General features: G+C 41.9%; 1 protein-coding gene and 1 non-coding gene across 2 annotated transcripts; both read right to left on the bottom strand.

Moving 5' to 3' along the window:
• Positions 1–5,536: 5,536 nt before the first annotated feature.
• Positions 5,537–39,456, bottom strand: PPEF2 (protein phosphatase with EF-hand domain 2). Its single transcript, XM_040237094.1, has 16 exons — positions 38,002–39,456; positions 32,365–32,492; positions 32,165–32,222; positions 31,077–31,252; positions 29,658–29,772; positions 28,353–28,399; positions 27,424–27,590; positions 26,845–26,881; positions 26,613–26,762; positions 17,504–17,890; positions 15,955–16,140; positions 13,797–13,939; positions 10,453–10,559; positions 9,119–9,282; positions 8,342–8,429; positions 5,537–6,229 (listed from the first exon to the last, which is right to left on the bottom strand). Exons 1-16 carry the CDS (start codon positions 38,054–38,056, stop codon positions 5,976–5,978), a joined length of 2,262 nt encoding a protein of 753 aa, XP_040093028.1. The 5' UTR covers positions 38,057–39,456; the 3' UTR covers positions 5,537–5,975.
• LOC120862311 lies at positions 12,663–12,769 on the bottom strand. Its single transcript, XR_005720739.1, has one exon. It is a non-coding gene; the product is annotated as a U6 spliceosomal RNA (small nuclear RNA).
• Positions 39,457–51,946: the final 12,490 nt, after the last annotated feature.

Raw genomic sequence — 51,946 nt, forward strand, 5'->3', positions numbered from 1 at the left:
CTGCATCTCTTACGTCTAACCTGCACTGGCAGGTGGGTTTTTACTAGCACCACCCGGGAAGCCCGTTTCAGCACATACCTGTCTGTAAAGCGTTGTTGAGATTGTTGGTTAGTGTCTAAAGTCTGTGTCTTTGGAAATATTTCAAGATACTCGCTCAGAGATTAAGAAATTTATAACCTTGTTTGAATCATTAAAACATAGATAAAAGGTTTTTACTTCTACAGAAATAAAAGTTCAGTTTTAAAGCAATGATTGTTAAGAGATTTAAGGAACCCTAATTATAACTGTCTGAATTCTGTGTCCAGCAGCAGTAGTATTAATAATTGCTTTAAAAATTTCTAAAATATTTATAATTTGATGATATGTCAAAAATCCCAAAAAAGACTGTTAGTATATTCTTTTTTTTAATATGATGGGTTTTTTTGTTTGTTTTTGTTTTTGGCCACGCTGGGTGTTGGTTGCTGCGTGTGTCCTGAGCTGTTTGTAAATTTTGGAGACTAATCCCTTATCACAAAGAGTTAGACACGACTGAGTGACTGAACTAAACTGAATCCCTTATCAGTCACATCACTTGCAAATATTTTCTCCCAGTCTGTGGGTAGTCTTTTTTGTTTTATTGTTTTCTTTGCTGTGCAAAAGCTTTTGAGTTTAAATAGGTCCCAGCTGTTTTGTCAGTTTGGTTTTGATAATGTACTGTGGCTAAGATGTCATCGCTGGAGGAAGCTGGCAGTTTCCTCTTCTAAATCTAAAAATAGTAGGTTTCTGAATTGGCCTCTCATACTTAGTTATGCCACTGGAAACAGCAGTTAATGTCTTACCAAATAATCATCCTTCTCTATTGCAGGGTAAACCAGTTAGATAAGCAGTATTGGCGCCTGGCTGCACTTCAGGATTACCTGGGGAGTATTTAAAACATCCTGATAGTGTGGCCTCTTACTTAGATTTTGATTTAAGTGGTCTGGAGTAGGGCCTCAGGCATTTTATGTTTTAAAAGCTCCCTGGATCATTTTAATGAGCAGTTAAGGCTAAATCACTGGATTAGAGGCATCATTTTCCTATTTTTTCCTAGGACAATTTAAATGTTCCTTTTAAATAAAAACTCCCTTAAAGCCAATCCCTATAAATTTTGAATGTTAATTGATAAAGGAAGTGTTCTATAAGCCTTGAGTGTGCAAATAGGACTTGCCTACCACAGGACACAGAGTCAAAAGGGTGTAACTAGCAAACAGGGAGAGCCCCTGAAGAAGGAACCAGAGCAGCTACTTCCCAGAAAACTGGTTAGGGTGAGCAGACGCGAAACCCAGAGTTTAGCCATCAGCCCTCCAAGCTCCACTATAAACAGTCCATCCTGAACTGACAAGCCAAGACCTTGTTCATGCTGACCCATCATTTTACCTGGTGAAGCTCTGCGGCTGTTGCCTTTGTAAGCCCCACCCTTGCTCTTGGTAGCAGAGATGGTCTTCTGCTACCAAGAGCAGAAGGGCTGCTCTCAGCAGTATATTCCTATACATACTCACCGCCCAGGGCTCTACTTATCCTCTCTGAGCTATCTTGGAGCTTCAGAGTCCTTGTTTAGCTTTAATCATAAAGAATAGTGTAGGGGAGGTTGTTGTGGAAATAACACGTTTTATTTGTTGAGTTTGAACTGTTTTCACGAAATAAGGAAAGCAAAGTCACTCAGTCGTGTCCGACTCTTTGTGACCCCATGGACTATAGCCTACCAAGCTCCTCCATCCATGGGATTTTCCAGGCAAGAGTACTGGAGTGGGTTGTCATTTCCTTCTCTTTCACAAGATAGGTCAGATATAAATGTGAATTTATTAGTATGCTTGGTCTCTCAGTTAGTGAAACAGGCAAGGCAAACACATGGGTCATAGGTATTCACTTAAAATATTTGAACTCTTCTCCAGATGGTACTCACTGTTGGAAATCCAGACTCTTCTGGAGTGATGGAATAAGAAAATAAAAAGTTTCCTAGGTAGCACAGTGTGTTGCTTCCCTATGCTCAGAAACTAACCACAAACAGTCGATTAAAACAACACACGTTTATTCAAAGTTTCTTTGGGTCAAGAATTCAGGCACAGCTTTACTGGGTCCTCAGCTCAGGGTCTTACAAGTCTGCAGTCAAGGTGTTGACCAGGCTGACTTCTCACCAGGAGGCTCAACCACCTCTGGAAGAATCTGCTTCCAATTTTGTTTGCAAAATTTATTTCCTTGTATGAGGGAAGATCCTGGCTTTTTGTACCCATCAGCTGAAAACCACATTTTGGAACCAACGTGGAACCACACCATCAACTCTCTGGGGTCTCCAGCTTGCTGACTGTAGATTTTGGGACTTCTTGGCTTCCATAATCATGTGAGCCTTACAGTAAACCTTCTTATAGACTAATCCAGCACCTGACAAGATAATCTCTTGCCTGGGAATCTAGCCTAAGAAGGTGTATAATTTGAAAGATTTTTATGAAACAAGCCACATGCATAAAGTTTTGAACCAGTGTTATTTATAATAATGAAAAACTAGAAATACATGTTTAACAATTGGAGAATGGCTGAATAGATTATATTACATCTATGTGAAATTATGCAGCCATTAAATAAATAATCATGAAGACTATGTAGCAATACAGATGTGAATTTATAAAACAAGCAGAACATTAAGTTACATAAACATTATAGTTATAACAAGAAAAAGTAAATAAGGAAAAGGATACATATGTTTTGGTCATGGGATTACACAATTTCTTATAACTTTACCAATAAGACATTATAAAAACAATAAATAAAAGGTATACAATGAAAACAATGAAGGGGTTGAATTATTAGTAGTTCTTAACTGGGATAGACCTCAGAATTTCAGAATACTTACACCTGGGTGCTACCTTGTGAAAATTCTGAGATGGGGCTGGGGACCTATATATTTAAAAATAATTTCATCCTCCATACCCAATACACAGGTGATACTTTTTTAATTGAAGCAGAGTTGATTTACAATGTTGTGTTCATTTCTGCAGTACAGCAGAGTGACTCGGTTGTATATATACGTTCTTTTTACTATTCTTTTCCCTTATGGTTTATTACAGGAAATTGAATATAGTTCCCTGTGCTATACAGTAGGACCTTGTTGTTTATCCATTCTTTATGTCACAGTTTGCATCTACTAACTCCAAATTCCCAGCCCATCACTCCCCCGTCTACCCACCTTCACAACCTCAAGTCTGTTCTCTATATCTGTGAGTCTATTTCGGTCTTTAGATAGATTCACTTAGAGTCTACATATAAGGTATAGCACATGGTATTTGTCTTTCTCTTTCTGACTTATTTACTTAGTGTGATAATCTCTAGGTCCACCTATGTTGCTGCAAATGGCATTATTTTGTTCTTTGTTATGACTGTAGTATTCCACTGGGAGTGGAATTGACGTGCGTAGTATTCCACTGTGTATATACACTGCATCTTCTCTCTCTGTTCCTGTTGATGGGCATTTAGGTTGTTCCATATCTTGGCTATTGTTTGTAAATAGTGCTCCTGTGAACACAGGGGTGCATGTATCTTTCTGAATTATAGTTTTGTCTGGATATATGCCCAGGAGTAGGATTGCTGGATCATATGGGAATTCTGTTTTTAGCTTACTGAGGAACTTCCATACTGTTTTCCATAGTGGCTGCACCAACTTACATTCCCACCAACAGTGGAGGAGGGTTCCCTTTTCTCTACACACTCTGCTGCTGTTGCTGCTGCTGCTGCTGTTAAGTCGCTTCAGTCGTGTCCGACTCTGTGTGACCCCGTAGATGGCAGCCCATGAGGCTCCCCCATCCCTGAGATTCTCCAGGCAAGAACACTGGAGTAGGTTGCCATTTCCTTCTCCATTCTATACACTCTCTAGCATTTGTTATTTGTAGACTTTTCAATGATGGTCATTCTGACAGGTGTGAGGTGGTACCTTATTATAGTTTTGATTTGCATTTCTCGAACAATTTCCCATGTTGAACATTTTTTCATGTGCCTATTGGCCATCTGTATGTCTTCATTGGAAAAATGTCTATTTAGGTCTTCTGCCCATTTTTGATTGTTTTTTGTTGTTGTTGTTGAGTTTTATGAGCTTGTATATTTTGGAAAGTAAACCTTTGTGGGTCATATCATTTGCAGATTTTCCTCCCATTTTATAGGGTGTCTTTTCATTTTGTTTATGGTTTCCTTTGCTGTACAAAAGCTTGTTAAGTTTGATTAGGTCCCATTTGTTTATTTTCATTTTTATTTCTGTTGCCTTGAGAGACTGATTGAAGAAAACACTGGTACAATTTATGTCAGAGAATGCCTATGATTGCTTCTAGGAGTTTTATGGTGTCATTTCTTAGGTTTAAGACTTTAAGGCATTTTGAGTTTATTTTTGTGCATAGTGTGAGGGTGTATTCAAACTTCATTGATTTACATGCAATTCTCCAACTTTCCCAGCACCACTTATTGAGATTATCTTTTTCCTATTTTATATTCTTGCTCCTCTATTGATGGTTAATTGACCATAGGTGTGTGGGTTTATTTCTGGTCTCTATTCTGTTCCATGGATCTGTGTGTGTGTGTTTGTGCCAAGTCCACACTGTTTTGATTATGGTAGGTCTGTAGTATTGTCTGCAGTCTGGGAGAATTACATCTCTTGCTTTGTTCTTTTTCTTTAGGATTGCTTTAGCAATTCTGGGTCTTTTATGGTTCCATATAAAATTTTAGGATTATTTGTTCTAGTCCTATGAAAAATGTCATGGGCAATTTGATAGGGATCACATTAAATCTGTAGATTGCTTTGGGCAGTATTGCCATTTTAACACTATTAATTCTTCCAGTCCAAGAGCAGGAGATATCTTTCCATTTCTTTGAATCAGCTTTAATTTTCTTTATTAATGTTTTATAGTTCTCAGCATATAAATCTTTCACTTTTTGGTCAGGTTTATTCCTAAGTATTTTGGGGTTTTTTGGTGCAAATTTTAAAGGTATTGTTTTTCCTTACATTCCCTTTCTGATATTTCATTGTTAGTATAAAATGCAACTGATTTCTGTATGTTAATTTTGTATCCTGCTACCTCACCAGATTCATTTATCAGTTCTAGTATTTGTGTGAAATCTTGAGGGTTTTCTCTATATAGTATCATGTTGTCTGCATATAATGACAATTTTACCTCTCCCCTTCCAATAAATAAATAAATTTATAAATAAATAAATTTGAATACCATTTATTTCTTTTTATTGTCTGATTGCTGTTGCTTGGACTTCCAATATGATGTTCAATAGAAGTGGTGAGAGTGGGTACCCTTGTCTTGTTCCAGGTTTTAGTGGGAAGGCTTTCAGCTTTTCACTGTTGAGTATTATATTGGCCGTGGGTTTGTCATAAATAGCTTTTATTATGTTGAAACATGTTCTCCTTAACCCAGTTTTTATCATGAATGGATGTTGAACTGTGAAATGCTTTTCCTGCATCTTTTGAGATGATCATGTGCTTTTTGGCTTTTCTTTTGTTGATGTGGTGTTTCCCATTGATTTTGCGTATGTTGAACCATCCTTGTGAACTTGGGGTGAATCCTACTTGGTCATGGTGTATGATCATTTTTATGTGTTGTTGTATTCAGTTTGATAACATTTTGTTGAAAAATTTTGCATTATAAATACAAATATTTATACTTATCAAAGATATTGGCCTGTAATTTTCTTTTTTGGTGGTATCTGTCTGATTTTGGTATCAGGGTGATGGTGGTTTCATAGATCGGTCTTTAGGAGTGTTCCCTCTTCAGTCTTTTAGGAAAGTTTGAGAAAGATTGGTAAAAGTTCTTTGGTAGAATTCGCCTGAATACACAGGTGATTCTGTTGCATATTGGTAGGCAAATTCTCAGCATAAAGTTTCATGAATTTATGGAGAATAAGGGAGACATTCCAGCAAGGAGCTCGGCATTGCTTCTGAGGCACCTTGGACGACGGGGACAAAGCTGGCCTTATTGTGCACCTGGGCTGCTGCAGTCACCGTTACTACTGTTTGTGACTTGTGGGCAATCTGAGACATCAACCCCTGAGCAGGACTGCTCCACAAGGCGGAAGGCCTCCAGGAATTCATTGATGTCAATGTGGCCATCCTTGTTGAAGTCAATGCTCCGGGCAAGGTCACAGATGCAGTCGTCTGTGATGTCAATGTTCATATGAGAGCTGAATAGCTTCCAAGTATGCCTGAACTCGTCCAGTGAGATGGACCCTTACCAGAGAGAGCAAGTCACTTTAGTGAGTCAGTCTGGTTTTCAGTGCTCATTTCCTCTGATATTCTTTCAAGGATGCCTATTCTCTACTGTTACAACAAAGACACCCAAGGCCTGCCATCCACTTTAAACTTCCAAAAGGATCACACTAAATCACTGGATTAGTGGTTCTTAGCTGGAAGCAATTTTGCTGCTCTCCTTATAGGGACCATTGGAGATGTTTTGAGACACTTTTGATGGTCGTGACTGGAGTGGGGGTAGGGTGTTACTGGTATTTAATAGGTAAAGGCCAGGGATGTTATTAAACATCCTAAAATGTACAGGGTGGGCCCCAAAACAAAGAATTACTCAAGCCCAGATGTAAGTAGTGCCACGCTGAGAAACCCTGCATTAAATCATCTCAGACATATGCTAATTTATTCTGCTTATAAAAAGCCTATGGATCTATACGTCTATGGCCAATTAATTTTTTACTAGGGTTTCAAGACCACTCAACGGGGGAAAGTAATTTTTTCAACAGATGGTAGAGGACAATTGGATATCCACATGCAAACAATGAAGTGAGACCCCACCTTGCACTACAAACAAAAACTAACTCAAATAGATCAAAGACCCCACTGTAAAAGCTAAAACTGTAAAACTCTTGGAGGAAAGGTACAAATCTTTGTGACCTTCAGTTACATAACATTTTCTTAGATATGATACCAAAAAAGTACAAGCAGCAAAAGAAAAAGGATAAATTGGACTTTAAAAAATTAAAACCTTTGTACACCAAAAGACACTACCAAAAAAGTGAAGAGATAACGCATAAAATCAGAGAAAATATTTGCAAATCTTACATCTGATAATGGGCTAATATCCAAAATATATAATGAACTCTTACAACTCAACAATAAAAAGATAACCCAATTAAAAAATGGGCAAAGGATTTGAATAGACATTTCTCCACAGATGATATACAAATTTTCAATAAGCATATGAAAAAATGTTCAACATTGTTAGTTATGAACAAAATGCAAAACCATAATGAGATATTTCACACCCAGTAGGATGGCTATGAAAAAAAATTTTTAATGAAAAAAACAAGTGTTGGTGAGGATATACAGAAATTAGAACCCTCATACATTGTCAGTAGGAAAGTAAAATGTGGGAAAACAGTATGGCAATTCCCCAAAAAGTTAAACACAGTTTTACCATATGGTCCAACAATTGTACTCCTGGGAATACATCCAAGAGAACTGAAAACGTATGTTCAGACACAAAGTTGTATATGACTGTTCAAAACAATATTATTCATAACAGCCCCAAAGTGGAAACAATCCAAATGTCTATCAACAGATGAATGGATAAACAAATTGTGATATGTTCATATAATGGAATATTATCCAGGTATAAAAAGAAAGAAACTGATACATGCTGCAACATGGGTGATCCTTGAAAACATGCTAAGTGAAAGAAGCTGGACACCAAAGGCCATGTGTCATGAGTCTATTTATATGGAATGTCCAGAACAGGCAAATGCATAGATACAGAAAGCAAACTAATGATTGCCAGGGAGAAGGAATGGGGAATGGGGAGTGACTGTTAATGGGTATGGGTTTCTCTTTAGAATGATGATGATACACAAGCTTGTGTATATACTAAAGAAGCACATTGTAAATGAGTAAATTATATGGTATGTGAATTATATCTCAAAAAAAATTGAAAAGGCCTTTGAAACAATGAGGAAATAGGGTGATAGTATATAAGACTTCCTTGTACAGTTTTTATAAACTTGTTAACCTGTAATTATTTAAAATTTTAAATAATACTTTAGGAGTGAGTGCCAAAGCTTTTCTGTTCTAGACACTCTTCATTCCTTTGTGGCAATCTCTGATAGACCTATAAAGGATATTACAGCTAATATAAATTCTTCCTGTAAGATGTTCTCATTCAGTTTGTCTTCATTCTTTTTTTCCCCAACCCCTCATCTATAGGGAGAGCTCATGTGGCTCAAATACTATTCTAGTTTCTGTTTTTAGCACTGCCACTAATTTTACTCCAAAAGATGCAAAGGTGGGAGTAAAATGCTTGCCATGTGTCAGAAGTGACAGGACGGTGAGTGCCTTTACCTGAGTGATCACTGTCTATGATCCTAAAAATGGTCTCCAGGTTAGACCGGTTGCGATACAGTGTTTCCAGCAAACTCGACTGTATGTTCTGCAAGAAAAGAAATCTCAATTTCCTTCTGTCTCTTATGTTTTTTTCTTCATACATAATTACACACCATCAACCCTGACAACAAGACTCCTGAAAGTTTTATGATCCCTCTACCCTAACCCCCTCCAGCCTACTAAATAATCTGATGGTTTAAGAAGCACCTACCCATGAGAAAAAATATAAAATTCATCATGATGGTGATGGTTGCACATAGCTGCAAATATACTAAAAACCACTGAACTCTACACTTTAAATGGATGAACTGCCTGATACATAAATTATATTGCAATAAAGCTTTTTTTTTTTAAGTACATTCCCCAAGGCCTCACATACATTACATGTAAGTATTTACTGAACAAATAACTTTTTAAATGGGGGATAGACCTGGATTTGAGTTCCAGTTCTATAACTTACAAAGTTATCCTAGGCAGATTATCTAACCCCAGTGTTCTCTTGGGTATGTTGGTACTGATTATATCTACCTCTTAGAGATGGTTTTGAGAATAAACCATGAGGCAATATATATAGGTCACTTAACACAAGTCTGACACACAGGAACTCAGCAGATAGTTGTTTCCATTCATCCTCCCTTTGGGCTTCTCAATATTTGGCTGTTACTGATTCAATGTTCTCTACAAGGGGCTTCATGGTCCACAATATGCTTTCATCAACCATTTTTACACGCTTACCTGTTGGCTCAGTTTTTCTTTGGCCAAGTTCTCCAGCCAGGACTTGTACGCCAGCTTGTTATCCGTCAAGCTGCTCACCAGCTGTGGCCTCAGCATCCGCCAGGGCAGCCCCAGGTGCAGCACAGACTCCACGGCTGCAGCCCAGTCGCTCAGGGTGATTAGACCTGTAGGAAAGAGATGACTGGTTGACTCATCACCTATAAATCTTCTATCCTGACATTCTTCTTACTATCTGTAGGTAACAGCAGTGATGAGTACTGTCACTATTCTTGTTGGTAATGGAAGAGCTGGTTGGAAAGTAGGGTTGCCAGATAAAATACAGGGTGCCTAGTAGATCCGATTCTCACACTACAGACTATAAGTATATCCCACATATTGCATGGGATATACTTATATTTAAAAACTATTTGTTGTCTATAATTCAAATGTAATTAGGTATTTTGTTTTAATTTGCCAAATCTATTTGGCAATACTCCTGGAAGTCACATAAGACTCTATATGCTGCTAAGTTGCTTCAGTTGTGTCTGACTCTGTGTGACCCCAGAGACGGCAGCCCACCAGGTTCCCCCATCCCTGGGATTCTCTAGGCAAGAATACTGGAGTGGGTTGCCATTTCCTTCTCCAATGCATGAAAGTGAAAAGTGAAAGTGAAGTCGCTCAGTTGTGTCCAACTCATAGCGACCCCGTGGACTGCAGCCTACCAGGCTCCTCCATCCATGGGATTTTCCAAGCAAGAGTACTGGAGTGGGGTGCCATTGCCTTCTCCATATATATATATATATATATATAAAATGTCATATATATACATATACACTCACATACACACATATATATGTATACATAGCATTAGTTATTTCTGTGTATATGAAAAGATAGTGCTATGATTTTAGGACTGTTACTGCTATTTTTTGAACTGGGCTACATGTAGTCAGAGTCCATTAGACATTCCACTGAGTTGAGAAAGACAAAATTTCCATCTTGGGTAATAGAACACAGAACAGGTAATCACACACTTACTGATGAGAAACCGAATTATTAGTCTTTTTGGTCTTGCATCCACTCTTGCAACCTGTCCCCTGTTGCTTTTTGCCTAGTTCTGGCTTTATCACCCTTCCCTTGACTCCATTTCTTTTCACCATCTTTGTTTATATTTAGCCAAGTTTACATTCTGTTAAAAGCTTAGAATGCTAGAACATCAAGTTGAATAAAATGAAGGTAGTCAAAGAGGTCTTCTGGTCATTTAATCCTTAAGCCAATATTTATTTGCTAATTACTGTGAGACAGGTTTTTTGACCAATTTTCTTCCTCTGAATATTTCACTTGATTAGTCTTACCAGTTTCATCTTTATCATGCTTCTTAAATTCAACAAGAATATCTGAGGAATGGGCAAATAACTTCTCCCGTAGGGCTCTCAGAGCTGACTCCTCCACTCTGCTAATCCTGGTACAGAAGATGACAGAGAACATTAGATTAAAAAAAAAAAAAAAGAGTCAGTATAGAAGAAATCAGGTCAGTCCCTCAGTCGTGTCTGATTCTTTGTGACCCCATGGACTGAAGCACGCCAGGCCTCCCTGTCCTTCACTATCTCCTGGAGTTTGCTCAGACTCATGACCATTGAGTCGGTGATGCCATCCAACCATCTCATCCTCTGTCATTCCTTTCTCCTCCAGCCCCCAGTCTTTCCTAGCATCAAGGTATTTTCCAACGAGCTGGCTCTTTGCATCAGGTGACCAAAGTATTGGAGCTTAATTCAGCATCAGTCCTTTCAGTGAATATTCAGGGTAGATTTCCTTTAGGATTGATAGTCATGGCTTTTTACTACACTGTCCTCTCTTTTTCTTAACATCTCAACCTCCCAAGAGCTCCGTCTTACTTCTTTCCACTGCTCTCCGGCTTTTCCCCATTGTGCACAAACAGGACTGGTCTGGGGAATGCTGCTGTCCTTCCCAGCGCAGGACAGTGGTTAGAGCAGAAGTCCCATAATGTGTTATGGAAAAATCCAAACGAACTTTTGGGCCCACCCAATACACTGTACCTCATTTTCTCCATCTACAAAATAGCGACAAAAATGGTACCTAACTCATACGATTTTTGTGAAGATTAAATAAGTAAATTCATGGAAAGCACCTAGAAGAAAGCCTGGCATGTAGAAAGCACTCAGCAAATGGTATCTATTATCATAATCATATGTTTTCTTTATATTTATTATTAAACATGGCAGGATTTATGAATAACAAAATATCACTAGTTTAGTTTCCTTATTCTTATGGAGTCAACATAGTCCTGCTGGGCATGGCACTTGGCCTAAAATAAGTGTTCAGTAAATATCTGTAGTTGAATGAACAAGAATACTACAAGAGATAAAAGGTAAATATAAACTCTGTCCTGTCTCATTGAAGCAGCAGCCATTCTATAAATGGTGACCAGATAATCTATCTTTAGAAGTGCTAAAAAAAAACAAAAAAACAAACCCAAAACAATTTAACCATCTTTGATGAAAGTCTTCCTTGAAGTTTAAGGTACATCACATAATAATCTCCATAGACCCTCAGAAAAGTGTGAGCTGCCTAAAAAATTCATCTCAAATTTCATGGGTATGTGATTGTATGTACTTTTTCTGGAGAATTTTTTGTTTTATCAGAGGCTAAAAAAAGTATGAGAGCCCCTAAAAGTTTAAGAGCATTTAAACTATTTTAAATGCAAAGCATTTAAACTATTTCTGGTAAGTCATACTCATTGATGGTTATCATTCAGGGATGGCGTATAGCAATGACCTTGAAGGCTGTCTCAATGCACAAGGCTCTCTGTTCCCTATGTCAAGCAGCACATATTGAGCTCTGCGTGGATCATCTGATTAATCCTCCAATACCCACTGAGGTAGGTATGACTCTTCTGCCCACTGCAGTGGAAGTAACTAGCCCAAAGTCACATAGCTAACAAGGTGGGGGGTCAGGAATCAGTCTTGATAGGTGGACTCCAGGCTGGCTAAGCTATGAGGAATGGATTTAAACCAAAAGTAAATGGATGCTGGGGATTCCCTGGTAGTTCAGCAGCTAAGACTCTCAGATTCCACTGCAGGGGGTGCGGTTTTGATCCCTGGTCCAGGGACTAAGATCCTGCATGCTGCACAGCACAGCCAAAAACTTAAAAATTAAAAAAAAAAAAAAAAGGATTCTGAATGAGGATTCCCCTAGGAAAAAAATGTTATCTTGGGTTGATGACTATGGAGACATATGGTTGGTCAAAGGCATTTCCCACCTTCTCAGTTCTCCATTTGTGGTCCAGAGTGTTGAAATTGTTCTGTGTAAATGAGGGATGTTGTACTTGCTTTAATACAATCAGTGAATATTTTAAAAAGCTGAGTGTTCTTTAGCTATGGTATTAATACACGTTATTTATAGGATTCCTCACGGTGACTCCTTTTGTAGTAGCAACATCTAAATCACTTGGAATCATGGTATTCCAGGTGCTGGGGTCACACCCCCTGGAGATTCTAATTTTGGAAGTCTGCGATGAGGCTCCAATAGCTGACTTTTTTTTTTTTTTAATATGGAACGCTTCATAAATTTGTGTGTCATCCTTGTGCAGGGGCCATGCTAATCTTCTCTGTATCGTTCCAATTTTAGTATATGTGCTGCCGAAGTGAGCACTAGCTGACATTTTTATAAAGCTCCAGAGACCATTCTGCATAGTGGGTTTGACTATCATTTAGTGAGCTAAGTTTTCACATCATACTTCTTTTTGAGTGATGCTGGCTCTGACTGTGTAAAACCTGAGTGTTTAATAACGCTTGAGTATTTAATAACTCAAGAGTGACTTAAAATAATGCCCTTTTATAGCACTCACACAAAGGGCAGATGCTAAATATTCTTGTGTTCTTTTCCCACTAGATTTATGCTGACTTTCATTTCTAACTTAGTTTGTCTGATAATTAAATAAGCTGGTTCAGCAGCATTATAACTGTATATCTTTCAGCAGCTTATACACTCCAGGGCCAGCTTCTCAGTGGGCAGCAGCACTGTAGAGCTGTTATGTATGTGGGTTCTGAAATTAGATTGTCTGGGTCAAGGCTTACTTTTATCACTTACTAGCTGTGTGACCCAAGACCACTGATTTAACCAATGATGTCATCTATAAAACTGATATTAGTAACACTGTATTTTATAAGCTTACTGAGAAATAATATGTAAATTCTTTGTAATAACACTTAGTGTATATTCAATAGTAAGCTCTCAACTAATATTAGAACTCAGGATCATCTCAACAGAAGCCATTTAAATAATATTATATGCTCCTTCCCAGGAAGAAAGAAGTGTTGAAGACAGTGAAGGAAGGTTTGTCTGTGGTTGACCGGGTATCGCAAACACTTTAAGAACGAAAGAAAAAAGCAGAGTGATCTTGGAATGATTTAGTGGCCTGTCACATGGATTTCAACTAAGACGTACCCACTGAGAATAATTTCTGCAGGAAATAAACATGTCACTTCCATAAATGATGGGTAGGCAGAGTGTATTGGAGGAAAAGAAGAGCCCCTGTTTTAAAGTCTATTCTAGGTCGTAGTGCTGACATAGCTAAATTTTGACTTAGCATCGGGATAAATTTAACAACATTTGCATTTCACGGTTTCCACAAACACTATAACTCTCTTTCTGAAAATCATTCATTGAAAAGTCTTGCCTTTGCCTCATGGTAAGCGTGTGAGTTGCCTTGTTAGCTTGAAACTGCATGATGTGTGGGGTCAAGTCTGGCCCCAGTTTGACATAGGCTCCTCTGTTGCTGCCAACTTCGTAGTAGTTGGAGGCAGAAAAGATGGTTAACACCTAAATCAAAACAGAAGAGAGACGGGCATTCAGGTTCACTGAAGAACTGTTCACCCTCAATCCCATAGGGCCCAACCCAATTTTGGAGGTGGTTATTCCTTCTGTTCCTTCTTGATTTCATCTGTGTTGTTGTTGTTGTTGAGTTGCTAAGTCCTGTCTGACTCTTCTGCAACCCCATGGACTGCAGCCCACCAGGCTCCTCCATCCATGGGATTTCCTAGGCAAGAATACTAGAGTGGGTTGCCATTTCCTTCTCCAGGGGATCTTCAAAACCCAGGAATCAAACCCGGGTCTCTTGTATTGGCAGGCAGATTCTTTACCACTGAGCCACCAGGGAAGCCCCATCTACATATAGATATATATATTTTTAATCCTCCATTGCAGGCAGATTCCTTGCTGTCTGAGCCACCAGGGAAGCCCAGTTTATTTATGTTAAATCACTAATGCTAGCAGGGCAGGAGTTGTGACTCATAAACTTGAATTCTGACAGGACATCCACAACATGTTTTCTTCATATTTTTAGCCCAATAAAAAATAGCAGTGGTCATAGATAACACTTTATTTGGTCCAACTCAGAGGCAAGCTAGGCCTGATAAACTGGGATGGCCATTACAGCTAGTAGGCACGTCGGCTATTGACATGGCGTTAAGCCTCAGAGCAGAGTTTACTGCGGAGTGCTGAGCCTCCTGAGATGCTCTGTGCAAAAAAGTTCCTGTTGTTGATACATTGGGAAATGCTGGACACTGTATCTCTTCTTGGGGATTCACAGTGAATACAGGAAATTAAAGGCTCTGAGAAGTTCTGCAATATAGAAATGCATACAACTATTTAGTTTAGATCAGATACTGAATCCTCTTGGAAGAATTACACTTTGTGTACTCTCTTGCTTTATGTCTCAGTTTTAATTGAACATTAAGAGAATGTAGTATTTTAATCCTACCTCTGCCAATAAGTTTATCTAGAGGCCTGTTGCCATTTTTGTCTTTGAAATTTTTTTCGCCAAGAACGGCAAGATTACATTTTTTTCCCTTTCAGATTGAGTTGGTGTGGTTTATTCTTGGTTATCAAAATACTCATAGCTTTGGGACTTTGAAATGGTAAATACTCATTATGTGTGAAACAGCATGATACATAACTGTATGATCTTAATTACATTAAAATGGATGCCTAGTTGTGAAAATACACAAATGAGACCTAGAAGGACATGTCAAACGGTAAACTACTTGTGAGTATGAATGACTTTGTTTTTTGCTTTTTGTGTTTTCTGGTTTCCTATTATGCACATGTTAACTTTTTGGTGGTGGACAGGGAGGCCTGGCATGCTGTGATTCATGGGGTCGCAAAGAGTCGGACACGACCGAGCAACTGAACTGAACTTTTAAGAAATAAATGTTATCTTAAAAACCTTAAAAAAAGAGAAATGTATACAACTGTTTAACATTCCCGTTAAACACTGTTTACATTAGTTGACCTCAAGCTTTGTTTTCTGCATGAAAACATGTAATTCTCCTGCAGGATTAGTATTCTCAGGGATAGTCTCATCCTAGTGGCATTAGACCAGCAAATATTGAAGGATTTGGAGATGCCCAGAGATTTAGACAGGATGTTAATTATGCTCCCTAGAAGACAAACAATCCTGAATTCCTGCCTGGGGTGCAGTGCAGAGATCCTGTGACCCTGTCATGTAGTTGGAGACCTGTGACAGTGGGCAGTGTGACAAAGAATAGCAAGGTGGCTGGGAAAATACCCAGCCATATTTCCATCCATGAAATGGGGCTATATCCGCTCTTTACTTTCCTCTCAGGTATGTATTGGTAGGTGGTGGCCTCAATCAAATTTTGAGTTTTAAAGAGGCTACAAATGCGATGGATAAATGACAGTAAAGGGCTTTGTTGCTTTGAGCAAGTGGGTAACAAATATCAGGCTCAGCTGTTTGTGAGGAGCCAGGGCCTTAGCTCATCCATGCCCTGGAGGGCAACAGGACCACTCCTGTGCTGTAGGAAACACCTGCCCACCTTGCGACTGTGGCAGAATTCATAGCCTTCAGGTTTGCACTCGTGTGAGCGGATCAGGAACTGCAGGTTGTACTTCTGTAGCAACTGCTCTGTCACATTAGGCCCAAAATAACAGCCGCCTCCTCGAACGGTGTTGGCCCTGCAGCCCTCCTGAGCCATGGGGTCACTCCACAGTATATCCACCACCTGGAGAGAAGAAAAGGTATGTTTTGTGAAAGGAGAGACTTGTATTTTAAAATTTCAATTCTAAGTGGATGTTGAGGTCCCGATCAATAACACAGTGTAACCCAAATTGACCATCTTTCTTGGAGGTTTCTAGCCTCAGAATCACCTGCGATTCCTCCTCTTTCTCACCACCCTCCATCCAGTCAGCCAACAAGTTCTGCTAATTTTAACTCTTAAGTAATTCTGGATTCTCTCCTTTTCTTTTCTTTATTCAATGAAGCATAAGAAGCTGCCATTTTCGTAGATCAAAAGTGGTTGACAAAAACGAGTTCAAGTAGTCCTATTAACTCCACTACACGAGATCACCAGGAACAGCACCTCCCACCTAGATTACAGTCTCCCTGCCAGTCTTGCCCTTGTGAAATAGCGCCCCATTTGACTGCCAAAGTCATCTGTTTTGGCAAGCACTGTGCATTCCTCCTCAGTATCCATTCTCCTCCCTCTTCCTTGCTAACAGAACTCTTAGACTGGGGTCTTTGGCATGGCACTGTGCCTGGCTAAATACGTGCTTTTCCATTCCCCCTTGCAGCTTGGGGTGGCCATGGGATGAAGTTCTGAAGATTCTGGAACAGGTTTTGCTGCTGCTAAGTCGCTTCAGTCGTGTCCGACTCTGTGCGACCCCATAGACGGCAGCCCACCAGGCTCCTCTGTCCCTGGGATTCTCCAGGCGAGAACACTGGAGTGGGTTTTGCCATTTAGTTGCCTGCAAACACAGGACGGAAGCTGCTGATATGATACTTTTGGCCTTGAGCTGCAGCAGTCATCTGATACGTATGTCAGCCATGCATAGAACAGCAGCGGATAAATTGTGGCTTACCTTTCCCCCCCAGTGATGCTGAGTCACTAAACCAAGCTTACTCAGACAACACAACCCACCTGGCACAACTTCCATCTTTATAAAACTCCAGACTATAGGCGTCACTAGGCAAATACTGGGCTTCCCAGGTGGCACTAGTGGTAAAGAAACCTGGCTCCCAATACAGGAGACCCAAGAGACAGGGTATGATCCCTGGGTCTGCAAGATCCCCTGGAGGATCCCTAGGTCGGGAAGATCCCCAGGAGGAGGGCATGGCATGGAGGGCCACTCCAGTATTCTTGCCTGGAGAATCCCAAAGACAGAGGAGCCTGGCGAACTACATACAGTCCAGTCCGCAGGGTTGCAAAGAGTCAGATACGACTGAAGCGACTTAGCACACCAGCAAATACCAATTTGGGGGCTCTGACCTCAGGGAGAGAGAAATAAGGACGAAGAGAGCCAGGAGGAGATTGGTTGGGTTTTGTGAAATCCTTGCTTTCTGCAGAGAGCGGCGCCAGCCACACCCACCTGCCTCCACTCCTCCGGTGTGGGTTGCGGCTGCTCCTCCGCATCTGAGTCCACTTCTGACTCCGACGACGAGGGCTCCTCCTTCTCCTTGATCGCCGGGAAGCCCGCTTGCTGCCGGCACCTCTCCAGCTCCAGGTCCACGGAGTGCCGCACCCGGCGGGAGAGCTCCTTGGAGTCCAGGGGGACGCCGCAGGGGACGCTGGAGGAGCGCCCGGCTCTGTGGGCCTTGTGGGTGCTGGGGCGGAGGGGCGAGGAGGGCAGGGAGCGGCTTTGGGGGAGAAACCACGGGGAGGGTCTCCCAGCAGACCCCGTCTGGTTGGCGTTTCCCTTCTCCTCCGCCTGTTTCTTATTCTCCTTTCTTGTTTTGTATCTCATGGTGGAAACAATCTAAAAGTAGTCAGAAAAGATACAGATGCTTCAATGAAACTGTTCTCCCTTTGACAGCAGAAATTTGGCATCAAGTCAGCTGGGCCCCATGGATTGTCCCGATGGTGACAAGGGCAGCACAGAACTAAGCCTTTCCAAGCTTTTATTGCAATTTGATATCAATGTCATTCAAACACATGATCAGTGGGCTTATACTTTTGGGTTTGCATTTCATTTTTCTAGTAATCCACATTTATCATTTTACAACAGTACTGCTGCTGCTGCTAGGTCACTTCATTCGTGTCCAACTCTGTGTGACTCCATAGACAGCAGCCCGCCAGGCTCCCCCGTCCCTGGGATTCTCCAGGCAAGAACACTGGAGTGGGTTGCCATTTCCTTCTCCAAAGCATGAAAGTGAAAAGTGAAAGTGAAGTCACTCAGTCCTGTCCAACCTTTAGCGACCCTGTGGACTGGAGCCTACAAGGCTTCTCCATCCATGGGATTTCCCAGGCAAGACTACTGGAGTGGGGTGCCATTGCCTTCTCTGACAACAGTACTGGTCTGTGACAAATTAAAAATTTATGAAACCTGGTCCTCCACCACAAATAATTGGAGAAATGCTGACCTGTTTCTAGGAACCTTTAGGCAGAGCACCTCTCAGAAGGCGAGCCCTTATTGACTCTCCTGCTGTTCCACAGATGCAAACACAACGGGGAGGAAATGCCGCCTTGACTGAGGATGGCTGGAGTGGGAAAAGCCCGATGCCTGCTATAACTGGCCATTCGCAGGAAGTGCCTGCTGAGGAAGGACCCGGGAGGGAATGGGAGCGCCTCACTTCAACCTGGACCTAATCGGGAAGATGCTCTTGCCAAAGGGACCAGGTGTGGTTCCTCTCCTGCCTCAGAGTCATCGTGGTACTGGGACCAAGCTGACGATGTAGAGAGCACAAGCAGGAGGAATTCTGATCCTGAGAAAGAGTTGATTCAGGCCACAGAGCAGACCTGGGGCATCCAGCCAAAGGCAAGAGCAGCCATTCCCAGCATGCCCGAGTGCCACAGCATCCACAGGGGTATCAAGAGAAACGTCTGGTTCCCAAAGAAGACTCTTCAGGTGTGTAATCAAGGAGCGAGAACTTTCTGCAAATAGATCTAAGGACTGCAGTACAAGAAAGCCACGTCCCGGTGTGGACTGACTGCCGGCGGAAACAAAGACGGGCACTTGACTGACATTTGAAGAGGGATCCTGATGGAAGAGACGGGAACAGAGGTTATTCTGAAACACTGGACAAGTGCTAATTACTTCCTAGGCAGTTCTGGCCCTGCGCGAAGAGAGTGCGAGTCCTCAGAGTGTGAACAGACTCCTAACCAACTCCCCGCCCCCCTGTTGCCACCTCACAGTCAGGGCCAGTCCACGAGTCCGCCCCTTCCGGTCCTCAGGTAACTTTATAAGGATGTTATCTGCTTCAAGAGGTGTCCCTGACTTTTATTCTTAAGGATAATAGTGTTAATATGTATCAAGCCTCTTCCAAATAGGTGCCATCCAGGGCCCTTTTATGAATACATTGATTAGCCTGAACACCCCCATGCAATAGCATTCTTGCTTAATAGTATGTGGGCTCACTCAGTCATGTCCGACTCTGTGATCCCAGAGTCTGCAGCCCCCCAAGCTCCTCGGTGGGATTCTCCAGGCAAGACTACTCTAGTGGGTTGCCGTTTCTTTCTCTAGGGAATCTTCCTGACCCAGGGATCCCACCCGAGTCTCTCACGTGTCCTGCATTGGCGGGTTCTGTAAAGAACTGTGCCACCTGGGAAGCCCTCACTTATAGTACAAGTAAGAACCCCAAGGCACGGAGAGACTGAGACTGCACAGGGATGGAATCCAGATAGCTGACTCTAGACCCCCTGCTCCTCTAAGTTTCTGAAACGGTGGGTAAGCATTAGTGAAATCCATTTCACCTGTAACCTACCTTCACTGATCAAGGCTGTTTTAATTGTCACTACAGAAGACATGCATGTCCTCCAAGCAGCACGTGGCCTAAATAAGATGTTTGCCCGAGTTGTTTTCTGGGAACTTGGAATCGGCTGTGTCTAGCTCCAGCTGAGCTGACTAAGACTGGATGGGACCACTGACCCTTCAACCAGGCATGCTCGAGAGTTCCATTAGTGCCCTTTTGAAGGTGCAGAGCCTGTAGCCTAGTTACGCCTGCTCAGAACCACGATTACCGCAGCTTTTCCTTAACCTCTCCCTGCCACTCCTCTCACAGCTCAGATACCCTGCTTCTTTCTCCCATAAATAACCTGAACCCCTGCCTTCAGGGAAGAGGATTCGAGATTTGTTCTTCAGCCTCCTCACTTGGCTGCCTTGTGAATAAACCCTCTCTTTGCTCTAAACTTTGGCATCCCAGCATTTTGGCTGCAAAGCTAGGGCAGAGAGAACCTGGTTCGGTAACAAATATGGCACACCAGCCAGGAGATAAATCCAGACGGACCTGCTGCCCATTGTTGGTCAGCCTATTGCTGATATTAAAAGTCTGTGGATGAGTCCAAACAGTCCCCTTGTCTATCTGTTCCAGGAAGGATTCCCTGGGTTTCCTGGCGAGGTGCAGCCAACATTCAGTGCTTAGTTTTGTAGCTAGGAGGTGATTTGGGGGATTTGAGGTTGGAAGATGTCTTGGGGTGAGAAGATGTCTTTTGGATGAGTAACCCTGTTCAAGAAATTCACCTGTACCTAGACTGATTGGCAGTTCTGACCTCCATACCCTAGTTAAAAGCCTGGGGCCCATCTGGGTTTTGTTTCCATTTTGGTCTTATCCATGTCCATCTGTATCTGATTAAGTTGTTAATGACTGGCAATTGGGGATTCAACTTTTTGGTAACTGTAACAGGGACCCTTAGAAAAGTTTCTCTGCTGCAACCACCTGGAAGTTGAGTCCATTCAAAAGGGGGAAAAATTGATTCAATTCCCCCGGAACCCTGGAACATGATTTAATACATGTTGTATTAAATCACCTTATAATACTTCAGTTTTACTGTCTGGACACCAGGCACAGATGAGTATCGGTTTGTGCACACCATAAGGGATATTAATCAAACTGTAGAAGATATTCATCCAGGAGTCCCTAACTCATACACTCTGCTCACTACTTTTTCTGGAGATTTGTGTTGGCTTACTGCATTAGACTTGGATTCCCTTTTTTTGTATACCCATGAGTTTTGAATCCTAAGAATCTTTAGATTTGAATAGTAAGATCTAGATACAGAAGTTCATCAAGAATACTGCTGGATAGTAGTCCCACAGGGATTTTAAAATACTCCCACGATATTTGGAGAAATCCTGGCAAAAGATTTGAGGGACCCTCAGCTAAGCGAGGAGAAGGCAATGGCACCCCACTCCAGTACGGCAATGGCACCCCACTCCAGTACTCTTGCCTAGAAAATCCCATGGATGGAGGGGCCTGCTAGGCTGCGGTCTGTGGGGTCACTAAGAGTCGGACACGACTGAGCAACTTCACTTTCACTTTTCACTTTCATGCATTAGAGAAGGAAATGGCAACCCACTCCAGTGTTCTTGCCTGGAGAATCCCAGGGGCTGGGGAGCCTGGTAGGAGGCCATCTATGGGGTGGCACAGAGTCGGACACAACTGAAGCGACTTAGCAGCAGCTAAGCGAGGCAGCCTTGATCCAGCTTGTGGATGATATTCTGATTGCTAGTAAGAGAAAGGGCACCTCAGACCAGAACACAGCTTTGACTCTGAACTTTCTGGTTGAACGAGGCTATAAGGTGTTCAAGAAAAAGTCACACTTTTCTGCCCTCTGCTAAATATTTGGATTTTGGACTCTTACAAGTACAGACCTGCTCCCTGACAGGAAGTTCTAGCCAGGATTGCCATTCCTATACCAAAAGACAGTTGCAGGGGGACTTTCCTGGCTTACCAGTGGTTGCAACTCCACACTTCCACTATAGGGTGTATGAGTTCGATTCTTGGTCAGGGAATTAAGATCCCACATGCCATGCAGCACAGTCAATACATAAATAAACTGCAGGGATTCCTAGGAATGGCCAGGTTCTGCCTCAACTGGATCCCCATTTTGCACTCACTGCAAAACCCTTTTAGGAAGCTCTTTTAAAGGAGGCTTCCCTGCTGGCTCAGACAGAAAAGAATCTGCCTGCAATGCAGGAGATCCAGGTTCGACCCCTTGGTCGGGAAGGTCCCCCGGAGGAAGGAATGGCAACCCACTCCAGTATTCTTGCCTGGAGAATCCCATGGACAGAGGAGCCTGGTGGGCTACAGTCCACGGGGTCACAAAGAGTTGGACATGACTGAGTGACTAACACTTTCACTTTAAAGGAGACACGAATCTCTAGACTCAACTAGGGAAATGCCATAGGGCATTCCAGGTTATCAAAGAAAAAAACTAACTGCCCTGGCTTTAGGTCGTCCAGATACCAGAAAGCCCTTTGACTTATTTGTTCATGAGAGACAAGGAATCAGCCTTGGAGTCCTGACTTGGAACCTGGGTAGCATAAGGAGCCTGCTGAGTATTTCTTAAAGCAATTAGATACAGTTACTAAGGGATGGCCAGTTTGTCTTTGGGCTGTAGCAGTGACCTGTGATCTTTTACCGGAAGTGGAGAAATTTATATTAGGACAACCTGCCACAGTGCATATGCCTCACTGTTTATTTTTCCTCCTAGAACAGAGGGGGAGGATATTGGTTAACTTCAGGAAGATGTGGAAAGTATCAGGCTATATTGTTGGATGATCCTAATGTCACTCTGAAAACAGCCTCCACCTTGCATCCTGCCAGTGTGCTCCCAAATAATACTGAAGAGCTTATGCATGATTGTATTCAAATAATTGAACCAGTCTATTCCAGCCATCCTGACCTGATGGACCAGCCACTGGAGAACCCAGACCTTGAGATGTTCACAGATGGAGGCAGCTTTATGGACCAGGAAGAATGCAAAGCTGGGTATGTGGTGGTAACTCACCAAAATACCCTGGAAGCAGAAGCTTTTCCCCCAGGAATCTCTGCACAAAAGGGAGAACTAACAGCCCTAATGAGAGCCTTCCATCTGTGTAAGGATAAGAGTAACTGTTTTCACTGATTCTAAAGTATGCTTTCTTGGTGGCCCATGCTCATAGGGCCATTTGGAGAGAGGACTCTTAATTGCAGGGAATAAGGAACTTAACCACTGAAGAAATTTTAACCTTATTAGAAACTGTCATGGAGCCAAAAGAATTAATGTCCACTGTTCAGGACATCAGAAAGCAGACTGTGTGACTGCTGGAAGGAATAATTTAGCAGATCAAGCAGCAAAGCCAGCAGGCAGGAATACCTAGGTCCCAGAGTTGGCTCTGGTCGCCCATATAGGTCTGGTAAGATACTATCTATCTTCTTGAAGATTTAAGGCCAATGAATGGGATCTGATTGGAGTCCTGGTCATTCTCAGGATGCTGACTCTGGGAAGGCTGGGTTTATAATGCATATAGTAAGGTCCTTGTACCTGAACACCTTTACGGAAGGTGTTACATTATGTACACCTGAGTACCCATTGCGGGATAGATAGCACCCTCTAGTGGATTCGCAAGGGAGAAGGCACTGGCACCCCACTCCAGTACTTTTGCCTGGAAAATCCCATGGAAGGAAGAGCCTGGTGGGCTGCAGTCCATGGGGTCGCTAAGAGTCGACACGACTGAGCGACTTCACTTTCACTTTTCACTTTCATGCATTGGAGAAGGAAATGGCAACCCACTCCAGTGTTCTCGCCTGGAGAATCCCAAGGATGGGGGAGCCTGTTGGGCTGCTGTCTCTGGGGTCGCACAGAATCGGACATGACTGAAGCAACTTAGCAGCAGCAGTGGATTCGCAAACAGGACCAAACATGCAAAGGACAATTCAAAAGCTGATACAGAAATGCATGGTGTGTGCTAAAAATAATCCTAAAACTGGGACACTGCCTTTAATCAAAGGAGTTCAGACCCCAGGTGCTGGACTGGGAAAAGATCAGTGACTTCACTGTGATGCCAGTAGTCACTGGAAACCTTAGGCCCTTATTAGCTATTTGGTACTGGTTGGATAGAAGCATTTCCTTGCTGGCCTGAAAACACATGAGGTTCTTAAAGATCTCCTAAAAAAAATAATCCCTAGGTTTGGGTTACTTATGTCCATTTTTAAAGGGGCCTTTAGAGCAAGAATATCTCAAGAAGTATCTGGAGCTTTAAACCTTCTTTGGAAATTACATGCTTCTTGACAACCCCAGTCTACTGGCAAAATGGAAGAGGAATCACACTCTTAAAAAGACTATAGCTAAAAGTTGTCAAGAGATTACTTTAACCTGTGATAAAGCTTCACTGGTTGCCCTACTTCCAGTTGAAGGTAGCCCTTAGAAGTGAAAGTTGCTCAATCGTGTCTCTTTGTGACCCCCATGGGCTATACAGTCTGTGGAATACTCCAGGCCAGAATACTAGAGTGGGTAGCCTGTTCCCTTCTCCAGGGGGTCTTCCTAACCCAGGGATCGAACCCAGGTTTCCCATATTGTGGGCGGATTCTTTACCAGCTGAACCACGAGGGAAGCCCAGGCCTTAGAAGCAGGCGCCAGTTGAGCAACTATGAAATATTGTTCTAGAGACCCTGCCATTGTTTCAGAAATAGTTTGAGACCCAGAAGGAATTCAGTTAAGGAAAGTAGACACTGTTGGGTATGTAGAATCACTGGGAGCTACTTTCACGGCTCTACGTAAGTTTACTTCTAGCAGTTAATGTTTCCCACAGATGTTCGCCCGTGCCACTGCTGTCCTGGACCCTGTAGAAATCATGGGAGAATAAACATCCAGGAGACCAGCCCAAGTGTTGACCCTGATCACTGATGTGGATCTCATAAGATGCTATCCAAAGTATTTTCCTGAAGACTTAAGGCCAATGAATGGGGATCAGATTGGAGTCCTAACCATTCTCAGAAAGCTGACTCTAGGAAGTGTGGGTCTGTAATGGACATAGCAAGGTCCTTGTACCTGAACAACTTATGGAAGGTGTTACTATTTTTAGCACATACTGTGCATTTCTGTATCACCTTGCTGGACTGGACCTTGTGAGCTGATATTCATGACCCATTTCCCTGGTGAAGTTGAAGGGAATTAAGCCATGGATCCATCACACTGGAGTTAGGATGGTCCCACAGAGATCAAAGGAGCCACCACGTCCTGCCTACGGGAATGCACTAAGTTATGACCAATGAGATGAGAGCGGAAGAGATGCTTGCAACTTCTTCACTATGTCTTTAAAGGGTAGGATATTCTTCTTCCTTTCATTCCTCTACTGTATTGCTTGGAACGCAGGTGTGGTGGCAAGCTATCTTGAGCTATGCACATGAGGGCATGGGGATGTCACTCTAAGGATGGCAGAGTAACAAGACATAAGAAGGCTTGGCGCCTGGACAACTGAGTACACAAAGCTGCCATATCAGCCAAGCAGTGCTTGTTTCCAGATTCTGACTCAGGTCTGTCTGATTTTAAGGCCACACTCTTTCATTTATGTCTCATAACAGAAGGAGAAGAGGGTGACAGAGGATGAGATGGTTGGATGGCATCACTGATTCAATGGACATGAATTTGGGCAAACCTGGGAGATGGGGAGGGACAGAGAGGCCTGGTGTGGTGCAAGTTCATGGAGTTGCAAAGAGTCGGACACCACTTGGCAACTGAACAACAGTATAGACTTTTACAGTAAGTCTTTGTATATATGAACCTGCAGGTTGCAAACTTTCAAAGACGTGCCTGCCAGCCCCTGTATGCCAGCTATTAAACTGTACTACTGTACTTTTCGAGGTACTGTCCTGTAAGATTTAAAGTGTTTTTTGTGTCTGTTTTTTATGTATGTATGATTTGTGTGAAAAGTTCTATAAACCTGTTACAGTACAGTACTATATAGCTGATTATATTGGGAACCTAGGCTAACTTGGGACAAATTGGACTTATGAATGTGTTCTTGGAACCAAATTCGTTCGTATATATAGAACTTACTGTACATCAATTAGAGTTGCCCAGAGTAGACTGGCTTATGTGGAATGAGTTCTCTGTTTTTGGAACTGCTCAAGGATGTCATAGCACGGATTCATTCCTGTGCGGATGGGCAGTTGGAGGAGAGAGGCTATAATATACGATTTAAGGGTAAGAATCCATGATTAAAAGAAAACAGAATCTTTGCTTCTTTTTTTGGCTGCACTGCACAGCTTGCAGGGTCTCAATTCCTGCAGTTAAACTCAACCATTATTTTAAGCGCTTACTATATGCAAGGAAAGTGCTAGCAGAAATACAAAATAACCAGAGATGGTATTAACACTTGTCCCAAAGGAACTTAACAAAAACAAGCAGGAGCAGGGGGAGTGTAAAAAAACAGAATACCTTATACCCCAATAGTTTCTATTTTTTCTGTTTCATTTTGGAAGTGGAAAATTAGAAAGCAAAGGTTCTAGGGAGTTCCCTGGCAGGTCCAGTGGTTAGGACTCGAGGCTTTCAACAGATGGCAGTAGCTGCCGTTCCCCACCATCATCCAGGCCAAATGTTAATGGATCACAGTACACCTGCTCCAGCAGTGGATTCCCAATCCTCTGTTCAAAGATTTAACGGATTCTCTTAACAGCCCTTATGAGTCAGCATGGAGTCAAGATGACATCTGTCTTAGGTTCGTTGGCAGTGATGCCTGGCATACAGAAATCCACATTAGTTTAGTGCTCAGTCAGTACCTTGTGCCTGTCTAGTTTAGCCAGGAGCTCCAAGTCAGTCCTGTCTGACACTCCACCATGAAGAATCAGGACTTTCTCATCAACCAGAGTGGCCAGTGGAAGCCAGCAGAACACATCTTGCAGCAGTTTTAGTATTTTCTTGCCGTGTATCTGAAAACATGATACTAAGTCTTAAATAATTCACTTGATTTATCTGCACCGAGAGAAACTTTTGCTTTTAAGAGCTGCATACCTTATATTTATGCATCACTTCCTTGGTAAAACCATATCTAGAGTTAGAAGCAGAAACAGATATTAAATTTAGTGATATTATGTATGGCACAGTTGCATTTTTATAAAAATGCATATTCTATATGTATACCTATGGCTGATTCATGTTTATAGCAGGAACCAACAAAATATAGTAAAGCAATTATCCTTCAATCAAAAATTTAAAAAAATATATATATATAGAAAAAAATTGCAAAATAATTGCCAATGTTTAAAATTATATTATCTGTAGGTAGAAATATGGGATACTTTAATTTCCATTTGCTTATCTATATTTTGCACTTTTTCTATAGTGAACTCTTACTGTTTGTATGATTAAAGTGTTTGGCCATGTGAAAACAAGTGTAATAGTTTTATTAGAATAGTAGGATAATGTGTAAACTTTTAAGAAAACCTTTTAAAATGGTATATATTGTGTATTCTACTTTATAAACTTGAAGACTGCTTTAAAAATGCATCTAACAAATACTAAGCTCTGGAAAAATAACTTCACAGTCGCAACCAGTAAAGACCAAATCCCCAAGCATGTTTTGGTTTGTACCGTAAGTTCACAATATGGTCCTCATGGTTTCCTCGGTTAAGATGGAACTCTTTTGGGTAAACCAACATGAAGGCAAAGAGAACCATTAGGATCTCGACTGAATCCTTCCCTCGGTCCACAAAGTCGCCATTGAACACATAGGCCCGCTCTGGTGATGGGAGGCCGTTCTTCCGAACGAGGAGTCAAGTCCAAGAAGAAACAGTGGGGGAAGGAAATAGGAAATCGGGTCAAGCCATTGTGCATCGGACAGTCACATCAGGCCTGAAAGCCAGTGCTGTGCTGTCTGGCTCTTTTCCAAACAGGAAATGTCAGTAAAAGATGGAAATATTAGAAATACTTTCTGTTGGTCTCATATTCCTTTCTAGCCAGGCTGAGGTTATGACATGCTCACCAAAATAAATGTGTTCATTATCCAAAAGCACAGTGTTGCCAGGTGGTTTGTGCCAAGGGCACTGAACTTGTAATTCCAAGGCTCATTTTAAGTCCTGGCTACTCTGTCTCTAACTGGCAATGATAATAATAGCTGCCATACATTTCTCAGGATTTAACAAGACAATACATCAGAAAATGCTTTGTGTTAATTACATTAGTGGAATAGTTATCACTATATAGAGCATTTGGTAACTAAAAATAGGTATGAAAATAGCTTTCAGTTGCTTTGATAATAAATAATTTTCTCTATTTAGTACTTGATTTTCTTTTTCCAAATAATGATTTTATTAACCACAGATTTTCTGTTTTTTAAACAGCCTACAAAAATACACTACAATATAATACAATAATCATTTTTACATTCTGCATTTGCTACATAGTAGGAAATATTACTCTAAAATATTTTAAAATACTTAAGCATTTTTTAATAGATACTGTATGTGAACTTCTAAAGTAAACCTCAGAACAAGACAGGAACATAATTTGAGAGTTCATACCTTATAAAATATAAATATTAAGTCATCCAACTGGCCATGTAAATCTCCTAACAAAGAAAAAATATCAGTTTTGAATGATCTTCACCATTGTTTCTAATTTTTACTATAAAAAAATACTCATTGTAAACCTAAAACTAATGCAACATTATGTCATCTGAAACTCAGTTTAAATAAAAATACCCAGGAAAACATGATAAACTTATGGTCACTCATTTTTCCATATATAAGACAGGGACAAATAATTAGCTGCTTCCTAGGTGGTTAAGTGGTAAAGAATCCACCTGGCAGTGCAGAAGACATGGGTTTGATCCATGTGTTGGGAAGATCCCCTGGAGAAGTGAATGGCTACCCACTCAAGTATTCTTGCCTGGGAGATTTCATGTACAGAGGATCCTGGTGGGCTATATACTCCCAGGGGTCAGAAAAAGTCAGACATGACTTAATGACTAAACAAAATATTAGCTTCCCTGTTGCAAGGTTAATTAATATTGAAAGCAGAAAGCATGATATTTCTTCTGTATGATTATCACAAACAATAAATGACATATTTTTACTAAAGCAGAAATAGGACAGAATGGTGTAGAGCTGAAAGCCTGGATGAGAACTGGAGAGATTTTTGCCCCATCTTAAAGTAAGAAGATGGTACTCACTTATGTGGGTCAGTGTTACAAGATTTTTCAAGAAGCTGGAAATCTAGATTTTAACATGAAACCCTCTCAACTTTCAAATGTTGGAAACTAGAAATTTAAGAACATTTTGAAGCAGACAAGACATATTGCAGGCTGTGTGTGGCCCTGGAAGTGCTAGTTTACAGCCCCTGTGTATTATAGTCTCCCCTATAATGGATATTAAAACATCACCGATCATATAAGGAGATGGAGAAATTTGTCATTAACAGGATTTCTCTCTAAGAGGAAATGTAGACGGAAGGAATCATTTGCTAGGCATTTAGACCTGTTCAGGTACAATAAATAAACTGTCTTCTAACAAGCGAAGGTCTAGTTATTCGCGGGAATTCTGTTCTGAATGGACAGCATGAGTTTGGGGCCAAATCTGAATCTCTTAGAAAAATCAAGAAGAGGCTGGCCCCTCTGGCCTACAGTTCTCCTTCATAGCACCTGCCCTCCCCACCCCCAGTTTAAGTAATTGTGGAATAAATATGTAAATATATTCAGTGTGAAGGCCTGAAGCTGGGCTGCCCAGGTGGCCATCAGGACCCCTCTAGCCCTCCCCTCTCTCCCCCACAACAGGCAGAATTTTCTGGTTCGTGTCCAACACGGAAAGCCATTTCTGACTGGCTCTTACCACACACTGTGATTTCCTCGCTGTAACAAGTGGAGACCCGGTTGATGTTCGGCAGTTGTACCAGGTGTTTCCTGGCTTCATGCAAAAGATTCAAGACATACCGAGCATGGAGCCTCTACTAGGAAGAAGGGCAGGGAGCAGACAGAATAAGACATATTCGTGAGGGAAGACGGGCCACGTGTTTACCACTGAATGGCCCCAAGATCGCGTCAAGTGACCCTGGTCAACTGCTCCTGGGACCTATGCACAGATGGTTTCTTTTTCACTCATCCTCTGCCCTTGTTCATGTTTTTCATCATCCTTCAAATACTGAACCAGTGTCCTCTTCCTTCCTGTGTAACCCTTCCTTGCCTTTAGCTAGGGAGAAACATATGATTGTTTTATGAAGAAGTGCATATACACTGATGGTATCAGTGATCCTGACATTACTGGGAAAATCATCCCAGCTTCTGCAGTGAATAATCTTCATGTGAAATAAGGGGAAGGACTGGAATCTGGCCTGAGAGCCAGAATCTGGCCACTTCTCACTACCTCTACCGCCTGGGTTTCAAGCTTGGACTATATTACAGTAGTTGCTTGACCCACCTCCCTGTTTCAGCCCTTGCTCCCTACACTCTGTTCATCAAACAGTATGATTATTTTAAAAAGAAAGCTGCATTATATCATTTTTGTGCTCATGGTTTCCCCCATCTCCTTCAGAAAATTGAGTCTACTTTACTTACCCCTCCATCTCCATCTCCTGACAGTTGTTCCCTGGTTCCCTCCTTTCCAGCCCCAGTGGCCCTGCTGATGTCTGGAGCAGTCCAGGCGAGGTCCTGCCCAGGGTCTTTCCATCTATTCCCTCCGCCTAGAACTCTTTCCCCAGACGTACACATGGCACACTCCCTCGCCATGTTCAACCCTTGCTCAGAAATCACCTTTTCAGTAATACCTTCCCAGATTACTCTGTAAAATTGTCATCTCTCCCACGGGGAACTTAGTTTATGCTCTGACATAGCTCTACCACCTAATATATTACATATAATATATATATATATAATGTATATATTATACATATATATTACTAATTTGTTATTTATTATGTCTCCCCACTAAAATGTTACCCCTCTGTGGGCAGAGATTTGTGTCTGTTTTGTTCACTGTTCAGTGCAGTATCTGGAACAGTGCCTGCCCATGGCAGTGCTCAATATCTGTGAGATGAATGAAGAAAGAGATTACACGATTAGGAGGAGGGGTTTTCAATATATAAAAACCTGATCAGCCACAAGGTCCTGGCTAAGAAAAGGGTGAGTGCCTCTCTCTGGTGGATCCCTGACACCAACACCCTAAATCCAGGGCCATTCCTTTTGCACTGTGTCTACTCTGCTGCTACACTTTCCGTGGGATGGCTGGTGACCCAGGACCCTGGCGTGAGCTTACTTGTTTCCGTCTGAAAGCTTCCACCAGGGCAGTTGCATGGTCAGGAAGGAGTGGGAAGGAGAGGCGTGGCCCTGTGTAACTGTCCGGTACCTCGATAGATTCATAGTCACCGCAGTTCTGCATTTCGGAGGCCTGGGGGGATTGCTCCTCAGTGAACATGCGGTTCAGGAAGTCCCCTAGGCAGCACAGAAAGGGTGGGCTGGCTTAGAGCAGGCCTGTAGGCTCAAGCAATAGAGAGTCCATTCCCTGGACCATACTTGCAGGGGATGTGGCCGGTTGGGCAAGGCTGCCAACACCGGGGAGGAGAAAGGAGAAGACCAGGTCATGAGAAACTAGGATGGGCAGGAGAAAGGTTATGTTATGATGTCAAATCCATTTGACTTCTATTTTAAAAGACTGACTGAGTTAGAAAGTACAGAGATTCAGGGGCTTAGGTTGGTAAGCAGGAGGAAAGGGGTACTGGGGAAATGAACATATTTTCAATATGTTTCCCATATTTTTCTACATTTGCTTCTTTTTGTCCCCCTTCTCTACAAGGATGGTGTTTTTAAAAATTAATGCACATTTAATTTTCTTAAAAGAAAATTTTAAGTGGAAATTCACAGGCATTTCTGGGGTACTTAGTACGGCAGATGCTGCCCCAGCATCACTGCCTGAGGGCTTCCCCTGGATCAGCAGAGAGGCTGGGTGCACGTGAATGACCCTCCCATCCGCCCCTCCCAGAAGCTCCCACCAGTGACTCTCAGGAGTTGACATAGACTCCAGATCCCGCTGCCTTCAGGTTGGAGGCTTCCTGGGCTGTGTTTTGCGTTATTTCCCTGACAAACTGCTGGTTTAGTTACCCACTCCTTCACTGTGTGCCTCCCCTTTCCTGAGCCCCTCCTCCACCTCTCAGTGCTTCCTGTATTTACCAAATAAACTCCCTGTGCTCAAACTCTTGTCTCCAGGTCTGCTTCCAGGAGGACCTCCTCGCTCATTCCCTGGCCGTCACTAGATTCACATTTTCACTCCCCGTGCGCCCCCCTACCTCACCCTGATGTCTCTGACCCTCAGACCAGAGGACCTGCTGGGTGGCATTTCATACTCACTCTCGTTGTGACTGCTGGGAGTGAAGTGATCCACAAGGTAGCTGAAGAAATTGTGGAGCTGAAGAGAAACCCAAGCAGACACGGCTTTAGAGACATAAGGGGAACCCGGGAACGAGCCACATCCTTCCAGGCCCCTGGGGCTTGCTGCCCCAGGGGCTGAGGGGCAGGCTGGAGTGGTCCCGTCCCACATCCCGGCGCACCTTGACCTGGTCTTGCTGCCCGGCATACTCGATGGACTGGAAAATGCTCCAGGTGCAGCGTCGCCTCATCTCCAGGCGGGCCACGTAGCGTCGGTACCACCTCTGGATCAGGGCGGCTGCCCTGAAGGCTGTGACAGATGGAAAAGCCAGTTTGTGAGATGGGACTCCAGGGGCCTAGCAGGGAGCTGAGGGTGGCAGGGGGCAAGATGGGGGGGAAAGCACTACATTTTGCCATCAAATAGGAAGGATTTGCCCCACTGATGGCCAGGGAGCCCGAGTCCCCCTTCCAGCCCCCATCCCACCTTCAGTCTTACCTGTTAGTTATACTCATATCACTGGAGGGTTATTGGAATTCCCACTGTTTGATGAAAACATTTATACATGTAGAAGTGGAACGCTTGGATTCTGAGAAGGACATGTAAACTGGGGAGGCTGCAAGGTTGCAGTATACTTGAAGAGTGGAAAGATGCAGATATCACTCAGCCATTAACAGAGAATGAAGTTTTGCCACATGTGTGTGTGTGTACATGTGTGTGTAACCTGGATGGACTTGGAGTGCATAATGCTAAGTGCAGTGAGTCACACAGGCAGGTACTGTATGATATCACATATGTGGAATCTAAAGAATATAACAAACTAGGGAATATAACAAAAAGGAAGCAAACTTGCAGATCTAGAGAACAACTCACAGATCTAGTGGTTGCCAGTGGGAGACGTAAGTGGGGAGGGGCAATATAGAGGTGGGGAGTATGAGGTACAAACTATTAGGTATGTAATAAGCTACAAGGATATATTGTACAACACAGGGAATATAGCCAATATTCTACAACAACTATAAATGGAAATTCACCTTTGAAAACCATATAAAATAAATAAATGCATTTATTTACAATAAATACTGTATACAATAAATACATTCAAATGCAAAAAAAAAAAAATGGAGTGGGATGATGCAGGGATCACAGGGTGGGGAGGATATTTTGATACCAGGTGGCTCAGATGGTAAAGAGTCTGCCTTCAATGCAGGAGACCCGGGTTTGATCCTTGGGTTGGGAAGATCCCCTGAGAAGGGCATGGGCACCCACTCCAGTATTCTTGCCCGGAGAATTCCATGAACAGAGGAGCCTGGTGCGCTACAGTCCATGGGATTGCAAAGAGTTGGACTAACACAACAATAGACAGGATGTCAGGAGTCTGGTTCTGAGCCTGGAAATGCCCTGACCAGCTATGTAGCCTCAGTCCAATCAACTTTCTGGGGCTCAGAGTCCTCATCTAGAAAAGGAGACGAACTAGATGACGAGTGGGGGGAATAAACATGCACACGTGCATCCCTACATACTATCATGTCAGTTGGGGGTCAGTGCTTGCTGTCCCCATAGTCACTCTACCCCTGTGGCTTGTACCCCCATCACCTCACATCAGGATGCTGCTGACTGTCCAGTCTGAAGGGCAGTCTGTGGACTTAAGACCTGTGTTGGGTGCTCATGTACTGCAGGATGGCTTGAGGAGGTTTCATTCTTCCTTTGAGATTTAGGACCTGCAGTCAACTACTGCTGCCAGAGAAGAGGACAGCTGTCCACGTGAGTGACTAAACTCTCCTTAAACTCCTGGGCCTGAAAGTGCCCCCAGGGATGAATGGAGCCTTTGTGGATAAAGCTGGATTACAAAGGAAACCCGGCAGGTTCATTCAGGTCAACCTCGTGAAAAGCAGAGCGATTGATTTAATATATTTAGCTGGCATTAGAGAGCTCGTGGAATTCTTGCTGATATCCCTAAGAGGAGATCCAATAGTGAGTGGGAAAAGAGAAACTTGAGAGGAATTTAAGCAAAGCTGAATTTGATTTTCTGTGAGGAAAAAAATGTCATACACTAAGTATGTTCCAAAGGCACTCACAAAATAGTAAGCGACAAAGATTAAATTATGTAAATCCCCATTCAGAATAGTGAATGCAACATCTAGAATAAGTGGTCCTTACCTAAAGTAACTCTTTAGGAATTCAGGGCAAACACACAGACATCTGCTTCTCACTATGACTCTGACATGGAACCCAGGAATCTGCAGGTTTAACAAGCTCCATGCATCATCCTCACTTGTGCTGAAGTGTGAGCAACACTGAGGAACATCATGGCCACCAAGTTTCCATGAAAATGTTGTTTGCTAACTCCTTGCCTCAGGCGTTTTAAGGCAAATGCTGCCGACTAGACATGTACTCCGCTCCGCTTCGGCTGCTCAGGGCAGGGAAAGCAGGTAGTACCTCTGTGTCCGCTCTCCCAAGCCTCCATCTAGAACCTGGGTTACCCTTCACTGAGATGGGCGCTGGGAGGCACAGCGTAGTCTAAGGACCTCCACTCCATCCTCCGTTCCCTACAGTGCAATATAAGATGCTTGGGGTTCCCTTCCTCAGCCTTGTGCAGAGCACATCCCATGGAAAAAGTTACAGACACACCTGGCTGCGAAAACTCCACACTGAGGACCAGGCAACCACCTGGGGAGACAGAGGTCCAGGTGAAGAACCATCCCAGAAGCTGAACCTCCAGCTGCAGCTGTCCTGAGGGTCACAGGCAAACCATCAAGCTGGGCCCTTGGCAAATTCCTGACCCACAAAATCACGAGCAGAATAAAATGGTTGTCTTAAGCCACTAAGTTTTGAGGCCGTTTATTATGCAGCACCAGATAATTGGAATGTGAATTGTAGACATGTTTTATAAAATTATAAAACAAATTTAAATCAAAACAAAAAATCAATGTTTAAAAAGCAAATGTTAAACAAGCAAATCTAACCTTGTATGCACTGGTGGCATAACCATGTAGAAAGGAGTTCTTTCAAATGACTTGAAAATTCAGGAATTGTACATGCCTAACTGGATCTACTCAAAGGGCAAAAAGAACTACAAAGAAGTCTTAAGGAGTTTTCAGTAATCACATTGTTGTAATAGTACTGTTATTGTATTTCTGATACTGATTTATATACTGTAGGACAAAGTAAATAATACCATACTGGTATCATTATTAATAAAGAGCAAGGAGATAGAATGTCAAAGTTGTTAGGTAAAATTACTGTGATCCTAAGTATAAATTTTCCATTAAAATAATGCATATTTTCCACATTTGTTCATTGAAAAAGTATAGGAAGTAATGACCAACCTGGTAGCGAACACCCCAAACCCTGGAGAAACTGATTTCTAATCTGGAGACAAAAGTATGCAAGATGAGCCTGGGATGTGTTGCCAAACTAGAAGGGAGGCCATGAGTTTATAAAGATACTTAAGCTCATAGTAACAAGTGAAAGTGAAAGTCACTCAGTCATGTCTGACTCTTTGTGAGCCCATGGACTATACAGTCCATGGAATTCTTCAGGCCAGAATACTGGAGTGGGTAGCCATTCCCTTCTCCAGGGGATGTTCCTAACCCAGGGATTGAACCCAGGTCTCCCAAATTGCAGGTGGATTTATTACCAGCTGAGTCACCTGGGAAGCCCCATGATAGCACCTTATCATCATTTCCCTTGCTTCCGTCTACATCTTTGGTTGCCTCATTCTCTTCGACCTGATGCTTAAGTACTAGAATCCTTCATTGCTCTGTCTTTACTCTCACTCTAGGCTACTTCAGTGACCCCCATGGCTTCAACAATCACCCATACTCTGATGCCTTCCAAAGGCATGGATATCCACTGACGTCTCCAAAAACCAGATCTGAATATGCAACTGTCTACTCAGCACTTTTACCTGCATGTTACATGGGCACCTCAAACCCAATGTGTATAAATCATCACTTTCATTCTACTTGAACTTGGTTCTTCTCCATTAATTTTATGTCAGAAATTGGCATTATCACCCACCGGTATGCTGGATTTCCCAGGTAGCTCAGTGGTAAAGGATCCGCCCACCAATCCAGGAGACCCAAGAGAAAGAGACATGGGTTTGATCCCTGGAGTAGGAAATGGCAACTTACTCCAGTATTCTTGCCTGGAAAATTCCATGGACATGGGAGCCTGGTAGGCCACAGTCCATGGTCTGCAAAGAGTTGGACATGACTAAGCACAGGACAGGTATCTAGAAACCTAGATGTCAATCTTTTCTTTGCTAATACTTTATTTTGTTGCTCAATTTTAATTTTTTTTTTTTTGCTTGTTTGTTTTTTTGACTGCCGTGTTGGATCTTCATTGCAGTACACAGGCTTAGTTGCCCTGTAGCATGTGGGATCCTAGTTCCTCAACCAGGGATCAAAGCTGCATCCCCTGCATTGGCAGAAAGAAGAAAAAAGTGTAGTTGCTCAGTCATGTCCAACTCTTTGTGACCCCATGGACTGTAACCCTCCAGGCTCCTCTGTCCATGGGATTCTTCAGGCAAGACTACTGGAGTGGGTTGCCATTCCCTTCTCCAGGCTGCACTGGCAGGGGGATCACTGGACCACCAGGAAGTACCCCAGACGTAAATCTTGATTCATCCTTCTCCCCAACCCCACACACGTAATCAGGTGGATCCTGTCCATTCCACCTCCTGAGTATTGTGGGAATTCATCCTCTTCTCTCCCATCGCTATAGCCACCAACTCTGGACCATGGCATTATCATCTCTTGCTTAGATGACTTTTGTTGTTGTTCACTCAGTTGTGTCCAACTCTTTGTGACCCCTGCAGTATGCCAGGCTTCCCTTTCCCTCACCATATCCTGCAGCTTGCTCAAACGCATGTCCGTTGAGTTGGTGATGCTATCCAACATCTGTCCTTTGTTGTCCCATTCGCCTCCTGCCTTCTATCTTTCCCCAGCATCAGGGTCTTTTCCATTGAGTCAGCTCTTTGCATCAGGTGGCCAAAGTATTGGAGCTTCAGTTTCAGCATCAGTCCTTCCAATGAATATTCAGGGTTGATTTCCTTTAGGATTGATTGGCTCGATCTCCTTGCTGTCCAAGGGACTCTCAAGAGTCTTCTCTAGCACCACAGTTTGAAAGCGTCAAATCTTTGGTGCTCAGCTTTATGGTTCAACTCTCACATCCATATATGACTATTGGAAAAACCACAGCTTTGACTATACAGACCTTTAGCTTCTAAATTGTTCTTCCTTCTACTCTTACACCACCCACTCCAATCCCTGTCACAAGCCCTTCTTCATGGAAGCCAGAAGAGTCTTTTATGTATGTTTTGAATTCTACAATGGTTCTTCAAGCCTTTAGAATGAAGTTTAAATCCTACCTGCTCCTGAGTGATCTGGGCTCTGCACAGCTCCGCAGCCTCATGCCATGCCATTCTCCATCTCATTCACGTCAACCATTCAGTTCCTTGAAAATGCCTTTCTTTTTGCCTACTTTATGACCTTGTTACCCTCTACCTGGAATGCTCTTTCATCTCCTTTTGCCCAATCTTATTTCTTTCACTTGTAAAGGTGGAGTTTGGGGTAAACCCCAATGGACAACACTGACTCCTTGAGTAAATTTTAATTCTATTAAATATAGTTCATCAAGTCCTAAGATATTCAGCTGAGTATCCTTTGGTCATGTCACAAGGAGGAGAAGCTGATTTTCAAGAGTCAGCATGAGGAGGAATATAATGATTTCCTGTCCACCCTGAGAAACCCCTCCCTGTGCAATGTAGGCTTCCACTGAGGTCCCCACAGTTAGGCTGAAGGTAGGAAGCACATACCTTTCTCTGCATTCTGGAAAGCAAAATGGTGTTGGGTTGAGGTGCCGCTTCCCATAACTTAAGTGCGATGATTCTGCAGGACACAGATAGCAGGTCCAAGGGAGAGTGAATTGTTTGCTGACAAAAGGAAGAGGGAACCTACAACAGGGAGATTTGGGTAGAATATTAGTTCAGGTAGAGCAAACTACCTATGAGCCTTGTCTCCCACATCATAAAAACATATATAAAGTTATCATGTGATAGCACCCTCCTCCACACCTCCCCAGCACGAGATGTCCTTCCCCTGAAAACTCCGTCCCCGCGTCATCTCATCTCTCTCCCATGTCTTCAGCCTTCCTACTAGCTTCTCCTTTTCAGTCTAAAAACATGCTGAAGTCTCATCTCAGAGCAGTTCATCATCACCATCCTTTGACTTCCGCTATCCCTCCAGCTATAACCCGACCTCTATTTTCTTCTCATCCAGACTTCTCCCGAGCAGACCACTTATCTTCTCCTTAACTCCTCTTAACACCATATTTTTCATCCCCACTATTGATCAAAACATTTTATGCTAATGTCCTTAATGCTTCATCTTGTCAGCCCTGACTTTGCCAGAATAGCAAATCATAAGTCGTGCCTTGATTTAAATTTTACTTCATGGGTCTCCATGAGTCTACTCTTTTGTATGTTGACAAAAAATTAATCAGCCACTCTAAGAAATAATTGGAAAATTTTATTTGAGCCAAATTTGAGGAGTATAACTGGGGAAGAGCACCTCAGAAAGCTCTGAGAACTGTTCCACTGGTGAGAAATCAAGGCACTGTTATATACGGTTTTTTTGGAGACAGAGGGCTGTACATCAAATGATGTATTATCGACAGTTTACACAATCTAGATCTGCAAGTGTAGAGTGGTTGGTCATGTGGCCCCTTACAGATTCAAGAAGGAATGTTATCTTTAAGGAGTCGTCTTGTTGGTGCTAGGAGAATGTTGTTCTTTTGGTTGAGCAGGCATTCCTGTTAATGGGGGAGGTCTGGCCGATGCATATTGTAGCTATATAATGCACAGTGTGGGCAGAAAGGAGGTCAAGGGCAGAGAAAATTTTTATGTTGAATTTTTTCTTGTCTTGCCATAAAATATGAATTTTATTTCATTTTATTTGTTTTCTCTCCTTCTTGAGCTCATTTTCCTCTATCCATCCCTTGAATGTCAATTTTATTTGTATTCTACTCTCAATTGTCTGCTTTCTCACTCTGTATATGCTTCCTACATAACTATATCAACTTACATTTTCAAGTATTACTCCCTCCCTCTTAAATCTCCATCTCAGACTAAATCTAAACTTCAGCCCTGCAAACCCAGCTTCCTGCTAACCTTTGGGGTGCCTCAGACTCCATGCAACACAACTCATCTTCCCAAAAGCCTTCTCCTTTTCTCCTTTCTTCAACACAGCTCTTACCTAGAATGTTGGTTTTTTTTTTTTTTTTCTTTCAGGGAGAAGCTTTTTTTAAGTTGCGGCAAGTGGGTTCTTTAATTCTGACACATGGCATCTAGTTCCCTGACCAGGATCGAATCCAGTCTCCCTGCTTTGAGAGCACAAAGTCTTAGCCACTGGACCACGAGAGAAGTCCCCCTAGGATGTTTTTGCCTTTACTGAGTATGTTCTTCCTAGCTGACCCTTGACTAACTTTACTCATTTCTTAAGTAATGAGTAAAGATGCACTTCAGGCATCATCTTCCTTAAAGAAGCAAGTTTGACATGCCCTTCCTCTGAACTCCTGCATGCCCTAGTCACATCTCTGATGAAATGTAATTTACACTTTAAGACAGGACAAGAAAAATTGAATACAAACTTCTCTCTGTGTTGGTTTGGGTCTCCTCCTCTCTCTGCTGTGGATTGTGCCTCCACAAGAACCAGACCTCTTCTGGGTGGCGGGAGTGCCTGCTGAACCGTCAAGAGTGGTACTTTTTCTTAGTACAGTGTAACTTCTTAAATGAATAGCACTCTTTCCCAGCTCGCTTTGCACCAGGTGCTTACCTGGACATGTATCCTTGTGTTTACCTGGACTATGTATCCTTGTGTTTACCTGGACTATGTATCCTTGCTGAACTTTATGTAAAATATCAATATGTCATTTTGATATATGATTCTTTGTTTCTAAAATGGATATAACCATGCCTTTGACTTCTAACAAGTGGAGCAAGTCCTTAGAGCTTTTGAAAAAGCTGCTTCCTGGTTTATAATCCTCAGTTTGGCTCAAATAAAATGATTTTTTTTTCCTTCTTAACTTGATAACTGAATTTTCCTTGACATTTTCTAGGGGTAGCCAGCAAGCTTCAGAGACACCCAGCAGCTGAAATCTGGCGTCTACCCTGAACCAGCGCTTGGTACCAGCATGGGCCCATTAAGCCTTGTCCACTTCTTAGTATTCCTCAGGTGTTTTTGATGAGTTCTCCTGATAGCCAGACATCATTGCTTTAAATGATGTCCTGAATTTTATTCAAGCTGTTTCTCTTGGGACTTGGAATCCCAAGGGGATACTGGTCTATTTCCTAGGCAGGGGCCTAAGTGGAAATTCCCAGGCAGGCATGCACCTACGAGGAACTTTGAAGTAAACTGGGTTGGCTGTCCTCTTTAACAATTTGGCTTAAATTGGAAAGAGTATGTTTATATGGTCTGAACAAATTGTTTGCTGGTGAAATGAAAGACTGAACCTGCTCAGCTCTGAAGAAAAGGGACTTTACGTCTTCTAGCCATAATGTGTCTTCAGGTGACTGACAAGCTGGCAGAAGGGTCTGAGAATCAATTCTCCTGACTTCATACTGGACCTATAGGGCATCCCACTACAATCATCAAGGAAATTCTGCTCACCAAGGGCACAATAAGGCTGATCACCCAGTGCTCCGAGCACCCACGGCAGTTTCAGACTGCTGGAGGGAGAAACCCAGACTTGTAAGAGAGTCGAACAGACCCAAGGGTAACTCCTCAGGGAGTCAGAAGCAGCACACATTCGATCCATCACATTGCCCTCAGTTGTTCAGATTATATCTGAAATAGGCTACCAAATGAATAATGAGAAACCATGCTTCAGAGGCTGAACAGCTTCGGATGGGCAGTAACCCCAGCTGGCTTCCCGGACAATTAGAACAAAGTCACTGCTTACATTTAACTCTTAAATGGCCAGGATGGAACTCTTGACATTCCAAAACTATAGAGAAAGCATCCTTGATAAAACATCTTTTCAAAATTCTGACACTAAGAGAACAAAATTATTCCTAGGAGAAAGCTTAAAGTTATAACTCTTATCATGTCCTTGAAATGTAAACACAGCCCACATTGCCTACAACTACAGCCTTGGCTCAAAAAGTAGAATTTAAAACTAAAAGGGGAAAAAAAGAGGGTGGGAAGCTTTTTAAAAATCAAGCAAAAAAGCTATCAGACTCTGTGTCTATCTGGATATACATATGATTGTGTATATGTTATAAATATAATACATCCCTATCTCTGGATGGTGCTATTAAAATTAATTTGTAAAAGAGCTTTATTTAATTGATTTAGAAGTAAGTGTTTACAAATCAAATATTTCTAAATGTAACAGACTCACTCAAAATTTTAAAGGATCGTGTGATCTAGGATTAAGCTTTGCTGAAAAAAAAGCAAGTTTAAATTGATAGTTTAATTAATATAGACATGTCTTTAGAGTTGAGTGGGCTTCCCTTGTGGCTCAGCTGATAAAGAATCTGCCTACAATGTGGGAGACCTAGGTTTGATCCCTGGGTTGGGACGATCCCCTGGAGAAGGAAAAGTGCTGCCCACTCCAGTATTCTGGCCTGGAGAATTCCATGGACTGTATAGTCCATGGGGTCACAAAGAGTCAGACACGACTGAGCGGCTCTCACTGTAAAGTTAGGTATAACAACATTAAATACAATACTTTCATTGTACATAGGTTTACTGAAAGTCAATAAGCTTATTTATCTATAAAATCTGTTATAAAATCTGTCAACAAGAAAATTAATGGCCTGATGATATTTTCACAAGTAATGAAAGAGATAAATGAGATTAAAAACTTTTGAGTAAACTATTTAAGAACAATTATGTTTTATGGTATATGTACCTAAAAACAGTTTCTCCATATTTTTGGCAACTTGAAACTTTAGAGGTCTGATAAGTTAAATGATGAAAATTCAGTGAATGTCTAGATCATTTTTTCTCTAGATTATTTTTAATAGGATAAAACTAGAATTTGTTTCTTCTCTAGGTTTTCTTGAATGTTAATCTGCTTTTAATATCAGATTGTGAAATTTCTTTACCAGTAACTTTCTGTACATGCCTTTGAAATCTTTCACCATCATTTTGGTTAAGTGAATAAACACTGTTCATAGTAACTTATGACCCTACTTGTCAAACATTTAAAACCTTTTGATATCTTTGACAAACTTTCTCAAATTCTAAAGGAAGTTTTCTTGACCTCTTACTGACTGTGGGATCCTTCAAAGGACCCCCTAAATATCTCAAAGAGAGATATTAAACTAATCAAGTTTATTTGGTCTGCTAAATTACATGGAAAACACTGTCAAATGAGTTACAATAAACCTTCTTAAGTTATATTCTATGGGTAAACATTATTAATATAAATGTTCTAGAAATTATAGGAAGTTCCTAAAATTTGAAGTATCCTGGTATGTTGTCAGTCATAATTCTAGTTATTATCTTAAAATTTCAAATGTCACAGAAATAGCCAAATTTCCTTGATGATTGCATTATAATCAGGTCTTTAATGATGCTTTTTAAGCCTTTTGTCACTTACAGATAGCTACTGTCCCACTCTGATACTTCTACAAAAATGCTTGTAGATGACTTGCTCTTACGCTCCAAAACTAACTTGGACTCTGTAGTAAAAGGACTTCCGCCTTGTATGTGGACTATTTCAGCAAGGGCTCTCTTATATAAGGATACTGAAGAAATAGTAATGGGGTCTCCTTTAATGAGTGATGTGCCACACTCAGTTGAGTCTCTTCTAAACTCTCACCACATTTAGCACCATTCTGTATGCCACCTAACTTCTTATGAAGTATTGTTTTCTGCACCTAATACTATCTTGGGTCTATATAATAACCTTAACCTTACAGTTTTGTTTCCAGTACTATAGGAAGAAAACAACTAAACTGCGTTTTGTTAACAGATTATCTTTTTGCTCCCAGAAATGACTTAGAAGATTCTACTGATAGGCTGATCTTCTTGATTTATAAATGGATCCTACTTAAGGGGTGAACAGGACATGACTGAGCTGGTTATGCAATAACGCCCACAATGGACATAACTAAGAGCTCTTATTGATCAGAAAGAAAGTGAGCACAACAAGCTGAACTAATTGCCTTAACCCAGGCTGAACCCACAGCTCCTCCGCAAAAATGGAAAACAGGTTGCAGAGTTGTTCATTCTTATACAACCGCCAAAACAGTGAGCCATTATGAAAACACCACGGCATTCCGAATCTGACACTGTGGAAGCTAAAGCAAATCAATTTGCTGATACTATAGTCAAAGAAGCAACTTTAAATACTGGTTCTGCCCAGCCTCCAGAATGTTCACTGCTCTCTATTAACCCTGCAAAGGAAATAAGATTTTTTTCTACAGGCTCAGGAATCTACCATGAAAGAAAAGAAACAGATACCATATAGCACCAAAAAGGGAAAATTAACTCCATCACACAAATATGGTTTAGACCTGATAAAATGCCCCTCCCCCAAAAAACCTTATAGTGTCTATTGAAGCACATTTGCTATTACTCCAACATGAACATTCGTTAACCCACTGGGCATCTGAGAAAATGGTTTTATGGAAAAAACAGTATTTTTGGAAACTTTCACCCACAGCAGTTGAAAAGAAATATTATTACATTATTTACAGAGCCTTATTAAGACACTTAAAAAATGGCAACCAACTCTTTTTACAGTAAGCTTCTAGGATATGAAAACCTTAAGGAACATGGATTACAACATAAAGGTTTTGTTTTTTGGAAAGGACACAAAATTAAAGATTCTTTGTAGCCATGATGGCAAGAACCTTTTCAGGTATTATTAACTAATCCATATGCAGCTAGACATTAATGGATTCACAGCTCTCATTTTATTTATTTTGGTTGCACTGTGTGGCTTGCAGGATCTTAGTTCTTCAACCAGGGATCAAACCCATGCCCCAGCCGTGAAAGCACTGAATCTTAACCACTGGAAGGTGAGGGAATTCCTTCACATCCCTCATTTTAAAAAGGCCCCTCCACCCAAATGGACTTCGAGCCTGTTTCTAGCACTTGACTTCAACTAATTCAAGAATCACCAAGCCTAGGATGAGAAGAAGATGACAACAGTAGCAGACAGCTAACCCAAGCATCTGGACCAGGCTTGTAAGACCTTACTAGTTCAGTTGACTGTTTACCAAATATCTGCTGCTGCTGCTGCTAAATCGCTTCAGTCATGTCCAACTCTGTGCGACCCCATAGATGGCAGCCCAGCAGGCTCCTCCAATCCTGGGATTCTCCAGGCAAGAATAATGGAGTGGGTTGCCATTTCCTTCTCCAATGCATGAAAGTGAAAAGCGAAAGTGAAGTCGCTCAGTCATGTCTGACTCTTAGCGACCCCATGGACTGCAGCCCACCAGGCTCCTCCATCCATGGGATTTTCCAGGCAAGAGTACTAGAGTGGGGGAAAATCCCATGGACAGAGGAGCCTGGTAGGCTGCAGTCAATGGGGTGGCTAAGAGTCGGACATGACTGAGCGACTTCACTTTCACTTTTCACTTTCATGCTTTGGAGAAGGAAATGGCAACCCACTCCTGTGTTCTTGCCTGGAGAATCCCAGGGACGGGGAAGCCTGGTAAGCTGCTGTCTATGGGGTCGCACAGAGTTGGACACGACTGAAGTGACTTGGCAATTAGCAGAATTAACTATCAGTCCTTGCCAAGAATGCAATTAGCCATTTTGATGTATGCATGATCCTTTGCCTCCAAAATATATATGACTGTGCCTTCAAGAGGCAGAACAGTACTCAGAGCTTTCTGAGAATTTGCTTCCTGGGTTGTAATCCTCACTTTGGCTCAAATAAAAAAAAAGAATTTTTTTCTTGATAATTAATTGAATTTTTGTCAACATTTTCATCACTGTAACACCATATTATAGTTTTCTAGTTTGTGTCTTTATCATTAGACTGTGAGTTCCTTGAGAGCAAAGACCGTACGTTAACAAATTCATCATTTTTATCTCCAGGATTTAGCACAGTACCTGACACAGAGTGGAGAGTCATTAAAAAGTCATTGAATAAATTTTATGCCAGGTTTATTTTTATACCACATAGATGAATCTTTCTCTAGCTCTTCTACAGGAAGCACTGTGAGATGTACTGACTAAATATCAAGAGTGGATTTGACTTCTATATTTTTCCCCTCCCTTACTTTTATCCCATTCAACTTTATTTTTGAAGGTTATTATATCAAGGATGGTCAAAGAGTTGTTATCTTTACCCCTTGCGTATCAAAATGAAAGGTTCCCCTAGCTTATGTTGGTTAACAATAAAGAAATAAAGAAAAAAAGCAGTATATCTTTTTACTCTTCAAAATGGTTCCCAGATATAAGGGATGTCATGAAAGCAGATTCTGAGTATGAGGTAAAGTGAAAAGTCATTATGACCAAACCAACCAGAATACACTTAGATGCCTGGAGTTCTAGAGATGGAAGGGGCTTCAGTAATGACTGACTCCACCAGTGAGTCACAGCTTGCTTCATCATTGGTAACTTGCCTATAGAGCCATGCTGTATACTAAAATGTTTGGGTTTTGGAAGTGCACAGATTAGAAAGAAGTAAAACAATTCTCAGGGCAAAATCTGAAACAGTGAAAACTGTAAGATTAAAGATGAAAAATGAGCTTGATATGGCCTCAGACTGTTAAAGCAGCATCATTCAGTAAATGACTAAAAGATGCCTCTCTGGTGATTCCCTAGCTGAGCCACCTTCTCAGGTAACTGGCATGTTTACACTGCATGGGTGAGAGTCCTTGCCTTCTAGGATCTAACTTAGTATCATCTATAGCTGACATTATCTTTTTTTTTTTTTTTTTTTGCCACACCATGTGGGATCTTAGTTCCCTGACCAGGGACTGAACCTGTGCCCTCTGCAATGGGAGCGCAAAATCTTAACCACTGGACCACCAGGGAAGTCCAACATTATCTTCTTTTTTTTTTTTCCTGAAATGTAGGTGATTGTTTATCTGCCCACTAAGTAAACCCAAGCAATGGAAGATTTATCATCCAGGACTTGAAGACCTCGAAACACACACAGCAAACAAAGGGGCCTGCTCTGACTCTCCCCTCAGGCCAAACCTGCATCTATTTCCCACGTGAAATGGAAGTTTCTTGCCCTCGTGGTCTCAACCATTTCTGTATATCAGGCTAGAAAGAAAGTTCTTACCTTCTTTGGTATTTTTTACTATGAGTCACAACGAGGCAGAAACCTCTTTAACACAAAGATATGGTCCCCATCTTATCTTCAAAGTTGACTCAGGGATCCGAGGCTGATCAGACTTCTTCCAGATCTAGAGTCCGATAAATCAGGTACAGGCCTAGTCCGGCATGCCTGCCCCCAGAAAGCAAGTGAAGACATCCACAGCCCTGGCCAAGCATCCAGGGCTCCCTGCCTCCTGGCAATATGCGGCCCTTGATCTCAGTCAGATCAGGCCTGTGGAAGGATTTGAAGGAGGAGGCTGCTCAGTTGGGGTGTCTCGCTCACACCCAGGGCCAACCCCTGAAGACTGTTCTCTGCTGCTCACCCCTGCCTCCTCCTCACTTCTAAGTCTTCTTAAATCCTGGATTAGGAGGCTATGTTTCTCAAGCCACATCTGAGAAGGCTGAGCTCCTTAACCTAGAAATAGAAGAGTGCTGACAAGACAGATGGGCCTGGGGGCTCCAGAGCTCAAGGCGTCCCAGCTGGAGCCATGCAGGAGGCCAAGGCTTTCTTCCTAGTAGCTGGCTTTTCTCTGTTTGCAAAACCTGATTGGAATATCCTGTATTTTTTTGCTTATTGCTACTACAGACACTTTCCCCAAAGGTTATAACCTAAACTATTCATATGTTAAAATATCAATCATTATTCCCAGAAAACTTACTTTTTCAATAAATCTATGATGCTTCTGTGTGTGCTAATAGGCACTAAATATTCCATGGGAATTTGTAAAAGAAAGAAAAATTATACTCTGTTTACTTACCTGTATTTAGTAGGTCAAACTTGTTAATTATGTTGTCCAAATCCTCTTTATCCTTATTTATTCTTCCAGATCTGTGCATCTTTGAAAGAAATATTTTAAAGATTTCTATGATAAGTACAGGTTGAGAAATTTATCTTTGCATTTCTGAATCTTTGCATTATATGTTTTGAAACTCTATAATTAAATATTAGTTTGAACCATACGACATTGACATTGGAAATTATATAATACTGAAGGTTTATGGCTATTTTCTTGGTAGAAGGTAACTTATCAAAATAAAATATCACTCTACCCTTTCAAATCCTTTCTGCCTTGAATTCTCTTTTCACATAGGTCCACTTTTCGTTAGTGGTTGACAGTTAAAATATTTTCCCTAAATTGACTAAAAGTTAAAAGATGGGTAAAATCCTATATTATTGACAGTATGAGAAAAAGAGCCCTCTCCATTACAATACTGGTGGAAATATGAATTGTTTTACTTTTTTGAAATTAAACTAGATTAAATTTTAATTGAGATTTACTAAATTATGTATTTAACCTATTAAATTACAAATTTGTAAACTGTAAACCCTTTGGTCCAGAAATCCCACTTTGAAGTATCTTATAAAGCTACACGCCCACATAAAAAGTGATAAGGATTTTCGCTACCATATTGTTCTTGATCATGAAAAACTGGAAACAATTTACAAGTTCATAAATTGTAGAATGGTTAAATTTACTGTATATACAGGAGAATATTATGTAGTCATTTAAAAAATGTAGATCAATATCTCCTGTCATGAAAAGATGTTCATATTTCATGTAATATGGAAAACATAACATGCTATATATATGTAATCTAACCTCAATTTGGAAGAAGAAAAAATATTGTATATTGAAACATTTTCTAGTTTCTGTAATTGATACTTGACATTTTGGAGCTTTGCTTGACCTGATAGGGATTGCCCCTCCCAGGGTTAGCTGATGCCTAGAGATAGCAATGAACCTGTACATGAATATTATTGTTGATTCCAGATTATGTTTAAGAAAAATTCTGGTCTCCCCATGGATGTTGAGTCCACACATGTGGCCTTTAACTCTAGGTTTATTAATGAACTAAACTGAGACCTCTGTCTTTTGGCAAAGAGAACTAGAATAAAATGAGAAACTATGTTCATACTGGAGTTGGTTAATTTAGTAAATCAGCTAACCTCCCCACACAGTGTATAAGTTACAAATAAATATTGTATAGGGGTTTCCCAGGTGGCGCAGTGGTAAAGAATCCACCTGCCAATGCAGGAGACACCAGAGACATTGGTTTGATTCCTGGGTCCAAAAGATCCCCTGGACAAGGAAATGGCAACCCATTCCAGTATTCTTGTCTAGAAAATTTCATGGACAGAGGAGCCTGGTAGGCTACAGTCCATGGGGTCACAAAGAGTCAGACAGCACTGAGCAACGGAGCACAAACACAAATACTGTATTAATACAACACGGAGAATGTAGCCAATATTTTATAATAACTACAAATAACATATAAATTTAAAAAATTGTGAATCACTATTGTTGTACACCTAAAACTCATATAATGCTTTAAATCAACTATACTTAAAAAATAAAATAAAGGGATGACTAAAAAAATCCAAATAGATTCCTCAAAGGCTCACCCGAGAATTAACCAATACCCTACAAATAAGGAGGGCTTACAGGGAATCAGACCAACCACAAAGGATTATAAAGCCCAGGGGGTTATAATCCCTTGTATTAGTCCTGCAAGCAGTTACCCATCGAGAAACCCAGTGGTCATGGATAGAGATACGTGCAAGACCTCCACACTGTAAACAATACTGTCATCCCTCTTCACCTTGTTGTTCCCAGCCCTCACACCTTACCAGCTCCCATTCTTACTGAAAGCAAGCTTTTCACTGCGAGTGATTTTTGTTGTTGTCGTTTGTTGTTCAGTCGCTGTTGTGTCCGACTCTTTGCAACCCCGTGGACTGCAGCACGCCAGGCTTGCCTGTTCTTCATTACCTCTTAGAGTTTGCTCAAACTCATGTTCATTGAGTTGATGATGCCATCCAACCATCTCATCCTCTGTCACCCCCTTCTCCTCCCGCCCTCAATCTTTCCCAGCATCAGGGTCTTTTCCAGTGAGTCGACTTCTCGAATCAGGTGGCTAAAGCATTGCAGCTTCAGCTTCAGCACCAGTCTTTCTAATCTTTTTTAGCATCCCCAGGGATAAGGCCCATCAATATCTCTTTGCCTTTAACCGGAAATGACAACAATACATCTGAACAGTAATTTAAGGTTTAACTAAAAGTCCTGATTTCTCACAAATCCTAAAGGCCTATTTTTATTTAGATGATGTAATGTTCTCTAGAGGCTCTAACCTCTTGTAACATGTACATGACTTGCTTCGCTGCTCCCCTCACAGGACTCCTCACAGAAAGACAGCATCCACCTGTCAAACCCTTTAGCCTCAAAGAGACACAGGGTCTCCAAGGAGAAGGTGAAGTTTGTTCTAACTCAAGTTTGCTTTTTTAGGGGACTTCCCTGGTGGTCCAGTGGTTAAGAACTCACCTTGCAATGCTGGGGATGTAGGTTTGATCCCTGGTGGGAGAACTAAGATGCTGCAGAGCAACTAAGCCCACACACCTCAACTACTGAGACTGCACACTCTGGAGCCCTTCTGTCACAATTATAGAGCCCACATGATGGAACTACTGAAGCCTGTGAGCCACAACTAGAGAGTCTTGTGCGCTGCAACAAAAGATCCCACGTGCTGCAACTAAGACCTGACGCAGCCAAATTAATAAATAATTTTTCTTAAACATTTGCTTTTCAGACATCTGATTTCACAACAAGGACTACACAAAGATCCAGAAAAACTCCATGGTATCCTGAATCTCCCAAATTCCCAAACTAAATCTCAACTGTGAAGCTTTCTTGGGTTAGCTGGCTACTATCATAATAGGGTTCCAAATTTTTCTCTCATGGTTCAGCCTATCTGTCTATATAAATCTTGTTAGAAAACACTGAAGTTCAATTGCTCAGTTGTGTCCGACTCTTTGTGACCCCATGGACTGCAGCACGCCAGGCTTCCCTGTCCATCACCATCTCCCAGCTGCTGCTGCTGCTGCTGCTGCTAAGTCGCTTCAGTCATGTCCGACTCTGGGTGATCCCATAAATGGCAGCCCACCAGGCTCCCCTGTCCCTGGGATTCTCCAGGCAAGAACACTGGAGTGGGTTGTCATTTCCTTCTCCAATGCATGAAAGGAAAAATGAAAGTGAAGTCACTCAGTCGTGTCTGACTCTAAGCGACCCCATGGACTGCAGCCTACCAGGCCCCTCCATCCATGGGATTTTCCAGGAGAGAGTACTGGAGTGGGTTGCCATTGCCTTCTCCACACCATCTCCCAGAGCTTGCTCAAACTCATGTTCATGGAGTTGGAGATGCCATCCAACCATCTCATCCTCTTTTGTCCCCATCTCTTCCTGCCTTCAATCTTTCCCAGCATCAGGGTCTTTTCCAATAAGTCAGTTCTTTGCATTAGGTGGGCAAAGTATTGGGGCTTCAGCATCAGTCCTTGCAATGAATATTCAGGGCTGACTTCCTTTAGGATTGACTGGTTTGATCTCCTTGCTGTCTAAGGGACTCTCAAGAGTCTTCTCCAACATCACACTTTAAAGGCATCAGTTCTTTGGTGCTCAGCCTTTTTTATTGTCTAACTCTCACATCCATACATGACTACTGGATAAACCATAGCTTTGACTATATGGGCCTTTTGTGGGCAAAGTAATGTCTCAGCTTTTTAATATGCTGTCTAGGTTTGTCATTGCTTTTCTTCCAAGAAGCAAGCGTCTTTTAATTTCATGGCTGCGATCACATTTTGGAGAACCAAGAAAATAAAGTCTGCCAGTGTTTCTATCCTGATCCTATTTGGGAAGATCAGGACGATCTAGGTTTTAAAATGTTGAGAGAAAACTTAATGAATCTCTCTGCCCTTGGACACTTTACTTATCAACTCTCCTTTTTCGTCAAAGTCTATGAAAAGGAAGGAAATGCCCTCAGGGTACTTATTTAGAAACATGGAGATGGCCATCACCTACAGGGTATCACAGTCAACAGCTAGACCCTGTGGTACCCCTTGCCTCTGAGCCATTCCTTCCACTGCCCTTTCAGTAAAGGCCACCAAGAAAGAGTCATGAGTTCCTCTCTCTCTTTGTTCCTCACACTGTTGAAAGCCCTTCTGAATTCCAACCATACCCAACATCTGTCAGCAAGACATCTTACTCCCTATGAAATTCTCCTATTGACCACACCCCATATTACTCTTGCTCACTGTAATAAGCCTAATCTTGCCACTCTTTCTTCATCCTCTGTGTACAAAACTCCTCACGACTATTTAACTTCGACAGACCATCTCTCTCTCTTTTTGGCCAGGCCACATGGCAGGTGGGATCTCAGTTGCCTGACCAGGGATCGAACCTATGCCCCCTTCACTGAAGTGTGAAGTCTCAACCACTGGAGCACCAGGGAAATCCTTAATAGACCATTTCTTGACTCCCCATATGACTTGCAAGAAACCCCTTTAACAAATGTTGATTTTTCATGGTTTACTGATGGTTCTTATTTGAAATACGAAAATGGTAATATTGTGCTGGGTATGCGATTGTAACCTTTTCTGAAGTTATCAAGACAGTGTCTTTGCCTTTGGTTACCTCAGTACTA

This window comes from Oryx dammah, unplaced genomic scaffold (genome assembly GCF_014754425.2).
Source record: "Oryx dammah isolate SB20612 unplaced genomic scaffold, SCBI_Odam_1.1 HiC_scaffold_3, whole genome shotgun sequence".
In the NCBI taxonomy this organism is placed as follows: domain Eukaryota; kingdom Metazoa; phylum Chordata; class Mammalia; order Artiodactyla; family Bovidae; genus Oryx; species Oryx dammah.

Excerpts from the sequence above, each read along its gene's own strand:
- PPEF2 (XM_040237094.1), bottom strand. The coding sequence starts at position 38,056 with ATGGGAAGCGGCACCTCAACCCAACACCATTTTGCTTTCCAGAATGCA. Across the intron at positions 26,763-26,844 it reads AAGTGATGCATAAATATAAG|ATACACGGCAAGAAAATACT; the intron begins GTATGCAGCTCT and ends TCATGTTTTCAG. Across the intron at positions 17,891-26,612 it reads CTAAACTAGACAGGCACAAG|ATTGTTTCCACCATGAGATA; the intron begins GTACTGACTGAG and ends GACTACTTTTAG.